This window comes from Scylla paramamosain, chromosome 21 (genome assembly GCF_035594125.1).
Source record: "Scylla paramamosain isolate STU-SP2022 chromosome 21, ASM3559412v1, whole genome shotgun sequence".
Taxonomy (NCBI): domain Eukaryota; kingdom Metazoa; phylum Arthropoda; class Malacostraca; order Decapoda; family Portunidae; genus Scylla; species Scylla paramamosain.
The window spans coordinates 21,770,953-21,835,766 of record NC_087171.1 but is presented as its reverse complement, the minus strand read 5'-3'; the positions used below and the strand labels follow the sequence as shown (position 1 = coordinate 21,835,766).

General features: G+C 39.3%; 3 protein-coding genes across 13 annotated transcripts; 2 read left to right on the top strand and 1 right to left on the bottom strand.

The window, feature by feature from the left end:
- The first annotated feature begins 11,396 nt into the window (after positions 1-11,396).
- LOC135111249 (protein fuzzy homolog) lies at positions 11,397-18,886 on the top strand. 3 transcript variants are annotated; one of them, XM_064024421.1, is made up of 10 exons: positions 11,397-11,523; positions 13,647-13,768; positions 14,341-14,494; positions 14,993-15,115; positions 15,828-16,025; positions 16,334-16,539; positions 17,331-17,511; positions 17,905-18,032; positions 18,181-18,218; positions 18,497-18,885. In XM_064024421.1, the coding sequence occupies exons 1-10, from the start codon at positions 11,443-11,445 to the stop codon at positions 18,520-18,522; spliced, it is 1,257 nt and encodes a 418-aa protein (XP_063880491.1). In that variant the 5' UTR covers positions 11,397-11,442; the 3' UTR covers positions 18,523-18,885. The 3 variants fall into 3 exon arrangements, with proteins under 3 accessions (XP_063880491.1, XP_063880492.1, XP_063880494.1); XM_064024424.1 differs by having other exon boundaries at positions 11,437-11,523; positions 13,651-13,768; positions 18,497-18,886; XM_064024422.1 differs by lacking the exon at positions 18,497-18,885 and having other exon boundaries at positions 18,181-18,386.
- A 638-nt stretch (positions 18,887-19,524) lies between these two features.
- LOC135111247 (S phase cyclin A-associated protein in the endoplasmic reticulum-like) lies at positions 19,525-44,934 on the bottom strand. Of its 6 annotated transcripts, none has more exons than XM_064024417.1 (29): positions 44,822-44,934; positions 42,932-42,977; positions 42,069-42,177; positions 41,672-41,779; positions 41,143-41,246; positions 40,483-40,629; positions 39,453-40,310; positions 38,805-38,939; positions 38,175-38,345; positions 37,685-37,762; positions 37,369-37,504; positions 36,976-37,101; positions 36,033-36,738; positions 35,619-35,745; positions 34,659-34,778; positions 34,228-34,428; positions 33,756-33,968; positions 33,183-33,299; positions 32,886-33,029; positions 32,360-32,523; positions 31,903-32,101; positions 30,325-30,363; positions 28,306-28,902; positions 28,006-28,116; positions 27,322-27,479; positions 26,143-26,359; positions 21,219-21,368; positions 20,821-20,991; positions 19,525-20,130 (listed from the first exon to the last, which is right to left on the bottom strand). In XM_064024417.1, the coding sequence occupies exons 2-29, from the start codon at positions 42,971-42,973 to the stop codon at positions 20,056-20,058; spliced, it is 5,523 nt and encodes a 1,840-aa protein (XP_063880487.1). In that variant the 5' UTR covers positions 42,974-42,977; positions 44,822-44,934; the 3' UTR covers positions 19,525-20,055. The 6 variants fall into 6 exon arrangements, with proteins under 6 accessions (XP_063880487.1, XP_063880488.1, XP_063880490.1 ...); XM_064024418.1 differs by having other exon boundaries at positions 42,932-42,988; positions 44,822-44,896; XM_064024420.1 differs by lacking the exon at positions 44,822-44,934 and adding an exon at positions 44,728-44,743.
- An 886-nt stretch (positions 44,935-45,820) lies between these two features.
- LOC135111250 (uncharacterized) lies at positions 45,821-56,410 on the top strand. Of its 4 annotated transcripts, XM_064024426.1 has the most exons (8): positions 45,883-45,968; positions 47,000-47,054; positions 50,364-50,475; positions 53,414-53,590; positions 54,389-54,532; positions 54,766-54,892; positions 55,113-55,247; positions 55,734-56,410. In XM_064024426.1, exons 3-8 carry the CDS (start codon positions 50,438-50,440, stop codon positions 55,905-55,907), a joined length of 795 nt encoding a protein of 264 aa, XP_063880496.1. In that variant the 5' UTR covers positions 45,883-45,968; positions 47,000-47,054; positions 50,364-50,437; the 3' UTR covers positions 55,908-56,410. The 4 variants fall into 4 exon arrangements, with proteins under 4 accessions (XP_063880495.1, XP_063880498.1, XP_063880496.1 ...); XM_064024425.1 differs by lacking the exon at positions 50,364-50,475 and having other exon boundaries at positions 45,821-45,968; XM_064024428.1 differs by lacking the exon at positions 47,000-47,054 and having other exon boundaries at positions 45,880-45,968.
- Positions 56,411-64,814: the final 8,404 nt, after the last annotated feature.

Genomic DNA, 64,814 nt, shown 5'->3' with positions numbered 1-64,814 from the left:
ATATATATATATATATATATATATATATATATATATATATATATATATATATATATATATATATATATATATATATATACATATATATATATATATATATATATATATATATATATATATATATATATATATATATATATATATATATATATAATATAATATATATATAATATAATAATATATATATATATATATATATATATATATATATATATATATATATATATATATATATATATATATATATATATATATATATATATATATATGTATATATATATATATATATATATATATATATATATATATGTATATATATATATATATATATATATATATATATATATATATATGTATATATATATATATATATATATATATATATATATATGTATATATATATATATATATATATATATATATATATGTATATATATATATATATATATATATATATATATATATATATATATATATATATATATATATATATATATATATATATATATGTATATATATATATATATATATATATATATATATATATATATATATATATATATATATATATATATATATATATATATATGTATATATATATATATATGTATATATACATATATATATATATATACTGGTAAACTCTGGAAGTCCCTGCCTGCTTCTGTATTTCCACCTTCCTATGACTTGAATTCCTTCAAGAGGGAGGTTTCAAGACACTTATTCATCAATTTTTGACCACTGCTTTGACCCTTTTATGGGACTGACGTTTCAGTGGGCATATTTTTTATTGGATTTTTGTTGCCCTTTGCCAGTGTCACTCCTACATAAAAAAAAAAAGGCCCTTGTACAGAGTTAGCAGCTGGGGGGGGGGGTGAGAAAAACTGGCAGAGATATCTCAGAATGCCTAACTTCATAGAAGCTGTTTTAGCTAGAGATGAGATGTGAAGTTTCCTGTTCAGATTATAAGTAAAGGACAGACCGAGGATGTTCAGTGTGGAAGAGGGGGACAGTTGAGTGTCATTGAAGAAGAGGGGATAGTTGTCTGGAAGGTTGTGTTGAGTTGATAGATGGAGAATTGAGTTTTTGAGGCATTAAACAATACCAAGTTTGCTCTGCCCCAATCAGAAATTTTAGAAAGATCAGAAGTCAGGCATCCTGTGGCTTCCACTGTGGGGGTTCCACTCATACTGCTCTTCTAGACAGGGTGGAATCAAAAGCTTTTCGTCTCATCAACTCCTCTCCTCTCCTCTAACTGACTGTCTTCAGCCTCTCTCTCACCACCGCAATGTTGCATATCTAGCTGTCTTCTACCGCTATTTTCATGCTAACTGCTCTTCTGATCTTGCTAACTGCATGCCTCCCCTCCTTCCGCGGTCTCGCTGCACAAGACTTTCTTCTTTCTCTCACCCCTATTCTGTCCACCTCTCTAATGCAAGAGTTAACCAGTATTCTCAGTCATTCATCCCTTTCTCTGGTAAACTCAGGAACTCCCTGCCTGCTTCTGTATTTCTACCTTCCTACAACTTGAATTCCTTCAAGAGGGAGGTTTCAAGACACTTATCCACCAATTTTTGACCACTGCTTTGACCCTTTTATGGGACTGGCATTTCAGTGGGCATTTTTTTTTTATTAGATTTTTGTTGCCCTTGGCCAGTGTCACTCCTACATAAAAAAAAAAAAAAAAAAATATATATATATATATATATATATATATATATATATATATATATATATATATATATATATATATATATATATATATATATATATATATATATATATATATATATATAAGGAAGGGCAGGGTGGGTGGAGGAAATATGACCAACTCTTCTAATTTTCCCTGTTATTTGCAGATACCTTGGAAGGAAGGTGATGGTGAGGAACAGTGAAGGAAGGTGATGGAGCAGAAACAGGCCCACACCATCCTGGAATGTGCTGCAAATAATCTTGGTTACCGGCAAATTAAAGAGATAAAGAGATAGATAGATACAGAGATAGATAATTATTAGTAAGAGTGAGATTAAGATAGATAATTATTATTAAGAGTGTTAGATAGATGGATATATACAGAGATAGATAATTATTAGTAAGACTGAGATTAAGAGTGAGATTTAAGATAGCTAGATAATTATTATTAAGAGTGCTAGATTATTATATTATTATTTTATTTGTGTGTGTGTGTGTGTGTGTGTTCTCTTTTCAGAAGTGTGTTTGCAATGCAAGAAATATACAAGACACCACAGAAGAATGAATCCTGTAGTGGTGGTGGTGGTAGTGGTGGTAGTAGTAGTAGTAGTAGTTTATCAATATACAGCGCATTATAGAAACAATGAATGTAGTTAGGGTGGTGGTGGAGGTGGTGGTGGTGGTGGTGGTGGTGGTGGTAATAGTAGTAGAATGTAGTTAGTGTGGTGGTGGTGGTGGTGGTGGTAATAATTTCCTACTACTGGCTCTAACAAATATACTAACATAATAACAAATATACTAACATAAATATTTATTATTTTCTTATACAGCTTATTTGATGTTTTATTTAATTATTTTTTTGGTGGGAGGGAAAATAATTTTTTTTGCAAATTTATTGATAAATTGCATGTTTTATTTATATATTAAGTTTATTAATGTTACATTTCGCAGTTTTGTTAATATTTTTTTTGGTGGGTGGCTTAATACTGCTTTGTTTTGTTTGGTAAGGGTTCCCACAGGTGTCCACAAGAGAGAAGAGGAACATTTCACCCTCAGTCAAGAATGAAGACTTCTGCTTCATATTATTTTTTTTGGTGTGTGTCTTAATAATGCTGTTTTTTTTTTTTTTGGTAAGGGTTCCCACAGGTGTCCGCAAGAGAGAAGAGGAACATTTCACCCTCAGCCAAGAATGAAGACTTCTGCTTCATATTATTTTTTTTGGTGTGTGTCTTAATAATGCTGTTTTTTTTTTTTTTTTTGGTAAGGGTTCCCACAGGTGTCCACAAGAGAGAAGAGGAACATTTCACCCTCAGCCAAGAGTGAAGACTTCTGCTTCAGTCATCTAGGTCTCTTTAATGTAAATGTATCTATGAAGCAACAGCAGGCAATGAAATAAATGTGTTGTTTGTGTTTTAACTGTTGTTGTTGTAATGCTTCCTCTGACGCGGGAGGTTTGCCCTCTGGCAGTGTTATTGTTGCCAGGGTTTTTTTTTTTGGTGTGAATTGTTGCCTTGATGGTCATGGTGAGGCCATCTGGTCAGGATAGGCAAGGTTGTCTTCTGTTACTCAGACTGATGGCAGCCTTTTCTTTATAGGCAATGCATGCATAGCCATGTTTTCTCAACGGGTCCTTTTCTTCCAGGCTGCCATGGGAGGACGGCTGTGGTCTGCTGTCTGTTTCCACTTGCTGCGGCAACGCGGGAGCCACAGGTATAAGGTACACCGGTCGAGTTGACCACTCGACCGGTCAGGTTTAGATTAGGTGTGATATATATATTTTTTTTTTATATATATATATATATGTCTTAGCTACATGCCTGTTAGGATGTATAATGCACCTTCGGGTGCACTTTTTTCCCTTTTCTCTCCCAGAAAGAAGATGTTCCGGGTTCCTGGTTGCAGAAGAAGAAGATGACGCCGCAGATAAGCCAGTCGGACTAGCCATCCGACTGGCAGGTATGATTTTTTTTTGGTAGGATCGCGTAATGTATATGTATATATTTCCGGATATATGCATATATATAGTGATCCATATATTTTTTTTTGGTAGGATCGCGTAATGTATATGTATATATTTCCGGATATATGCATATATATAGTGATCCATATATTTTTTTTTTGGTAGGATCGCGTAATGTATATGTATATATTTCCGGATATATGCATATATATAGTGATCCATATATTTTTTTTGATGCATATATTTTGATATACGTCCTTAAGACGTATATCTGATGTGTGTATCAATTATTTATGTCTTAGCTACCTTAACCCGTTAGGCATGTCGCGCCGCTGTGCGCATTTTTCTTCTCTCTCCCAGCTAGCGTGTGGCAGGCGCGAGGGGGGACGGAGAAGGAAGGCGCGATGGCAGCGAAGGCGCGATTGCAGTAGTAGCAGCAACAGGTAAGCCGGTCGGCCTGGTCAGCCGATCGGCTTGGTTTAGGATAGGATTGATGATATATATATTTATTTCATTTCATGTATGTCTTAGCTACATTTATGTTAGGATGCATAATCTGCACCTAGTGTGCGCCTTTTTTCCTTTTCTCTCCCAGAAAGAAGATGTTCCAGCGGCAGCGGGCCGGTCGGGTTGGCAACCCGGCCGGCGGGGGGTTAGATAATTATTAATAAATGTATGTGTGTGTATATATATGTATTATTTATAATACTTATATATATATGCATTTTGCTTTAGTTGGGTTAGATAACTTGTGTATATATATATATCATGTTTATATATATTTACATTTTCCATTAGGTGATTATATAATTTATAAAGCTGTATATATATACCTATATATATGTATATTTTTTCAATATATGTAATATATATGTTATATATACATTGCTAGGATTTTTATATGATTTATAAATCTGTATATATATACCTATATATATGTATATTTTTTTAATATATGTAATATATATGTTATATATACATTGCTAGGATTTTTATATAATTTATAAATCTGTATATATATACCTATATATATGTATATTTTTTTAATATATGTAATATATATGTTATATATACATAGCCTAGGATTTGATATGATATATTTAGCTTTTGCAGCTGTTGTGATGTGCAGGTGTATGCCTAGAGTGTACACCTGCATGTTGTGACAGTTTTTAACTCAGGATTTAGCAATGTAATGTCAGCTCTTGCAGCTCTCTTGGATGCACAGGTGTATGCCATGTGTGTACATCTGTAAGTCCTAGCGATCTGTATTCTGACTTAGGATTTTTATATATTTAGCTATTTTACCTGCTAGGCCATGCATGTCTAATGCACCTTGTGTGCCCAGTTCCTTCCCCTTTCTTTAGTTCTGGTGGGGGGACCTGGGTGGACAGCAGCGGGCCCGGTCGTTCCCTCGTGGGGCCGTGGTGGGAGTGACCGTCAGGAAGCTTCCATTACGGTAATTATTTTCTCTTTTTGTACTAAATTTAGTTATATTTACGTTAACTTGATATTCATGTTTATTCATTCGTTGCTGTGGTCAGTGTTTGTGGCGTGTGGTTTTGTCTGTTTTTACCAGTATTTCACACTTTTTTCCCTGCATCAATACCCATTCTAGTTTTATTATCTGGGGTCTTTCAAAGTTTTTATTTTTTATTTGTATGTATTTGTTTGGTTTTATGAATGTTTGTTTATTTTTTGGTATCAGCTGTGTATTTTTAGTATTACAAATGTACTTTTGGTGTCATTATTGTACTTTTGGTGTCCTATGTATTTTTTTTTTTTTTTTTGGTGGCTTGCTTTTACAAGTATATATATTTTCTCATTTTTTAAATATTTCTTTTGGTTTTGTGAATATTTTCTTGGTTCTGTGAATAATTTTATTACTATTATTATTATTATTATTATTATTATTATTATATTATTATTATTATTATTATGATTATTTTAGTTTTACAATTTTACGATTTTTTTTGGATTCACGAATATTTTTTTAACTTTACGGATATTTTTTTGGTTTTATGAATATTTTTTTTTGGTTACGATTATTTGTTTTAGTTTTATGATTTTACGATTTTTTTGGATTCACGAATATTTTTTCTTATCTTTACGGATATTTTTTTGGTTTTATGAATATTTTTTTTGGTTTTATGGTTATTTATTTTAGTTTTACGATTTTATGATTTTTTTGGGTTCACGAATATTTTTTTTCCGGATATTTGTTTGGTTTTAAGGATTTTTTTTGGTTACGGATTTTTTTTTTTTTTTCTTATTTTTTTGGTTTGATTTTTTTGGTTTATAGATTTTTTATGGTTTATTGGTTTTGGTTACGATTATTTGTTTTAGTTTTATGATTTTACGATTTTTTTGGATTCACGAATATTTTTTCTTATCTTTACGGATATTTTTTGGTTTTATGAATATTTTTTTTTTGGTTTTATGGTTATTTATTTTAGTTTTACGATTTAACGATTTTTTTGGGTTCACGAATATTTTTTTTCCGGATATTTGTTTGGTTTTAAGGATTTTTTTTTGTTACGGATTTTTTTTTTTTTTTTTTTCTTATTTTTTTGGTTTGATTTTTTTGGTTTTATAGATTTTTTATGGTTTTACAGATATTTTTCGGGTTTTATGGATATTTTTCGTTTTCTATGGATATTTTTCGGATTTTTTGGATATTTGGGTTTTATGGATATTTTTCTGATTTTACGGATTGCTTTAGATTTTATAGATTTTTGGAGTTTCATGGATTCTTTTCTTTTTACGGATTTTTTTTACTTCCGCGGATTTTTTTTGGATTTTACGTATATTTTTTATTTTACGTATTTTTTTGGTTTTACGTATTTTTTTGGGAGTTTTACGTATTTTGCTTTTACAGATTTTTTTTTTTTTACAGATTTTTTTGGTTTAGGATTTACGGATTTTTTTTTTTGGTTTGCGGATGTGCGTATTTTTTTCCATTTGCGTATATACAATTTCTTGGGTTTACGTACATATAATGTTTTGGGTTTACGTAATTGTTTTTGCGTTTTGGTTTACGTATATTTGGGATTTTTTGTTTGAAATGGTTCTTTTAAGGAATTGACTTTTATTAAATTTTTTGGTTGCTTTTTATTTATTTTGTGTTTTTTTCTTGTTTTTTTTTATTTAGTCTTCACTATTTTATGTTTTGGTTTATTTTTTGGTTTATTGGTTTATTTTTTGTAGTTAATTATCACTGAAGAGGGTATGAATTTTGGATATATTGGTTACCTTACGCACTGGTTTAGTAAATTTCTGCACAACCTCTCAACCTGGCAACAATGAGTGAGGTGGCGCCTCATGACACCCTCGCCTGTGAGCGAATAATACCTTGCTTGAAAGAAAGGGGGGACCAGGAGCCATAGAGAGAGAGAGAGAGAGAGAGAGAGAGAGAGAGAGAGAGAGACTACATGGGTGAAGGACTGTGTAATATATATTTTATTTATTTATTTTTCACTTTAGGTTAGTGAGTGTGTCTGTTCATCCAATCTGTGCAACTTGACCATCCATCCAGTCAGTCTATCAGTCACACATCCAGTCTGCTCACTGTCACCCATCCCATCACCCACTCACCCAGTCACTCACACACCTCATCACCCACTCACTCACACACACCCATCTCATCACAGAGTAGGGAAATTCATAGGTAAATGGCACAGACCCTTAAGAATCTAATTTAAATCACAAAGATACTCTGAGGAGGCTATATATATATAAATATATATAATATATATAATATATATATATATATATATATATATATATATATATATATATATATATATATATATATATATATATATATATATATATATGTAAATATATGTAAATATATATATATATATATATATATATATATATATATATATATATATATATATATATATATATATATATATATATATATATATATATATATATATATATATATATATATATATATATATATATATATATATATATATATATATATATATATATATATATATATATATATATATATATATATATATATATATATATATATATATATATATATATATATATATATATATATATATATATATATATATATATATATATATATATATATATATATATATATATATATATATATATATATATATATATATATATATATATATATATATATATATATATATATATATATATATATATATATATATATATATATATATATATATATATATATATATATATATATATATATATATATATATATATATATATATATATATATATATATATATATATATATATATATATATATATATATATATATATATATATATATATATATATATATATATATATATATATATATATATATATATATATATATATATATATATATATATATATATATATATATATATATATATATATATATATATATATATATATATATATATATATATATATATATATATATATATATATATATATATATATATATATATATATATATATATATATATATATATAAAATAACAAAACTCAAAGATGATGAATATATATATATATATATATATATATATATATATATATATATATATATATATATATATATATATATATATATATATATATATATATATATATATATATATATAATAAAACTCAAAGATGATATATATATATATATATATATATATATATATATATATATATATATATATATATATATATATATATATATATATATATATATATATATATATATATATATATATATATATATATATATATATATATATATGATGTGGGGAAGTCTAGGAATGGGGTCAGTTAGGAGTGGTTTAATTAAGGGTGATGTGAATTAGGAATGAATGTGAATGAATTAGGAATATATATATATATATATATATATATATATATATATATATATATATATATATATATATATATATATATATATATATATATATATATATATATATATATATATATATATATATATATAAATATAAATATAAAAATAAATAAACATATATATATATATATATATATATATATATATATATATATATATATATATATATATATATATATATATATATGATGGTCATTACTCGCTGATAATTGGTGAAAACAGACATCACCACAAAGAAATTGTGTGTTGTTGTTCGCTATCAAAGCTACACGAAGAAAAAAAAATATTACTTCGTATCTGGGTTTGGTGGAACTGGAAAAAGGCACAGCTGAGGTGGTCACAACATCTTTACTGGACTTCTCAGAAAATCATGCAAAACTGGATGTCAAAAAATGCATTGGTTTAACAACGGACGGGTGCAACACCACGTGCGGGGCCGTCATATCAAGATTTCGTGTAATAAATCAAAATGTGATGCACATCAAGTGCATCTGCCACTCATTGCAGTTATGTACGTCATATGCTATGCGAGCGTTGCCTTCTCACCTTGAATTCATGGTGTCAGAGATATACAATTTTTTTTTGCACAGCACGCATCAACAAAAATATGCAGAACCCTACTCGGCCATCAATGTAGGAAAACAACCACTCAAGTTGCTGAGGTTGTCAGAGACGCGATGGCCGGCTATTGTACCATGTCTAGCAAGGATCCTGCATTAGTATGATGAGCTGAAACTCCATTTAGAGGTAAGCCTATCAAAATTCATACAACTCACTAGAACTATTAATACGTATTTATATAGTTACTCTAATTTTCCTTCAGTGTGTGGGTGGGTGGAGAGAGAGAGAGAGAAGCGGGAGCAAGGATGTCTGTAAGAGTGGTTCGTTCCTCTGGTGGAGAAGATATTGTCACCTGAGGCTTCATGGTATGAAAGGAATGAGAGAAGATACTGATAGAAGGAAAATAAAAGATGATGTTGAGGAGACGTGGCGTTGAGATGGTGGAGGTTTTGTGAGGCGGCGCGATGATGATGTTTACACTAAAAGACTATAGGACTATAAATATAATGAAGCCCTTGTGTCTGTCGGGTGATATTATTATATATATGATGATTTATTATTATGAGATGTGTGTGCCATTCTGCCCATATATGTGCCTCTGAAGCATGCAATCAATTACCTGATGCTATTGAACAACTAGCTCATGATGTCCACAACACATTCAGGAACTCTTCAAAATGATTGGCACAATTTGTAGAATTTCAAGAGTTTGCTGGGGCTCAAAAGCTTAGGATTGCCATCTAGAACGAGCTGGCTTTCCTACACGGCTGTTGTGAAAAGGATGCTTGAGCAGTGGGGCCCTCTTCAGATGTTCTTTACTGAAATTAAATTTTCAACAGACGAAAACTCGTGGTAGCACAGTTAGAAGTGCTTATGAACAACTGCACAATCCATTTACCAGACTTTACTATTGCTTCCTTTCTTCAGCATTACCAAAGTTTACTCAGCTGAACCTTTTATCTTAAAGTGAGGGTGGTCATAACTGAATTGCAAGTATGTAATTTATACAAAGAATTGCTACTGATGTACATGAACGATACATTGTGAAAACCATGCTTTCAAAAGTTGATCCAAGATATCAACGTGAGTTCCTGATGCTAGAGCAGGTGTATTTGGGTGCATCTGTCTTAAAAACAATAACAGACAATCCAGAATTAAGCAAGCAAAAAAAGGAAATGTCTGAGTTTCGCTTCCACTGCAGATTATTTTGGATAGTAGCAGCAGAACAGATCAGGAAGAGATTTAATTTCGGAGATGAAGTCCTTTCAAGAATGCATATGCTGGAGCCAGCCAGTGTTCTAGGCATCCAGGGCAAAGTGCAAGAGCACAGTTTGGTGCCCCTCGCGACACACCTTCCCCGAATCATTGCCCAGGATGATTCTACCCTCCAGCAACTGGACGATGAGTGGAGGAGGTTTGCCGTAGAAGATTTGCCTGAATCCATTACCAACATGGCGAAAAAAGTGGACAAAAGCAATTACAACCAGCCTGATAAATTTTGGTGTGCCATAAAAACTCTGGAGGATAGTGATGGAAACCCCAAGTTTAAGCTTGTTTCAGACTTTTCACTAGGATGTCTTTCTTTGCCTCAAGCTAATGCTGACTGTGAGTGCTGCTTCTCTAGTGTAAACCGTGTGACAACAAAAGACAGAAATAAGCTAAAAACAGAAACCGTAAGAGACATCATCCTAGCGAAGCAGTGTGTTGCTTCCACATCCAGTTGGCAGTGACTGTACGACCTTCAAGCCATCAAAGTCGATGATAAAAAAAAAAAACATGACATCAAGAGTGCTATATTCCTCCATTGAAGAGAGTGACGGGGCTGCTGACGACGTACCGGATGTATATATAAAAGAACAAGACCAGTAATCTATATAGTAAGTAAACAACTTAACGAAGTGTCCTGTAGTTTTCCTCCAATTATTAATGATATGTATTTAGGAAAGTGTTTTGTTTGTTAAGGGCATTGTTGTTGTTTTTTTTCATCACACACACACACTCTCTCTCTCTCTCTCTCTCTCTCTCTCTCTCTCTCTCTCTCTCTCTCTCTCTCTCTCTCTCTCTCTCTCTCTCTCTCTCTATATATATATATATATATATATATATATATATATATATATATATATATATATATATATATATAACCTAAATTCCGTATTTGGAAAGTGGCAGTTTTGCATAATATTTAGAATAATTAAATATGTACGATAATTTTACCAGAAGTACAATAATTTCAACCTGTGTAGTACGATAATATGGCCAAAACAATCTGGCACGCTGGACTCACTTGAAAGCCGCGCCGTGTGACGATTCGAGCATGGCGGCATGTACACTGGTGGGTTTGGCGGCGTCCAGCGGAGTGCCTTTATTTGTGAGGCATGCTGGCCCTGGAAAGCCGGTGAGTAGTGAGATAATACTATGGATATCCACATAATCAATGCAGCATGTTTTCAGGGCAGAACGGAATGGCAGGAGAGATGTAGAGGGGTTATTCATATCCTCACATAATTTGAGGCATTGCTCCGTACCTCCACTACTAGTTGAAGTGACACGGGTTTTCATGTGTGTTTCTTTATGGTTCCAGTGAAAGATTGACAAGATTTCTATTTTATTAATATAACAAACAGTTGAGACCACGGCTAATCATCTCTTGCCCTTGAATATTGTGGTGAGAGAGGAAAGCGATTCAGAATACTGGCCAATGTACTACCTGTCATTGTGGAATGATTTACCAGTGATTGATTATATTGTATTAATGAGATATTCCTGGTGTTGCTTAATGTGGACACCAAGGATTGTGAGGGGAAAAATGTCACGGGAAAAGTAAATGATACAATTAGAGAGAGGAATTGGTATGTGTTGGTCAAGTGGATTCAAAGGAGAAAAAACAAGTTGGGATTATATATGCACCTTTCCCTGGACACCCCCTTAAGGACTCTAACCTAACCTAAACTAGCTAGGGGGGGATTCACCTCTCCCGAGATCCTCCCTTCAGGACTCTAACGTAACCTAAATTAGCTTCAGAGGGCGGGGGGGCCTCACCTCTCCCTGGACACCCCCACTTAAGGACTCTAACCTAACCTAATATTACAGAATACTTGGCTCCTGAGATCTCTAATATAATCTCAGTCTGACTGGGTAAGGTGGCAGGGGAACTGAAAGAATCCAAACTCTTGAACCCCAGAGCATCTGCGGCACATCTTAAATCAGTGAGGTTCTGAACTCATTAACATGCTCAGAAACCTTGACTTTGACCATTCTGTTGCTGCTGCAGTAGACAGTTACAGTTCTCCTAAGTCTATTAACAGTGGTGTTCCTCAGGGTTCGGTCCTGTCACCCATTCTCTTTATTATTCATCAGTGATCTTCTAAACCAAACTTCTTGTCTTATTCACTCCTACACTGATGAAATAGGAACTAGTAGGTGTGAGTGTACAGTTGTGCAAAATTATATTCCCCATTTTACATATAGTAACTGATAAGCTCAAATTCAGAACAATGCAAGCACTACATATAACTGAAGTATTTTTTTTATTTTTTTATTATGTAGGAAGGACACTGGCCAAGGGCAACAAAAATCCAATAAAAAAAATATGCCCACTGAAATGCCAGTCCCATAAAAGGGTCAAAGCAGTGGTCAAAAATTGATGAATAAGTGTCTTGAAACCTCCCTCTTGAAGGAATTCAAGTCATAGGAAAGGGGAAATACAGAAGCAGGCAGGGAGTTCCAGAGTTTACTAGAGAAAGGGATGAATGATTGAGAATACTGGTTAACTTTTGCGTTAGAAAGGTGGACAGAATAGGAGTGAGAGAAAGAAGAAAGTCTTGTGCAGCGAGGCCGCGGAAGGAGGGGAGGCATGCAGTTAGCAAGATCAGAAGAGCAGTTAGCATGAAAATAGCGGTAGAAGACAGCTAGATATGCAACATTGTGGCGGTGAGAGAGAGGCTGAAGACAGTCAGTTAGAGGAGAGGAGTTGATGAGACGAAAAGCTTTTGATTCCACGCTGTCTAGAAGAGCAGTATGAGTGGAACCCCCCCAAGACATGTGAAGCATACTCCATACATGGCCGGATAAGGGCCTTGTACAGAGTTAGCAGCTGGGGGGTGAGAAAAACTGGCGGAGTCGTCTCAGAACGCCTAACTTCATAGAAGCTGTTTTAGCTAGAGATGAGATGTGAAGTTTCCAGTTCAGATTATAAGTAAAGGACAGACCGAGGATGTTCAGTGTAGAAGAGGGAAACAGTTCAGTGTCATTGAAGAAGAGGGGATAGTTGTCTGGAAGGTTGTGTCGAGTTGATAGATGGAGGAATTGAGTTTTTGAGGCATTGAACAATACCAAGTTTGCTCTGCCCCAATCAGAAATTTTAGAAAGATCAGAAGTCAAGCGTTCTGTGGCTTCCCTGCATGATATGTTTACCTCCTGAAGGGTTGGACGTCTATGAAAAGACGTGGAAAAGTGCAGGATGGTATCATCAGTGTAGGAGTGGACTTAAAAACTTACACTTTAATTTTCTTGTTCCAGCCAGCTTATGCCCTTATTGGATCCTTGAATGGTGTTCATGTATTTGGTGAATCACATGGAGTCACTCTTTGCTCTACAAGAACCAAAAATGCAAGCTTTACCTGGAGGACCTACCATGACAGGTGAGGTACAATCAGGTTCAAAAGTTAAGTAACCATTCATTCATTTCCTCTGTGTTGTATTTTTCCTTCAGTCTGAAGTCCACAGGTATCCTTACAGTCAATCAGTTGTCAGGTTTCCCACGAAGGTTGTCACCAGATCTGAGGTGTCGGGATTGGGAATAGTGGAAAAGAGTGTGGCATACAAACAAACTTCTGACTGTAACTACAAAATTATAGTAAAGGAGGCAGAGGCATCTCTTTTTTGCCATAGTTATTGGTCATGAATGTCTTGTCTTCTCAGATATAGCTTAATGTAATATCATTGGTGTTGAGTGGCAATTATAGTCTTGAGGATATCAAAGACCTGACACCTTTCCTGTTAATAAAGGACACACACATGTATAGTGTTTGAATAATGTAAACAGCCTTGCATGTAGGAGGTGACCTCAGAGAAAGGAGTGAATGGAGTGAAAACCAGACACTAATGAAATGATGACCAAAAGATTCCATTCTCTTTCTTCTTTGTTGATGATTACTTTAGATTACATTCCATTACTCTTGTTTTTAATGTATGAATATATTTTTGTCCCCAGCATTCGTTTGGTTTTGATACGAGGAAGTGAAGTTGTTGCAGACAGCTGTGACAGTAGACTGTTGGACCTTATGTTTGCTTCCCTCGTCCTGCTGCTTGGCCTGGACAACCTTACCTCAGGAACCAATATTGAAAGACTCAAGAGAGATATCAGGGTATGTTTAGCATCTCTTAGATCATGTCTTGGTATTTAGCAGGTAATAATGTATGCATTGTTTTTTATATTATCCTTAACACACACACACACACACACACACACACACACACACACATGTGCAAAGTACTTTGCTGATAAGACAAAGGATGCTTCTGTGTCAATACCTTATGCAGTCAGTATGGTATGTGCATGTTGTGTGTTAGTAAATTTATGATGTTTTCAGTAGCCTCATTTGGTTCAGTAAAAGAATGCTCACTATATATATTAGTTCTAAATTTTTTGAGTGGGTAATTGCTATTGATATACATTTGTGAACTACTTGTGAACTACTTTGTGGCTTAGAAGCAATCGTTGTACTTGTGGTTGTGTCACTTTATTGTCTCATTTGCTGTTCAGTAAAGTAAATATTCTGTAGCATATTGGACACATCTGTTTGAAGTCTTCAATCATTCAGGATATGAGCATGAAGTAAATGCCATAACCTTTCTCTTTCCAGCCTAGTTACCTGCTGCTAGACAAATTGCTGTCACGAGCAGTAAACTCCAGTGACAACCTTGGCTTTTCTCACCTCACAGGATGTGCAGAGTGTGTTATACCACCAGATCAGCACATCCTTCAGGTAATAGTGAATCCTCTTTCCTTGAACATTTATGGTCTTTTTGTATCACCAATATTATATATGGCATTATTTGGAGGATTACATTCCTGGTTTTCAATATATATCATGTTCTTTTGCATTCATAAAAGTAATGACATCAGTATTTACTATCTCCGTGTCTGATGTCTCTCCTTTTTCCAGGAGCATTTCATAATGTCAAGGGACAGCTGTCGTTGTAGAGCTTCCATCTCTCTGTGTTTTGTTATTGATATTACCAGTTTTACATTGTCTTGTAACTATGTTTGATTGATATTTCTGAAAGCATCCATAACCTCTAATGCTGAAGAAACCACTCTAGGAAAACAGTGCAAACAAGTCTTATGCCATAAACATGAAAAGGATTTAAAGGAATGTCAGACAGTTTAGGCCAGTTGTAATTCATTACTGGAAATAATGAACCATCTTGAGATTATGTACATCTATTATTATGTACTCAAGGAACTCAACAATTCCCTGCCTGCTTCTGTATTTCTTTCTATGACTTGAACACTTTCAAGAGATGAAGTTTCACTCCAATTTTTTTTATGATCCTTTTGACCTTTCTTTTGGGACTGGCACTGTCAGTGGGCTTCTTTTTTTCCTCTTTTTGTAGCCCTTGGCCAGTGCCCCTCTTACATAAAGAAAAGGACTAATATTATAGACTACAATATTAACTTTTCCCAATCTTGACCAGAGTGAGCTTGAAAAATATGCTGAAGGTGTGGATTCATCCTGTGCTTGTGTGATGATGAATGGCCAAGTGGTGTCTGGCACTCGCAGCTTCTGGTCATTGTCTCACATGGAGCTGGTTCTTCTCCCACTGCTAGTTGCTACCAATACTTTTACTGTGGCAAGAGATTTACCTATATATCTGCCCGACAAGAGCCCCAATGTAAGTTATGATATGGTTGTATGCATGTATATGTTCTTTTTCTGTAGTATTTTAATGTTTTTTTTTTATGTCCTGGCATAGATTGAGCTCTTATATTTTAGAAATCATTGAATTTTACAATAATTTTTAAAACAGCATTTATAATTGATAATTTTCACACATCTTCCACATACTTTTGTTAGCAAGCTGCAAAACTACTCATGGTATTTTGGAATATTGGCATTTGGACAATAATTGCAGATAGATAATGAGATTTATGCCAAATGGCTGAATAAACCAGTGTAGAATCTACTTTGATTGTATTTCAGGTACCATTTCGGATGCTGGTAGTAAAGTTAACTGGACACGTATACGCAATTACACTGTGTGGCCCCACGCCAACACTCACTGAAATTATACGTTTGGCATCATCCTCCTGGGCACCAGTGTATCAGGTCCTGGAGTCCATAACAACACTGCTGCCTTGGAATATTGCACCAGGCCTGCTTTCACAGATTGATCATTCAGTAATAGGGTAAGTAGAGGTATGTCTTTTTGCACAATATCTCAGGGAGCGGTATTAAAGGGAAGTTTTAGTTTGGTGAGAAACTTAAAGTAAATTATGATTTTCCCCTCTAAAGTAAAGGCTTTTTCTTGCCAAAGTTTTCAGCGTTGATGAAAAGGAATGAAAAACAGTGGTGCAGTTGATAGAACTATATATATATATATATATATATATATATATATATATATATATATATATATATATATATATATATATATATATATATACATACACATACATACATACATACATACATAATTCTAACAACTGCACCACTGTTTTTCACTCCTTTTCATCAACACTGAAAACTTTGGCAAGAAAAACAGTGGTGCAGTTGTTAGAATTATATATATATATATATATATATATATATATATATATATATATATATATATATATATATATATATATATATATATAATTTAAAACCATGCGAGAAATAATAAGTAGGAAACTTGAAATATTGGATTTTTATAATAATAATAATAATAATAATCAAAATAATAGCTAGTCCCCAAAATTTCAAGATTATTATTAATGGAATAATGGAATAGCTATTTGTCCTTTTCCTGTTTGAATTTCAGACCTTGGTTATTATTTATGTGGTGTCCATGACAGGCCCATGCATGAAATGTTTGTCATGCTTTATATACAATGCACAGACTTATAACTTATTTACTGCAAAATTTATTAAATTGATGAAATGAAAATGGTGTTTCATTGTATTGTTGCTCTTTTCAAATTGTACCTTTATTTCACAGGCTGCTTTTAGTAAACTATGATCATAAGAAGTGTGTAAGTTGTGTTCATCTCAGTGAAGAATCAAGATCTCCACCATTAAATACTGCAAAGAAATCGGCAGCTTTAGAGGCTGTGTACCGGAGTGTTATTGGGCCACTGCTACAGCCACCTGCTGTGCCTCCTGATGACTTTCCTTCAAGGGTAAGTGATAATTCATTTTTACCTCTTCAATTTGCCAATAATGTTAGTTGCCATTGTTGAAGCATTTTATATATATATATATATATATATATATATATATATATATATATATATATATATATATATATATATATATATATATATATATATATATATATATATATATTTATTTATTTATTTATTTATTTATTTATTTTTTATATATTTTTTTTTTCATGGACGTGACAAGTTTGAACCAACACCTTGGTGCAACGGAAGCTGCACTTTATGTTTCTTATATAAAAATATGGAGCTTCAGATCTCCAACATGAAATTGATGATCCTGTTAGAGATGCTTTTTTGGAGATATTTTATGTAGATTTATATTCTCTGATGCCCTTTTTCAATCTGCAGTTACATCCAGACCACGTACCCCTGGAGTCGTATGTTTCCACAGACAGCTACAAAGTGTATGTGATGCAGTCATCTCCATATCACTTGTTGATTTTGTATCCTCCTGCACTTCCTATTCAAATAGCAAGGTAAGGAATTTTATTTTTCAGTTTGCTTAACGTAACTCAAGGCATAAATTTTGAGTACTGTCTAATGTATGTGTCTGGTTAATAAAAAACAACATTGTATTAAGTAATACTTTTTTATGTGTCTTCACACCATTTTTATCTCTTTCAGAAAAGTTACCTTGAGAACACTAGCTATATTCACCAAAGGTAAGATTCCCAAACTCTAAGATCAAGAGAAAATGGAATGTCACATCAAAGTACAAATTATTTATCTTATTTTTTCCAAGATAGTAATAAATTGTTAATTTATTGAAGCTTATTTTCATTATGTATATCAGATTATGTAAATATTATAGTAATAAATTGTTAATTTATTGAAGCTTATTTTCATTATGTATACCAGATTATGTAAATATTAGATGTAAGTATTAGGTAGAAACCTCTCTGAAATATATTTGCAGAAGTTTTATTTTCATATAACATAGGCAGTATGAAGATTTGTCGTCATTAATGGGGCAGTCCATTGAGTGGCTTCCTGACAGGACCGACCATTGTTCTGTACTGCACTTACAAGATAGGTGAAGCATTTGGAGACCTCAGAAGGTCTCACCTTAAGTATGAACTGACTGAACTGTCATCCAGTAATCCTGCAAATGCCTGAAGTTTGGTTGGATCCTGAATTCTTGAGGTTTCACTTCTATGTGCAGCACAACAGCCATCAACAGGACCTAAAGTATAATATCATCAGAAAACTAAGGTCAGTTGACCTAAGTGTTGCTCATACATATTCCAGTGATATTTAGCTGCAATTTCATTCCATGCAATTAGTGATGCAGCAAGAATGGAATCTTGCCTCACTCCTATTTTTTTTTTAGCCTTTCTTCAATGACAAGATTCTTTAACATCTATCTGTTCACAGTCTTATCAGTTTTTTTTTGTATTGATTTTGTGAAGATGATACATTGAAAATCTCCATTTGCATCTTGGTTATAGTTATAAGATTTTCTTGAAACCTTTCTTGTTCCCTTAGATATATCAAAAGCTTTGGATAGAATGTCACAAGTCTTTATAAAGAAACTTCATGCCTTCTTTATCTACCTCATTGTTGAATGATTTTGTTATTTCCATAGTTTGTTGCATTTTCTTTATTGTTATTATTATTATTTTATTTTTTTATTTATTTATTTTTTTTTTTCATTTGTATCATGTCACTGATGAGTTAAATGACATGCTACTGCAAATCTCAGATGATAATCATATCTTTACTTTTCTAATTTTGAGATGGTGTTTATGATGGCAGTTTTTGGCCATTTTTGGCTCACTCACCTGAGAGTGAGAATGGCTTGGATTTCTTAGTTTTTTAGGAGTCCTGTCAGTCCTGTCAGCAATATATATTTTTCCAGTACCCATAAGTTGTTAGTCCATCATTAGTATCAGCCATATTATCTCATGCATAGTTAATCATTACAAAATAGGTCTGGTCTAAAAATTTTAATCAAGGTTATAAGAAAAGTTATTTACAGCATAGCTAAGTTTTATTGTTTTTATGCCTGAGTATTATCTATTTCAGTACATAAATGTGAAAAGATGCACTTCAGCTGTATTGAGGCTGTGCTGAGTGAGTCTGAACAAACTGCAGTAGTTCATGAGGTTTAAAGAAAGCTATTCACTTATATGACTTGACTGAAGCATTACGTTTATGTGCTGGTTGTTCCAATATTTTGAAGAATAAAAGGTAAATTATATAATTTTTAGAGTACTGGCTGGAATATTATTTAAAGAAAAAGATTTTTACTTTAAAGTGAACGGTGAATGTTGTTATGAAGCTTATGCATCACTATCTAATGTAAGTAGGATACCTCATAACTAATGATCTTACAGAAAAATTGACTTTTGTTAAACTTAATTATTAATGAAAGATTAAAATTAATAGTAAAATATTCAAACTAAAAGGTAATTGCTGCCATGGTTTGCAACATCAGGTACAAAACATAATCATGACGAAAATAGAAGTTCCGTAGCTTCACCACTTTCAGGTTATTTCCTATCTAGAATTCCTCAGAATGCAAAGAAGTGGCTTGTCTTCTGCCTGAGAGCTCTTCAGAAAGTCCTCAAGAACCTGTAAGAGTAATGTTATGCAGTAATTATTAATCAATCTCTGTATCATATTTATATTATATCATTAGTTTTTGGTCCTATAATTCTGTTGTGGATGCAGACTCTGCTGAGTATTAGTCATAGTAGGAATTATAACATGTATGCTTTTATTAGGCAACTTACAAAGGTAAATCTACTTGTAATTCAGAAATTGCTTTAATGAAGAGAAGAATTAGATTTTATGTCTAGGTTTATTAAAGGCATTTGGGAATCGTTAAGCTGAGTGGATAACTGTCCTAGCCTCCGACCATGGCTAGGATTCAACCCCATACACCTGAGGGGATCTACCAACCCCCATGCACAAGCAGTTATTACCACTGTACCACAGCAGCCCCTACTCCTCTCTCCTTCCCACTGTTACTCCTTCCTTTCCACTACCACTCTCTCCTTCCCACTCATTCTTCCTTCCTCTCTCCTTCCCCATCCCTCTTTCCCTTCCTTTCTCTCCTTCCCACTCTTCCTCTCTCTCCCACCCTCTGTTACTCCCTCTCCCTGCCTTCCCCACTCATCCCCTCCTCACAGTCCATAGTATGTTAAGAACCACAGTCTTTTACTAGGGCCACTCACAAATATTTTGGAGAATTTTTTAGCTGTAGCTGAGATGATGAATGTTTTAATGCTTTTAGTGAATGCTACACCTGTACATGTTTACCTGGAAGCTCATTTCTTGTTGAAGGATTATCATGTTGTCATCATTGTTAAGGCAGCAAGCAAGAAGTGTAGGGAAGAGCACAGCTGTGAGATTTGGTTCACTGAAGTACTGCCATGGTAAGTTACATAGCTGCTGTAGCACACTAGGGACTTCGCCACTCTGTATCACAATCTGTAAAAGAACCATTACAAATTAACAGAACTACAGAAACCATGTAAGCCCCTTAAAGACCAAGGTAGTAAACAGAAGGTTAATGGCTGCAGTGAAGGCATTCCATGGAGATACTTATGTAAGAAGAGGATGAAAATTTGATATTTATAATGCTCCACCTCTTGCATCAGGAAAAATTACTTCTTGTGGTATAAAGAATCATAAGCTCACAAGTTTAGATATCCCACCTGATTTTCCTTGTTGTTGACAGCAAAAAACCCAACTAAGGGTATAATATTGTGGAGGATATCTTCAGAAGGCCATGACGAGCAGTACCACAGAAGAAAACTGGCAATATGTCGAAATTCCAGGGAAATTCCTTCACTTCCCAAGACAGCCTGTAAATCAGATACCATGTGATTCTTACTGAATTATTATTATATGACCTCAAAACAAAAGGTTTAATATGGAATGGATTTTAAATCAAGATAACCAGTAATTTGGTGATGTATTTCTATAAATCGAGAGTCAGGTCACCGCCGTGGAGGACGGACGTGTTTTCAGTATGCTCCGCGCATTCAGATCAGTTCTTCAGTAACGCAAATCTCCATCTCTACGTGAAATGGCGGAACACAGGCTCATCAAGAGGCGTGATCTCCCGGGATATTGTCCTCAGCGATGGTGTGCCGTGTGTGGTAGGGCGGCTACCAAATCAGCCCCCTATGTGAGTTGTGAGGGCAGTAACGAATGTCCTAACGTGTGCCACACAGCTTGCCTAGGTGACCTACACTTGTAAGGACACACAGCAGCTACGTCATGAAGCCAGTTTAGCGGATGAAGTGGTCTACATTAGTGAAAACCCTGAAGTGGACCTTCCATCCACACCTCTACACGATGGAGTGGATGATGACGCGAGGCAACACCTGTCGCAGCTGGAGAAAGACGAGCTCGTCACCACTGTTATCCAGCTACAAAAACAGGTAATGAAAGATAAAAATGTGATTCAGTCTCTCCGTCTACAGAGAGACTGGATAATTAACAAAAAGGCACAATTGATAGACCTATTAGGGCTTATAGACGCTCTTACTGATGCGAGGGAGAATGAGGAAAAGACCGCCACCTGCTCCGTGGCGACAACAGCCACCCCTCTCTCAATCGCCAGAACTTGGGAAAACGCGTGTGCTTCCTCGGACCGCTGGAGGCAGTGGTGGAGATCAGGGAAGCCCAGACCTCTTAGACACGAGGCAGTAGAAGTAGAAGAAGACCCCACCACAAATACAGCTACCGCTGCTGCCACTTCCACCGCCACCACAGTCGCAGCAGCAGCATCAACACCTGCCGACTCCGACACTGACTCCGCCGCTGCCGCCACCAACACCACTACCACCACCACCAACATCAACAACAGGAGGAGGAGCAGCAGCAGCAACGACAGTAACAACAGGAACAGTATCAGCAATGGCAGAAACAACAACAACAACAGGAGCAGCAGCAACAAGAGGAGGAAGAAACGAGGTCAGCAGCGATTAGGACCTCACTCCGCCACACCAGGTGCGCGACCCAACCCTCCCGCACCCCAGTCCCACCCACATCATTTTAGATCCCAAAGGGACGTCAGAGGTGGAGACAGACCACGCTGCGACTACTGCTCCCGCCTCGGACACACATCCGAGGTGTGTTACAGCCGCACTGCTGATATAAGGCAGGAAACGATTCTCAGAAGGGTCCTGACAGAAGGATGGAGAAAAGAGTTAAATCCTCAACCTCAGCTGCCCTTTCGAGACTCCCCTCTCCACCCCTACCCACCATCATGGCAACCACAACCCAGGCAACACCACGACTGGAGCCCACTCATGTGGCAGGGAAGGCAGTAACACGCCTCCCCCTGCCAAGGTAGCCCTAAGTCAAACCAGCGCCAAGGAAAAACAAAAGACTGGCCACCTCAGCCGACACCTGACTGTTGTGTCGGCCAACGTGAGGGGCCTTCGCACCAACCTTGGTGACCTCACCCACAACTTTGTCCTCCGACACAACGCGGACATTGTTGCCGTCACGGAAACGTGGCTCAGTGGTGAGGTGGAGCCGACGTTTGGCAACATCCCGGGCTACACAAAGTGGGTGAGGAAGGACCGTGAGCATAGAGTGGGCGGAGGCGTGGCTGCCTGCTTCAAACACGGCCTCCAAACTCAAAAAATTGACGTGGTGCTGCCTGAAGGAATGGAGGCGCTGTTCTTCAGAGTGGTAATAAATGACAGCACAGGACTCCTCCTGTGTGTCATGTACCGTCCCCCAAGGCAAGGACGTTCAGCGCTGGATTTTCTGACGGAGGAATTGGACACTATGCTACAGCGGCACAAGTGTTCCCACGTCATGATTCTGGGGGATCTAAACTTCCACCTGGAGCAGGATGCCTTTAATAGCCTCCTGATGGTGCAGGGTCTGACGAACCACGTGTCCTTCCCTACACATGAGAGGGGAGGGTCGCTGGACCCTGTGCTAACAGATCTCCCTGACTCCAGCATCGTCTGCCATCAACTGGGGACGGTGGGCACCTCCGACCACCATGCCGTGCTGGCACGAGTCAAGCTGGATATAGCGAGGGAGGCCGCCGCCCCGCGCACTATCTGGCTGTGGGAGCAGGCTGACTGGGCATCCCTGAGACACGACATCGTTCGCTTGGACTGGGACGCCCTACTGATAGGCAACGCGGAGGAAAAGGCCCGTGCCCTCACCACCAAGCTCCTTGCCCTCCAGCAGCAACACGTCCCCAGCAGAAGGTACCTCGTTAGGCCTAATGACCCTGCTTGGTTTGGTTACCGATGCCGAGCGGCCGCTGAGGCTAAACACGAAGCCTGGGTGAGGTACAAACGTCGTCCAACACACTACAACTGGGCCCAACACCGTGTGGCGTGTAGACGGGTGACAGCTACCTGCAGGTGGGCGAGACGGCAGCAGCGAGAGGACCTGAGGCAAAAGCTCTGTGGCTCAGGGGTTGGCCACAAGACCTGGTGGAGGCTTGTCAAGGAGCAGCAAGGAACAGGCCGCCGCGACACTGTTCCTCCACTAACAAGGCCGGACGGGACAACAGCCGCCAGCAGTGAGGACAAGGCTTCTCTACTCGCTGATTTTTTCGCAGAGAAGATGTCAGTCACTGATCCGGGTAGACGTCCACCTCACCTCCCTCAGGAAACAGACCACACCGTCGCTGATGTTCAGGTGACACGTGAACAGGTGGAGCGGCTGATGAGGGAAGTAGAGGAGAACAAAGCCACCGGCCCGGACGACATCAGCCCGCGGCTCCTCAAACGTTGCGCCAGTGAGCTGTCAGGTCCTCTCACCAGCGTCTTCAGGGCCTGCCTGATGGAGCACAGGTGGCCCTCTATATGGAAGGAGGCGTGAGTGGTACCAGCCCACAAGAAGAACTCAAAGTCTGAGCCCAGCAACTACAGACCCATCTCGCTGCTCTCCGTGGTGGGCAAGTTGCTGGAGCAGGTGGTGGCAGGTGTCATCTGTCATCACCTGAGTGAGCACCGCCTCCTCTCAGACAGACAGTTCGGCTTCCGGCCTGGCCGCTCAACAGCGGACCTCCTCACCCTCCTCTCCCAAGGCTGGCAGGATGCCCTGGACGAAGGTCTGGATACTCTTGTGGTGGCCCTGGACATTGCTGGGGCCTTTGATAGGGTCTGGCACGCGGGGCTTGTAAAAAAGCTTTGCGCCAAGGGTATCCAGGGCAACCTCCTTGCACTGCTCGAGGACTACCTCCAGGGGAGAACCCTCCGGGTAGTCATCAATGGACAGGCATCCCAGCCGTTACCTATACAGGCCTCAGTTCCACAGGGTTCAGTGTTGGGCCCGATCCTGTGGAACATATACATCGATGACCTCCTGCGGCAAATCCCGACTCTGCTTGCATACGCCGACGACTGCAATCTCTCCCGCTCCTACTGCCACTCCGACAGTCAACGAGCCGTTAGAGAGCTAAATAGGCAGCTCAGGCTGGTGATGGAGTGGGGAGAGGCGTGGCAAGTCAGCTTCGCTCCAGAAAAGACGCAGGCCATGGTCATCTCACGGTCCCCAGATGCCTCCCCAGCCGTCTCAGGCTGTCTGATTTTTTGGAGGCCAGACACTTCCCCTCCAGGAACACGTCAAGTTGCTGGGAGTGACAGTGGACTGTGGCCTGCGCTTTGACCGCCATGTTGCTGCTGTTGCCCACCAGGTCTCCCAGCGAGTCTCTGCACTGCGTCGGATGTCAGGAAACCTCGACTCCCGGGGCATCCTCACACTGTACAAGGCTCAGATACGGCCTTGTATGGAGTACAGTGCCTTGTCCTGGATGTCGAGTGCCCCCACCCACTTGCAGAGACTGGATGCTGTGCAACGCCGTGCCCTGCGCTTGGTGGGGATGGACGGACAGCAGCAGCAGGAGGAGCAGACCGGAGTCACGTCGCTGGAGCATCGGCGGGACGTGTCGGCGCTGGTGGTCCAGCACAAGGCCCGGGTTCTGGAGGTCCCTCATCTCAGCTCGATAAGGCTCCCACCACGAGCTGTCCAGAGGGAGTCCAGGACCACCACCTCCAATGACATGCTGGTGCAAGTGCCTCGATCTTACTCGAGGCAGCACCAGCGCTCTTACACAGCTAGAACCTCCAGACTGTGGAATGTGTTTACGGCAGCCACGAGTGATACACAGACAATGACACTCCAGCAAGTGAAAGTGGCTGCACACAGGTGGCGTAAAACACAACCCCCCACACTAGTGCTGTGTTAATCATGTCTATATATATATAGTAGGATGAGTTTACTTTTTGTATATATTTTCTTCTTTACATTTAAGTATAGGCTTTTCAAATAACAGCATAAAAAACGTGTTGTTTTAAGCCTGATGTAAATTTTGTTTATATAAAAAAAAAAAAAAAAAAAAAATGTACCAGTGACTAATCCTGGTGAAAAGAGACATCTATGAAATCTGTTGGGCTTTTCCGATCAGGTGCCAAGTTCAATCCTCAACACTGCACTTTCCTCCTAGAGCTTGGATTTACTTAGGCTTTGAGATCAATGTAGTGAGTGTGTTGTGGTTATGTCCAATTTTTAAGGCTATTCAAGTGAAAATGCCCTGATTTTATAACAGCAAAGAAAAAAAAAAAAGGGGAAAGAAGATAAATCATACTGTACCTGAAACATGGTAAGATCAAGTGAGGCTAAGTTGTGCAACAATGTAGTGGCAGCTGTAGTGAGTGCCTGAGCAGTGTGGGAGAGCTTAGGAGGCGCCTGCGGCATGGCTGAACGGCCTCCTTGGTGCAATAGCAGACCATACAGTAAACTCACGACACCACAGGCATCAGTCACGTGCAGTGTTCCAATTAGCTGGGTTGGGTCTTCTGATAAATTTCTGCAAAAAAATACCATTACTCTATTATATTCACTTCAGAGCAAAACAACTGGGTGCAATATATGAATAACAGAAATGATAGCAGTTGTTTTGAGGGTTGTTAATCAGGCATCACACTTAACACATTCATTAGAGTACTTGTCAAATCAGTAATTAATTTAAATCCTATATCCTTAACAACTAACTTTCAGCACATTTGCAACCAACTTGCACATATTTAGAACCTTACTTAATTTCCTTTTAAATAATAAATTTTCACACAAAAGATATGACAACTAACAAACAATTCTATCTCTGAGTCATTGGTTTACTTAGTATGGTTTGATACGGTGGCTTTAATTATAATAATAATTATCTACATGCAGCAATTCCATACTAGGTGCCCCAAACAAAGCACCATACACTCATGCACACATCCCTCACACTCTTAGCCCCATTGGCCCTTGATGGAAAGGGAGTCTTGTGGCACCACCATACCCACCAAACCATACAACCAAACAGCCCAGGCACAGCACAGCTGGCCCCACACATGCACAGCAAGGCCCAACAGTATACACTGGTTTACCTTTACCTGTATCCTTCATAATGAGACTGCATGCACAGCAAGGCCCAACAGTATACACTGGTTTACCTTTACCTGTATCCTTCATAATGAGATTGTCTCCTATTCCAATCCTGAGACCACAGCAGATCCAGGTGCCCCAAACTCTAATTGGATCCATTTGCCATTGGGCCCCACCAAGTGCACCTACATCCCTTCTCTGGAGTCATCTCTTCTCTGGAGTCAATGAGACCATGTCATTTTCGTGACATGGTCACGCAGGTGAGCACCTCTTGCTCTCCATTTACCTCGTACACACATATGCTCTGGCTTGCTGCACAGTCATATCTCTCTCTCATTCAGTGCTGTCTTCACACAGTCAATAATAATATTTTCAGAGAAAGATTAGATAGAAACTTACCGCATACTTAGGGTTTTAGCAAGAGCAGAGACAAGCCTCATTGCTGCCAGAATTACTTCTACAACACCAGCTTCATTGTCCAGTGGTCCTTGCACATGACTAAAGTACCATGAAACCTTGTCCACAAGTCCTACACTGACACAATAGCTCACTACATCCTGAAATTAAGAAACACATATCTTTGTCATATTTAGTTTCTAGTATATCCAGCACTAAGACTTGGTCTAGTGGTAGCATAAATAATTAGATATAACCAAGGAACAAGGTTGCAAGACTAATAATAATGATGAACAACCACAATAAACATTGAGAAAGCAAATATACTAATACTTAAGTTTGTTTTCCTATCTCATCTTCATATAAGGTATTTATAGCCATATGTATACTTTTTGTTCAAAACCAAGGCAAGGATGGAGTGAAAGATATTTAGAGTGTGTGCCTGAGTGGAAAGTATCATATATGAATGTTTTTTTTTTATTCCAATAAGGCTGCAGCTGGGATCTGTTGTGACTTTCCTGGTGTTTATTGTTTTATAAGGATGATGTCATACTGGTCCTTGCCCAAGAAAGTCTATGAGGATTCTTGTTATGAAGGTACAAATGTATATTTTCTTTTATTTTGCTCTAGTCAGCCTCTCATAAAATATAGAATAATATTCACTCAATGTGATACCAAAGCACACACCTGGAGTCTCTGCCATGTGGCATCAGCCTTGTCTTTAATGGTCTGGTCCTGAGTGGATGCTGCTGGAAGCAGGTCTTCCTGATACAGAACTTGAATAACTTCAGCCAAAACCTGAAGCAGTATTTATAATTTAGTACATAGATGTAATGCAAGTATATATAATATTTGTATTTCATTCCCAAACTTAAATTGCTTACAGTAAATTAACAAAGCAAAATGCAACAGAAAAATCATCTGTTTGCAATATCTATTGTTGAGGTAGCCATGCCATCTTATAGAAGCAATCAAGTTTTAACTTACCTCAAAAATTGCTCCAGCTGCTGCATCTGAAGGGAGATTTACAACAGAATTTATGCTGTTGTTGCTGCCCATTCTTGTACTCTCACTAACAAGGCTATTCATGCGTTGAATCAAGTAGTCTATCATAGTTCCCACAAGGTTTGAATAGAGGACATGTCGACAATTATCAACATTACTGCGACAACTTCCAAGAAGAACTCTACCACTGAAACCCAAAGACTTTGCTGGCAAAACACAGGGTCTTTGTTCAGTAACATCCAGTATGGTTTTCAAAACTGAGTTAATTTTTCCAAAGCCATCTAGAGCACTAAACATGGCTTGATCAGCCTTTTCTTTCTTTTCCAATATTCTTATCAGTTCAAGAAGTGGTCTGTCCAGAGCTGTCAGATCAGCAGTTGGCCAAGGTCCTGAACCTTGGTTGGCTATGAGCTTTGCAATCTGCTGCAAAGACTTATTGATGCGAATTTTATTTGGAGATTCTCTCAAAGTCTGTGGCTTAAAAGTACTGTTGTATTCCTTCCCCCGGGTCACCATGCGGGTCCTGATCTTCCTGCATCTCCTCTTCAGAGCCTTGTGTCTTTCCTTATCTCTTGTAATCTGAAAAGCCAAGGTTATCATGTTATCAAAATCAAGGGATACACTGAGTTTCTTAAAACAGATAGTTTCTGTAACATGAATGTGATCAATGCCCAAAAATAAGTATTACTTAAATGCCAAAACTTGGATTTCAAATCCATTTTCAGCCTGCATTTACTGCTAACAAATACATACCAGAGTTTATATTATTGCCATAATTGAGAGAATGTCCTTCTGCCAGTATTATAATTTACAGTATTCAATTCCAAGTGATGAAGTACTCGGGATAGTACTATAGATGTTCTTTTCTTGCATGGGTGTGTGTGTACTATATGATTTTCACATGTACATCTTTTTTCCTGTAGAACCTCTTTTTCTTTTAGTGGGGTTCTTGCTATTTCCTTGCCACTTTTCTTGAATTACAAAAAATGCATCATCTACAGCATAAGGCATCATCTAACTATGACAACTGACTGCATTAGATAAAGATATAATAACCCTTACACAGCAGGGTGTTTACTCACTGGCCAAGAGACTGAGGGATTACCTTCTACAGATCAAGCTGTAAACAACAACTGTAGCTGCATGGTATAACAAATTAACTTTTTGTATTTTTGTGTTATTCAGTGACCTGTCTGCAAATGCTTTGGTTTCTTTGTATTAGGAGAAATGCATTTCTACCTGAGGTTGAAGATACCAGTGCATCACCTGCTATAAAAGGGTTGATGTGATTAATTTAAAATATGAATTTACAGTTACATCTAACAGTTAAAGATAACTTATCAATTTAAAAGGAGTATTTCACTATCTTCCATTGGATCTTCTCTGGACATGCCTTGGGTTGTCTGCTCCAGCACCTAAAGTTTGTGGTCTCATGCCCCACAGCTCACTTCCTACAGTCTTAATTCTCCCAGTCATGTTAATCTTGACTACATTTCTATGCTTCCCAACAACCATCTGTCTCAGCATAATTTGCAGTACATCAAGAAATATACATTAAATAGTTTTAAAGTGTACTAATACAAATATGTTACCTTCACGATGTGTTTGTTTTCATATATTTTTTTACCCTGTAAATTTTGTTTATATTGCAATTTGTTTTTTCTCCATGCTACAGTGTTGGGAGGGGCTTTGATCCTTGTAAAGTTTCTCCCTTTTATCTGAGGAATCACTCTGTAAAATCACAGCATTACTTGAGAAATTACCATGTTTCAGTTTTCATTCTACATAATGTGGATTATTTAATGAATTACAAGCATGTACAAAAAATATGTGCATACAGCAGTGCATATAAATGTGATGAAAATATGTTCAAAACTTGGCAAGAAGCATACATACAATGGACTGAAAAACTAACTGCTCTATAGATGAACCAAATCAGATAGCCAATTGCAATGGTGCAGTAACACATATTTTCTTGGCAATGACAGTTTCACTACCAACCTTGGTAAAAATACATTGTACCGTGATGCATTGTTGCTGCTGTATGGGAAGAGAAAGCTTGTAAGCACTTAACAATATGACATTCTTGGAAATATTGGTGAGATTCAAGACAGGAGAAATTAGAATATAAATATCACAGTATATAGTTTTCCCTTTTAAGCATTCTTTATTGTCCTACATGTATGGTAATCATTAAGGGTTATCTACCTACCAATACCTTATCATTCTTGTCTTTTGGAACTTATCAAAAAGACAGTCACAGCAAAAGTTAATGGTCTTTACTAAGACCTTTTTCACATATAAACTTACTATCTTTCCATCTTCCAAGTGGCCTTCCTCTTTTATTAGAGTTCCTTTGGGGTGTTCTTAAAGTTTATAGTGTAGTGGGGCAGTTGTTGCAATAAATAAGGCTTTTTTACAAGGATGCATGTGTGAGAATGAACAGAGAGCTTGGAGAGAGGTTTTGCTACAGGAACAGGAGAGAGGCAAGGATGTGTGTTGTCTCCATGGTAGTTTAATATTTTCATGGATGGCTGTATGAGGGAAATAAAAGCCAAAGTAGAAAATGGTTGTGCAAAGCTGAAAAAGAATGGATTGGGATGAGTTGTGGTAGCATGTTTGTGTAAGATGACACTGCCCTACCAGCAGTGAGGGAAAGGGAACTTCACAAAGATGGGTCATCATCTCCATAGGGTGCAAAATCAGCTCATTCCAACTTCATATAAACTTCCTCTAATAATGCCATAAATGGTTTCGGAAAACTATTGTCGTCTTATCTGGTATTTCTCAATGACCTTACATAGCTTTACAGTGGCACCACTTCCCTAGAGTTATTTTCCAATTTATTCACATAAGTTTCCTCTAACTTCTTTACCCTGAGTGGCCTGATAATTGCAAAAGTTTCGTCATTTCCTAAACCTTAACTAAAACTTGAACACTTCCCGAGTCTCCATCTTCACTACAACTCATCACTACTTATCACATGTATTTCTGACCATTCATCATACATATATCCTTGTTTTGTGACTGTATTCAAAAACTTTTTTCTTATTATCTACAACCACATTATCCATCATCATCATCATCACTATTACTTTGAAAGATAAGTAGTTCTATGCATACATGAGTCAGCCTCAATCACATGATGCATAGCGTGCTTATTTGCAACTTTTTTATTTAATGTTTCTGGATTCATCCTCATCATATCATCTTGTCTTGTCTTCTTTAACTGAATTGATGAGTGAGAATTACAACCTTCATTTTAATGGGAACAGCTCACTACTTAATCTAAAATTTATTATAAATTTTATACCCATGGTGTCTAGTGTTTCATATTTGAATATGGTGATGGAGTTTTTTATAAAATTAATTTCCTACTCTTCATACTGTATGCTTATCAATTCTACAATATTTATATATCTTGAAACATGTCAATGGCTCTGAACAGTACCCAAAGGCAAAATTAATGAGTTTATAAAGCATAAATCAATCACTGATAGGAACCCAAGAAGTCCTTCAATCATGGCCATAAGGTCTATGATCTCTGTTACACTATCCCTCTGTTTGTAGTTGTCTTACCTGTGGGTCATCAATATTTGCAGGGGCATCCACGATGTGCTTCAGGTTGTAAGTTTCACTGTCTTCACTGGACACAACATCAGCCTGGTGCAGAGCTCTCAAAGCCTCCTGGTGGCGGCGGCCCCGTAAGTGACTCAACAGATACACCTCACTGGTGATCAGGGAGTTGCACAGGGTACACAACTTCTTGGTTTCATATCTGCAAGGATTAAAAGCACCATGATTATTTTGAAACTCAACAAAAAAGATATGACCTTGGATAAATTGGATAAAACCTAATGAATGACCTCTTAATCTGTTCTAAATGAATTCCAGATATAATTCTAAAACGATTTGGCTTTTCTACATTTTCTCCATAAATTATTCTGTGATAAGAGATTATGGACAATCAAGATCCTTTCAATGGACTGATCTAATACAATAAAACTACTGGTTGATAGATATTGTAAAGCCATACCTGATTAGTCTGGGAGCATCATCACAGCCTCGGGAATATTTCATTATGGATGATTCAAGGGCTCGTTGCCTGATGAGCTCAATGTTTTCCTCATGACGTCGTGCAGATTCCTCTTGCTTCTGCTGAATCTTTTTCACCAGTTCAGTTTCTTTGGCTTGTTGGGCCTGGAGAGAAAATTCCTTTCTTTAGTTCTGGTCTGAAATCACTTACAGTTTTCACATTACTTCAAAGTAGTCAAATTTCAGTTTCCTTTCTTGAATCATTCATATGACAAACATGTTGTGTAGGAGGACATGTGAAATGTTACCATAAAGCAAGCAGATTAATATACAGGAAACTAATTTGTTTTTATTAGCAACTTTACTTTACCTTGACTCTCCTGTTTCCACTCTATACTTTAAAGTCACCTCCATGCTCTGTACATGATGAAAAGATGATTGTGATGACTGATGATGGTGATGATGATAACTGTCTGAGATCATGACACATTAGTAGATAAACATTGTGTAATATAATTTCATCCGACCTGCTGTAGTGCAGTTAGTCTTTCCTCACGATCTCTAGCTTTTTCCCGTGCCTGCTCCAAGAGCTCTTCCCGCCTCTCTGCTTGCTGCCGGTCAATGCGTTCACATTTCTGTCGCCGTTTTTCACAAAGTTCTGCCATTCTTGCCTAAAAATAGAAAAACAATGGGAATTAAAAAACACCCCTCCTCAATGAGCTTAGATGGATCCAATAATCAAGTTTACCCACTATCTTGTCTCAGTTATCTCCTGAAAGTGTACAGACATGTATCACTATGAATCAAAAGTCAGATTGTCTTACCTGCCGCTCTGCTTCAAGAGCTTTGCGTCTCTCTTGAGCTGCAACTTCTTTGGCAACCTTTTCCTCCTGTCTCCTGGTTCGCTCTTCAGCCATGTCTGCTAGGCGGGATTCATGACTCTACAACAAGAAAATATTGAATTAACTACTTGAGCTTTGGTTATACAGCCTAAGCATCATACATTGCCAATTCTTGGGACTGTAAGTGTCTCAAACTTTTTCAAATTTTTATTTTAAAATCAAATATGACAAACATCATCAATAGTGGCTAATATGAGAGATGGCCTGAGCTGATCTAAATTTACATGTCTCTGCTGCAAGCAACATGGTGTTCCTACATAATAAACAACAAAGGAAATATCATGTCACTCACAACAGGCTTATTATATCAAAGCATTGCAAACAACTGACCTGGTGCTGCTGCAATATATCATGCAACTTGGTTTTTTTCTGAGCTGATCAAAATTTACATGTCTCTGCTGCAAGCAACACAGTGTTCCTACTTAACAAACAACAAAGGAAATATCATGTCACTCACAACAGGCTTATTCTGTCAAAGCACTACAAACAACTGACCTGGTGCTGCTGCATTATATCATGCAACTTGTTTTTTGCTTCTAAGCCATTGATGAATGCAATTTCCTTTGCCTTATTTTCCTCATCATGAGCCTTATTGACGATCTCTTGCAAGTACTGCTTCCGCTTCTCCTCAGCTCGCTCCATCTTTCTCTGGAACAGGTCTCTTTTCTTCACCAACAAACTTTCTTTATCCTGTCGAACCTCCTCAATCTGCATTTTGAAAAGAACAAAAACACGTGTAAAGGTTTACTATGTTCTCATTACAAACTATATATTATATATGCATATAAAGAGTGCATTATAAAACATGCAATCATAATTCCTTGAGATGTGAGGATTCAGAATACCTTTTCCATTTTCTTACCCTGCATTTCTTTCCCAGGAATTATGTCCCATAATGCCTCCTGGTGAAGCAGCAAATGCACTCAGTTCACAGGTGAAATGTTTAAATAACAAAGTACATGATTACCTTCTTAAACAAATCCTTCAACTTCTCTGTTTTTGCCAGAATAAGATTTTCACGGAGCTCTTGAGCCTTGGCAATTTTTTCTTCATGGCGTCTCATTTTTTCTGACAGAGATCGTTTTCTTGATGGTGACGATAACTTTTCATGGATGTGCAAAACACGGCCAGGATGGCGTAATTTCTCAAGAGATTCAAATGCATCAACCTGGGAAAATAAGATATTGAAAACTAAAAACTTTCTTAATTCACTGTATTTCCTTGATATTTCTGAAATTAATCTTTATCTTACACCATTTATTTCCTTCATTTCTGTAAATCATTCTTACCTTACTCTATTTCATTTACTTTATTTATAACATGTCCAATATTATAAGTTTCTCTCTCTCTCTCTCTCTCTCTCTACTCCTACTACTACTGCTACACTGAAGTCCTCACCTGATCAGCCCAGCTCATGGAGGACATCAGACTGTCAAAGGGCAGAGTGAAAGGTGATAGTGCTCTGCCAGCCGATTCTGATGCATCACTTCCATCTTCCTCACAGTCTTCTTCTTCCACCTGCAATAACAGTGTGGTGACCTAACTGTTCACAAATCTACACTCACACACCTAACACTCATTTTCCTCTACTAAAACACAACAGTAAAACTCACACAACTGGACAAGATATATTAAAAAAGATCACACAAAACACAAGATTGCTGTATGAAATTGCAAGGCCATTTGCCATGACACAAGGTCACAACCTAAATATATGCTTCACATAACCACAAACATACTCATAAGGATCCTTACTAATTAATTAACCCTGAAGTAAATGTCATATTGCTAAATAATTATACTGATATCCATTATAGAAATTATTAGACAGGGATGCAAACTTTTTCTAAGACATAAAACATATCTTATAATCTTATAATACTCAACAATGCCATCTAGGGTCACTGCAATAAGGCCAGTATTCAGAAAAGCATTGCTCTCTCACCACACCTATTTTCAGAAGGTCTTAGAGATGATTAGCCAGGTTCTCCTAATAATAACATAAATTGTTTTACTATGTCAATAGAACCATAAAAACACACTTAAAAATCATTGTAGTTTCAGCTAAGGCCTTTTGAAATAGTGGAGGTGCGGCACAGAAGTGTTTCTGAATGTGGTCCGAAATGTAACAGAAAAGTGCAGGTCTGCATGTTATAGGAAATTCACTTGTAAATAAGGGTGTTGAGATCAAGCTTACAAGAGGGACTGGTGAAGTAGCCGGGCAGTCTCTTTGTACAAATAAAAATAAAGAGGAAATTCTGTCTTCATACTCCATCCCTCTCAGTTGCCTTTCATAATGAGCAAGGAATAGAATGGCAATATTAATTAATGCACTGACTGACTGATTAACAGACATACCTTTATTTCTGTCTTCTCCGTCTCTTCTATCTGCTGCTTTAAACGCTGCTCCTCCTTAACAGCAGACTCTAAGGCAGCAGCGTTACTTAACTCCTCTTCATCCATCTGACTTTCATTATCGTAATTACTGAAAAATATAGATATGCACAGTAAATAGTAAGTATATAGTTTTTACTTGATAGTGAACTTAACTTAGACTGTCTGATTATGCCCGATGCTGATCTGATGACATCTGGCAGAAGATATGATGGGCTGAGGAAAATGGCAGTCATAAAGGATGCAGGCTAGATAACTGACTCATGACAATTCCTCACGACTACAGTTAAACATCTCAGCAGGAGACAGATCTGATTAACTTGCTGAAAGAGAATGGAAGCATTATGAATTATGTGTACATGAACAGGTATAATTTACTTTGCCTCTGGATCAACTTGATGATCTGCACCAACTATTTCTCCTTTCACTGCACTAGGAGCTATAGATACTTGTGGTTTTGATGCATTTGTCTCTCTGCTTTCATCATCTTCCACATCACTAGTCTCTGAAATTTCTGGTATGGACGGATCACACAAATGGTTGCACACTAAATTGTCATTTTTTAGGAAACTATTCAAAGCACAATGTTCATCTTTTTCATCCTCCAAAGATTCACTTTTTACATTTTCACTGTCTTCTATTTTATTGCAAACATTTGCTGATATGGGTTCATCACATGTCCTTCCCTTATCACTACTGTGCCTCTTTTCCTGATCAGGCTTCTCTGTCAGATTCACATGCATGTTATTTTCCTTAAATTTAATTCCTTTGGTAACCTCTTCAGCACCTTTTTCATTTTTCCTGTTTTTCCGTTCACTTCTCTTCCACACTTGGAAACTCTGCTGGCTTCCATCACCCTCTAAATTGACAGAGGGAGCTGACACACTTTCCGTGACTGCCTTCTTGCGGCACTGAGCTCCTGGATCATGACTGCTGCTCTTCACATGTTTTTTATAAATGCCAGATGCAGAAGACTTCTCTTTGGATGTGTCATTCACAGTATTACTTTCACTCATTATTAAAGAAGGCATGGACATGGCAGAGCTGGGCACATGGAAACGTTTCTTTATTTCACAACTGTGACCTGCAGAAAATAAGCACTTGTTACAAATTTGACAGAGGATTTATATAATGAACTACTTTTACCAAAACTGACAACATAAAGTAGAAATGCCTATGTTGCAAAAGCATTTACATAACTGAACATGAATATTTGTTGGTAAACACAGATATAAGAGGCTATGATGGCAATAAAAAGTATGAGAAATATCTGTACAGTAAAATAATAAAATAGATGAAGTCTGGTATGCATAAAGCCAACCTTCTGTCTTGAGGCTGGCACTGCGGACATCTTTGGGGACATAATGGTTATTGCTGTTGAGAGAAGCAGTGCTGCCCCCGTGACTTCTCCTGCCACGCCGCACCACCTCCCACCCCTCACCGTCATCTGGAACACATCATGCATCTTTAGGAGAATGGCTCACAAGGAAACTCTAATAAGTTTACTGGAATATGGAAAAAAATTACATTACTGTAGAGAGAGAGAGAGAGAGAGAGAGAGAGAGAGAGAGAGAGAGAGAGAGAGAGAGAGAGAGAGATATGTTGCCAGATGCGATAATTATGCCCTTAGATGACAGAATGGGAAAAATTTTGAAAGAGATGGAAGGATGGTGTAAAGAATGAGCAGGATTATGAATCAATCCATTAAGCTTACCTTGGAGAGAGAGCTGAGAGCTTTCTAATGACACTGGGGCACCTCGTACCTTGTCAGCCCAAGACTGACCACTAGAAGAGGTGTTGCTGGACAAGGAGGAGCTTGAGGCAGTCCTGGAACTGTTTCCCAAGCCTCTCTGAAAGATTTTATAGTTCCCATGTAACTTTAGATTCAATATACACAAGATTCAAACACCTCAAAAAAATTAATTGGAAATTGCATAGTATGGTTTTCTATTTCAAGAGGAAACAAGTCGTCATGGGTGATGATAATGAAGAGAAACAGAGCCAGTGATGAAAATCTGTTATTTACTTACAGATGAACCACCAGTGCTGCAATGCCTCTCTATCCCAGAGTCACTAGTGCTGCCATGGCTGCGAGCTGAGTATCTACACTGCAAGGTCAAAAAGAAATTCAGTGATCTATCAATGATTCATCATACTAAACTTGGTTCCAGCACTAGACTCATTAGATTTCCCTTTAAATGTAAACATTACATCTTACTGAAAAGTGAAAAAAGAAAATTTACATGAGGAAGAAAAGACTTGAAAAGTGACCTCAGAGTAATCAGCACCTCTCCTTTCATCTGAATGTGAGGGAAAGTTTATATCAACTCAGGTTACAAAAATTGCTGCACAAGTTCTGAGAAACTTTGAATGATCAAGTTTTTAGTTGTATGACTACACTTCATTAGATACCCAAACATTAAGTTCCACAAGATCAGTACAACCAAGAGTCAGTATATGTAGTTCAAAATAATAGTAGTTTAAATACAATACATCAAGACAATGTGAATTAGTGTTTACCACAGAGTGTAGCGATGAATATGATCTTGTAAGTACATTAGGTAATGGGTGTCGACTTCCACTATTGCCAGTGGCACGAAAGGAATCCACAACAGATCTGTGAGTCAGAGGAGGGCTTGCTGCAGCCTTCCCATCAGCCATTCTCCGACATGTTAACTTACTGCCTCCAACCTGATCAAAATGTGTCACAAATACAAAAAATAGGTGAAAATATTTATAAAGGAAAACAAATAAAATACCTTTCTCTGACATTTTGATTCTAAGTAATCAATTTGAGTGAAATGCAATACTTATTTCTGTAAGAATTTGAATTAACATTGATATAATTGATAAGCTTCCTATTCAAGAAGAATTGCATGAGGAATGTGTGATGTTGCCTTAGTTATCTGAAATTCAGTTTCATTCCTCTCACTCTCTCCCTTTCATCTGCCATTAGTGGCACACCAAACACAGGGAACACAGTGGCAGCATCTCCAAATCCAGCTGTAGAGTATGCTGCCAAGCCATGGCTTCCGTAATACTAGGGTTATCTTTTCATGGGCTAAGAAATTGTGTCCTTGCAAACAGATCAACAAAATTACTGTAAATGAAGGTGCTCATATCAATCAGCACTACTACCAATGGCCTTACCTGCTGCTTTGACAAATTATTTCTATGATCAGAAGATCTAGGAGCTGAAGTGTAACGGGTGTTGAGGACTAGTGATGATCGGGAATGTTTCTGTGGCGTCTTGTTCTGGTTATAAGCCTGACGGACTTGTGATGCCTGGAGAGGAATGTCTGCATTACACATCAAACCAAAACTTCCAGTTCCTTAACTAATAAAACTCAACATGTGAAAAAGATTTACTGCAAACTTAAAAATGTTTGTTCATTCATTTTAAAAATACTTATCTACTTTCATGCTGCAGCTTATACTCACAAACAGAGAATGAGTATATACTTTACTCAAGGAGATGCATCCTCTAGTAAGAACTCTCCTGTGTGTGTGTGTGTGTGTGTGTGTGTGTGTGTGTGTGTGTGTGTGTGTGTGTGTGTGTGTGTGTGTGTGTGTGTGTGTTTGGTCCTATTGAAAAAAACACCAGCAATCTACTTTCTAATACATGTGTGCATAAGTTTGTACCTTACTGAAAAGGACAAGAAATTATCCATACCCGACCACAGAGGTGATATTAGTCATATCTTTGAAGAAAAATGAGTACCAAAGTGTTAGTAAAACCAACATACCTGAGGTCAGTCAAAGCTTGATGATAGGACGTCAGTTGAACGAACCACTAACCTTGTTCATGTAAACAGTTGGGCCTGGCTTCTGCGACAAACTCTTCCCTTGCATTGCCTCTGTACAACACTGCTGTGCTTCAACATTTTCATGAACTTTGGTTTCTGTATCCTTAATTTCAGGAATTTTACTTCCATTATCCTTAAGTTTTGAATTAATGACATCTTTACCTTTGGTGATCACACTAGATGTGGAATTCTTTACCACATTCTGTTCCTTGGGTTTGGAAATGTCTGTACTCTTATCACAAGCTGAAACCACTTCATCACAAGCGTCTGTTTTCTTTATTATCACATCACACTCCTGCTTGCATGACGTGTCCTCACTCTCACCACATGAAGTGCTCAGGCTGATGCCTCTAGGAAATTCATGCTTGACTGAATTATTACTATCCTTGTTTTGTATTTTGCTGTCATCTTTAAATTTATCACTTCTATTTTTTTCATTTTCTTTGGTCTGACTTTTATCAGTTTTCTTTATTGTTTGTACCTTTTTATTTTCATCTACATGTATATTTTCTTTATTATTATCTGTGCATTCTAAAGAAGAGTCTGAAAGCTCTTGAAGTGTTAGGTCATCTTCATCTTTGGAACTGGTTCCTGTCTGTGGACACTCCTCCTGCTTCTCATCTATACAAGGTTGCTGCACAATGATGACTGGTTTCTGTGGTGACATAAGATATGACAAATCTTTGGTTTCATTGTTTGAGAGATCTGATTTAGGCATATTTAATCTTTCACTTACTTTCTTTTCATGCACAGTACCATTCACAATAATAGAACGGTCATATTTTGATTCAAATGTAAGAGCTCTTCTTGCATCACTCAATGTTAGTGCCCTTCTTTCCTGATGCAAAGCCTGAAAAAGAAAAGTATGTCAACATTTACATTTAACATATATCCCAACACTTCCCTCCTGAAAGGAAAGAAGCAACACCCGAAAATCCTCTCATCTAAAATTCTGTTCCATCGTCAATGAGATCTTAGCCTAGTCTACAGATACTAACAGACAAGCTGATTTAAAAGTGTACCTTTCCAGGCGAAGAAGTGCGAATCTCCCAAGTAAGTGACGTTGGTCTCTGCGGTGGTGGTGTGTGCTCGTACTCCCATTTCAGTTTTAACCATTCAATGAGTTTTTGAAAGTCACTGCTGTACCGTTCCAACATTAAGATGGCCTCCTGAAAGACATAATGCAGCATGATCAATGTTTAAAGTCATGCTTCCAAACAAAATTGGGTAGGACAGCTAAGTTGTAGAAGAAAGTCTTAATGAGGTTGAATAAATAAATACGAAAGAATGAATGACTTCCAACACTGTGGTATAGTCCTTTACACACAATCAAAAAGGTGTTTTGAAAATGTTATCTCAGAAAAGCATAAAATACTGAATATTGCAGAAAATAACTCTATAAGATCCTGACTAAATGGTGGTTTGATCTGTGATATATTTTACTTCTAATATGTTTATCTGAATATAAGAAAATTTCACTAAATCACAAGTAAGGATCACTATGTTTACTAACAAAGCTGTCACCAATTACATTCACAACTCTAAAGTTCAGATCCCACACACTATTGCACTTATATTAGCCTGAAAATTCTCTCATATAAAAAATCTAAAAAAAAAATTGTACAGTGAATGAAAATGCAAACGATAAACTTGTACACTTAACGAAACTCAAAATTACTTACCTTACATTCCACAATACTTTCATCATCTTCACATGTTTGATAGATTTCATCTACTGCTTGCTGTAAGTTCCGAAAAAGGAATCCCCAGTGGCGTGCTCGCAAACCTTACAAAGATTATGAATATTTAGTCACTTTTATTGATAGACTCTTTTTATGTAAGAGAGGCACTCAACAAGAGAGAGAGAGAGAGAGAGAGAGAGAGAGAGAGAGAGAGAGAGAGAGAGAGAGAGAGAGAGAGAGAGAGAGAGAGAGAGAGAGAGAGAGAGAGAGAGAGAGAAAACAGGCCCACCGAAGCACCAATCCCAAAAGGAAGATTAATTGGATCGAAATAATATATATGTATTAGATCATAAATTGACATCAAATTCAGATACTGCCATATTTTTAACCCACAATATGTAATACAATACAAAACTGACCAGCATGGTAAAAAAATAAATAAGGTTGATGATTAATAATTATTGCCACAGTACACACAGAGTAATGCAGAATTTTTGCCTCTGGTTACATTCAACACCACAAAACATACTTGCTTGTGGATCCCTGCCTGCTGATGCTGATCTAGGACGCTTGTCTTGCTTTAGTCCTCGTCTTGGAACCATTTCTACCACTCTTTTAACTTCCCGATGCCGCATGGCTGTAGAGGAAATATATTAAGCTTTTTCTACATCAATGAATACCTATCCCTTAAAAAATTTAATGTGTCAAGTATACCAGTGATATGATTTTGCATCATAATTAAATAACAATCTAATTACAGTTTAGCCTGAATTCTGAAATTCATATTTTCTTTCATTGTAAACACCTATACAATGGAGAGAAAACAAAAAATCTATTGTGATCACCAAATTATCAGGGCAAATAATCAGAAACGAAGAAATACAGATTACTTCCATACACTTGAAGTTTCTGAGACACCAACTCACCGGTCTCAGTCTGAGGTGGATCCAGCAAAGGTAAGGAATATGCCACCAGATTGCGTGCCTCCCTCCCCTCCTCCTGCAAACGTGCCTTGACTTGCTCAACAACTTCATCCTTTAAGTAAGTGAAATTGCATTATTGCACATTTTCATACTTATTCTGTTTAATTACTCTAATGAATATCAGCAATAATTTTTTATCCTATACCACAATTCTATCTTTTATCTAATTTATCATCAACATGTTAGCAAATATCAGTAGTCTTGATTGATTGATTAATTTTTATGTATCACTAACTACATTATTGCCACATGTAGCATATTTCTTGCCTACTCCAGTTATCCTTACCTGTCACTCTCTTCCCATCTCCCCTTCCTCCACATACCCAATTTTATCCTATCCCCTGTCAACTATCTGTACATCTCTCCTTGCCTCCCTTCCTCTTATCTCCTCTTTCTTGCCATTTCATCTGTTCTTGCCATGCCACTCCTATTCTATGTGTTATCCAAAGTCTCTGCCTCACTCTTGCTGCCTGGCATTCTCCTTCCTTGAACCACTTTACCTCTTATTTATCATCCCCTCCTTCCCCATCTTCCTCCTGGTGCCTCTCCCTCTCTTTATTCTTAATACAACACATGCAACAGATCTATTGTGCTTCTCTTTAACATCAAGGTAACTAAGATGCCTTACACACTGAAAACATGAGACATTGAAAACAGCATTTTGGGAAGACTGCTACAATACACATCAATATTTTTAACTAGATCTCAATAATAAAGTAGACTGTTTTGTAACTGATATTGTAACATAACTTGTCCTGCCAATATAATCAACAAGAGATTGGGGATGGACCAGATATGGCACTTACCTGAGAATCTGTGCTCTGGTTTTCACTGCATCCTCCTTTCATAGTGCTGAAATAATTCTAAGTACAATTTATTCCAAAAAAATATACACTAAAATAAAACATATGAAAAGTATATCTAATCACACTAAAAAAAAAAAGCATGTTGTGAGGTCTCAAACACTGGACCAGTTTGTACTGGATAAGGGGGTACTGTGAACTTTCCAGTGACACAGCTGTGACCTCAATGAGTGTTTCCTTTTGTGGCTTACAACACAAGTGGTCAGTCACAGCCTGCCCTCTAAAGACAACTCTGTTCCTTCATACAGCTCTGCATGCACCTAATACATGCACACCCCTCACTCAAGATTTTATTGCGACTCCTACACCACCCTCAGAGTCCCTGTCTGGGCAGGGAACCACAAATGTCCCCAGGTTGGATTGCTCTTCTTCTGGTATTGACCTAAAGTTAAGTGTAATGATGCCCCCCTCAACTTTTTCTTCATTAACTCCTGCAACATCTGCAGCCTTAAATTCAATTTTTCAATCTATGGAACACCACCTCTTTACCAAACCTTAACTTTTCCTCACCAAAAGACAGGTATCTCAGGCAACTGACAGTAGTGGAGAGAACAGGAAGGGAATCAATAGTGTTGTTACTGGGGCTGTGTGGAGAGACAAATGAAATGATGATTGAGGCTGTGAAGGAGTTCCTGGAGAAAATGCGGTGTGCTAGATGTAGGAACCAGTGGTGTGATAAGACTCCGTCTGTTTCCTATTTGCTGTTTTTCCTTTTCCCTACAGAAGCTGCCTATGCAAAGACCCAGCTCAGGAGTAATCTGAGCCATCTCATTATTGCTGGCTGTATGGGTAAGGGCAACATGTGACTCTGCTGCCTTTCTTAAGTTAATTACCCTGTATTACTGATAGAGTTGCCAATACAAAGGCCTGGCTTAGGAATAATCCTAAGTCACCTGTAGCATCAAGATCATCCAAGTCAGAATTAATCTAACATACCAAAAGCCTCTGTGTTGTTCTCAATGCTGAAGGTTCACAGTTTATATGGTCAATGGGGCGGATCACATATGCACAGTAAATCAATAATCAGAAGTGCCTGATTAACAGCCTTATAATTATAAATGGCAAAATTTTACTGTAACACCTATCTTCTCTGTATAATACTATCCTTAGCACTGTACCTATATCAACTCACATCAATTTCTATAGTGTGAATACAAAACAACCTTACAGTTTAACAAGACCTCAACTGCATCCTACAAGACACCACCAGACATTTGAGTATTGGTTAAGTCATCCTGAACTGACCTATGAAGGAAAGCAGATGTTCAGCAACAATCCCTCCCAACAGGCAAACTGGGAGACAAACAACTGAAGTCAATACACCACCCACCACTGCACGAGTCCCACTACTAAGTTACATCCAGTCCTGGTAATCCTGCATGTAAACATATATGCCGTTCCTTTGTTGCTAAAACAGAATCAAACATTGGTGCCCTTTTCTTTGCTACAAGGGTTCTATTGTTCAGCATTCAAAGGTAAGTTAAGCCATATAAGGTTTGCAACAGGATGACATCACCATAATTGCCTGTGTGGAGTGTGGTGCCTCGTGCGCCTTGCCTCATCTCACTAAGTCACCATACTCCAACGCAGGCCACCCTTGGGCTTTACCCCGCGTAATCACTCATGGGTATTGTCTCAATAGTACACATCTGATCCATTCCTAGGCTCAAGAGCTTCCAGGTGCACCCAAGTCGGGACTAAACAATAATGGGATGCGAAGTTACGTGACCTTCACAAACCTTCACGTTCATTAACTGATTCACTGACTGACAACTCATTTTCACGTATCATATTCGCACCACACGACTTATGATGGAGTTGACAGGACTGCACCTTGGTCAGGCCAGGGAGCTGTGCCTCATGACGGACTGCAGGGAAGGACGTCACTGTGCCAGCCTGCCAGACGACAGGTGCTACTTGCCAGGTGTTGACGCTTGCCGCGGGCTCTTTTTTTTTTATTTTTTATTTATTTTTTTTATTTCTGATTGGGGCAGAGCAAACTTGGTATTGTTCAATGCCTCAAAAACTCAATTCCTCCATCTATCAACTCGACACAACCTTCCAGACAACTATCCCCTCTTCTTCAATGACACTCAACTGTCCCTCTCTTCTACACTGAACATCCTCGGTCTGTCCTTTACTTATAATCTGAACTGGAAACTTCACATCTCATCTCTAGCTTAAACAGCTTCTATGAAGTTAGGCGTTCTGAGACGTCTCCGCCAGTTTTTCTCACCCTCCCAGCTGTTAACTCTGTACAAGGGCCTTATCCGTCCATGTATGGAGTATGCATCACATGTCTTGGGGGGGGGGGTTCCACTCATACTGCTCTTCTAGACAGGGTGGAATCAAAAGCTTTTCGTCTCATCAACTCCTCTCCTCTAACTGACTGTCTTCAGCCTCTCTCACCGCCGCAATGTTGCATATCTAGCTGTCTTCTACCGCTATTTTCATGCTAACTGCTCTTCTGATCTTGCTAACTGCATGCCTTCCCTCCTCCCGCGGCCTCGCTGCACAAGACTTTCTTCTTTCTCTCACCCCTATTCTGTCCACCTCTCTAACGCAAGAGTTAACCAGTATTCTCAATCATTCATCCCTTTCTGTGGTAAACTCTGGAACTCCCTGCCTGCTTCTGTATTTCCACCTTCTTATGACTTGAATTCCTTCAAGAGGGAGGTTTCAAGACACTTATTCATCAATTTTTGACCACTGCTTTGACCCTTTTATGGGACTGGCATTTCAGTGGGCATTTTTTTATTAGATTTTTGTTGCCCTTGGCCAGTGTCCTTCCTACATAAAAAAATAAATAAATAAATAAAAATACCTGAACCTAAACGGAGTTTATACATGAGGGCCCTCCCTGGGACGGTTCCGCCGAGACCGAGCCCAGCTGCTGCCGATGTAAACACAGGTGATAGCGTAACAGATGAGTCTGAGGCGACAGGCTGGGTTTTCCTTCAGTCAATACCAACGGTAGGAGGTATGTATAATTCTCATTTGCCTTTCTCTTCTCACTGATAGAGGCACGGGCTGGGGTTGGGGGGTGAGGGGAAATTCACTCATAATTGTATAATAAACTGCTGTACTCAGGAATGCTAGCTGCTATGTATTGTCGGCTATTATGTACCGGCTCCTTTGAACCACTGCTTTGGCTTATATGTACCAAACAAGGCTGCTACATACCAGCTACCAAGTAGGGAGGTAAAAAATAATATTGTAAGAAAAAAGTAATAAAACTACATTAAAATATAAAACACGAAAAAAAATGAAAAAAAAATAAATAAAACTATTGTCAACTAATACAATCAATAGAATTCAGCATACACTGATTTAATACAGGCTTAGTCCTCAGCATGATCCATGAGTTCAGCACACAAGTTAAAAAATGCATCGGTTCTGTCTCTCTCTCTCTCTCTCTCTCAATAGTTACACGGGTTTTCAAAGGTGTTTTTACGGTTCTAGTGACAGATTAACATAGTTTCTACATTACTAACAGGAGAAACTTGCTTTTAAAAGACTGTCATTGAAGTAATACAGTTTTTAAGGGTGTTTTTACAGTTCTAGTGACAGATCTACAACATTTCTATATTATTAACAGGAGAAACACTCTTGAAAACCCTGGTAATTATCATTTTGGCTTTGAGAAACAGTCGTGAGGAGGGAGAGAGAGAGAGAAGCATTTTAGTTGAGCCTATCCTGCGCTCGTTCGTGTTTGCTGCGGTGACACGGTGCAGCAGTGAGTGACACTTTACTTCATAATCACGTAGTCGTTGTGGGTGTGGAGTGGGGAAAGGGAAGTGAGGAAGTGAGGATATTATATGACATATTATTTGATAACATGTTACCTTTAGTGAGTGTTAGTGTGTTTAATAGTGAGTGTGGTTGGAGCAGTGATACGTGGCGCTGGGGAGGGAGAGCGGGTGGCTGGCTGGCTGGGTACATTGTTTTGGTCAACACTGGTCAGTCTTGCCCCACACGCTCTTTTAACAAGTGTTTCCGTATTCCCGGCAGCTTTTCCCTGTACCGAGCACCGCCAAGCAGCACCAGAGAGGCACGAATATGTAAGGTGAGTCCAGCGGTGCCAGCCTCACCTCAGTCACCCTTTCTGCCTTAACTACATCCTCCTCCTCCCTGTAGTGTCTCGTTTATTTAGGTTTTATTATTCGTCTTTTTTAGGCATGTTTTAAGGTTGTTGACTTATTTTTAGAGTTTGTTCACATCTGAGTCTGGAAACTTGGAGATTTAGGCAAATAATGAAAGATTCGTTAATTTGTAAACAAGCTGTCTGCTGAGGTAGAGGCATGACGTTAGTGTTTTCAGCCATTATTTGCTTCGTCTCTCATTTACTGTAAGCCAAACATGTCATAAGATAGAACCACATGTCTGGCCTTCATATTCGCTGGTCAGATAAATCCACTATTGCCTACTTTTGGTCTCATGAACGAATAATTAAGGCAACATGGCCGCTGGCTACCCTACTAAAGTCTCCCCCGACGGCCGCCATGATGGAATGCTGCCTGAGCCAACTTGTTGGGTTCCAATATTTTTTTGAATTTTTCTGAATGACTTTATTTGGCTTCTATAGTAAGTTTTTATGATTTATAAAAATATTTCGTTGCTTTTGAAGTGCGTTTCTTGCCTCAGTTAAGTAAATGTGGTGAATTTGTTGCTGTTTTTTTGCATAAATATAGGACTTTTTACGGTGAAATTTACCGGACCCGGTTTTTGGCTCTTTTATTTGAGGCGGTAATGAAGGCTTTATTGCTTCAAAAAATCGTTTATGATATTTAAAGTGTTTTGCGTTTCTGATGAGCTAAGTGTGTGGAATCTAAAATAGCTTTTGATGCCGTTAAAAGTGGTGATTTTGTCATTTTTTTGATTTTTTATTTGAATATCTTAGCTTGTAATTAACTTTGCATTGTTTAGAAAAACAGTTCAGATTTTTTTAAGTGTTTTTTCATTGGTGTAAAATGAAATGGGTGGACTTTTCAATGATTTTAATGGTGTCAAAGATTCAACACTTTTTCCATATTTCATATTAATATTTCTTTACAACTGCTCAGGCTGGTGATGTTTTGATATTGTGAATATTAGTTAAAGTAATTGTCAAGTCAGAATATATAAGGCATTCGAGCCTAGCTTCGTTTTTTCTAGGGGTCAATTTTGAAATGAAATACGTTACGTACGTCAGCCAGCCGGGCGCCGGCAGCCCCCGCCTGTGACGTCATCAATGGTCCTGGGACTCGCTCGGATACAGTGTCTCCTCGTCAGTATTTACCGTAATTTCCAGTGTTTTTCCTGGTGTTTCCAAGCTCAGGTATGTAGGTAGTAGTAGTAGAAGGAGAAAAATAGATAAATGGAGGAGGAGGAGGAAGTAGTAAGGAGAAATGGAGGAGAAGGAGGAGGGGGCATAACAGGTAAATACCAAGAAGACCATGTTTAGCTTAGTTTTCCTGCCTGCCCTGCTTTTTCTCTGTAATATTTCATGTGTTTTGGGTGTTTTAAGTGTGTTTTGGATGTATTTAGGAGTGTTGTGGAGTGTTTTGTGAATGTTTAAGTGTGTTTAGGATGTATATTTGCTATCATATCTGTGTTTTGTGTGAATTTAGGGTGTTTAAAGTGTGGCTTAGGATGTGTTTAGGTGTATTTTACGTGTATTTAGTCTTGTAAAGAGTTTTGAGTATATTGTGGAGTGTTTTGCGTGTGTTTGGGGGCATATTGAGGTGTTGTGAGTTTGTTATGAGTTTATTTAGGGTGTTTCAAGTGTTTCGGGTGAGTTTGGATGTGTGTCGGGTCTTTTATTTGAGTTTGTGTGGGGTGTTCTGGGTGCGGTAGTAGTAGTAGAAGGAGAAAAATAGATAAATGGAGGAGGAGGAGGAAGTAGTAAGGAGAAATGGAGAAGGAGGAGGGGGCATAGCAGGTAAATACCAAGAAGACCATGTTTAGCTTAGTTTTTCTTCCTGCCCTGCTTTTTCTCTGTAATATTTCATGTGTTTTGGGTGTTTTAAGTGTGTTTTGGATGTATTTAGGAATGTTGTGGAGTGTTTTGTGAATGTTTAAGTGTGTTTAGGATGTATATTTGCTATTATATCTGTGTTTTGTGTGAATTTAGGGTGTTTAAAGTGTGGCTTAGGATGTTTTTAGGTGTATTTTACGTGTATTTAGTCTTGTAAAGTGTTTTGAGTATATTGTGGAGTGTTTTGGATGTGTTTGGGGGCATATTGAGGTGTTCTGAGTTTGTTATGAGTTTATTTAGGGTGTTTCAAGTGTTTCCGGTGAGTTTGGATGTGTGTCGGGTATTTTATTTGAGTTTGTGTGGGGTGTTCTGGGTGCGTCTTAGTGTGGTTTGGGTGTATCCTGTGGTGGGGATGTTTTTGGTGTGTTTGAATAAGTTTTGGGATGTTTTGGCTGTTTTGAGTGTTTGGGTGAGTTTTGTGGGTAGTTTGAGGTGTTTTGAGTGTATTTTGGATGTTTTGAGTGTGTTTTGGATGAGTTTTATTGGTATTCTAGGGTGTTGTGGGGTGTTTTGGGTGTGTTTTGGATGTTTTTATTGTATTTCGGTTGTGTTGGATGAGTTTTGTGGGTATATCAGGGTGTTTTGAGTGTGTTGGATGAGTTTTGTGGGTATATCAGGGTGTTTTGAGTGTCTTGGATGTTTTCAGCATGATATAGGTGTGTCTGAGTGAGTTTTATGGATATTTTGAGGTGATGTGGGGTGTTTTGAGCATGTTTTTGGATTATTAATATGTGTTTTGTGTGTTTCTGGGTGAGTTTTGTGGGTACATTTGGGTGTTGTGGGGTATTTTGAGTGTGTTTGGATGTTAAGCATGTCTTAGGTGTGATTGGATGAATTTTGTTATATTTATGGGTGTTTTGAGTGTGATTTGGGTGAGTTTTGTTGTATTTAGGGTGCTTTGTGTGCAGTACCAGAAGGATAACTGAGAGTGCAGGTCCAATGGAGTTTCAAAGAAAATAGAAAGTCCACTGGAGTTTCAAAGCAAATAATGAGTAGGTCCATTGGAGTTGCTAAGTTGTCCATTGTTTGGTGCTTAGTTAATTTCTTGTAGGCTATCATAGATTTTTTTTTTCTCTCTCTCTCTCTCTCTCTCTCTCTCTCTCTCTCTCTCTCTCTCTCTCTCTCTCTCTCTCTCTCTCTCTCTCTCTCTCTCTCTCTCTCTCTCTCTCTCTCCCCCCCTTTTCCATAAGTTGTTAATTTATCTGTATTTTGTTTACGATAATAATGGTACATAACTGATGGTTCATAGCAGCCATGGATGGTACTTAGCAGCCAGTGGTACACAGCAGCCAATAGTACATAGTGGCCTGTTACCGTACTCAGTATGATTTTAACATTTTTTTTTTTTTAATATGACAGCTGGAGGAATAGAAAAGGAAAGAGGAAGCAAACTTGAGTAGAATATTGCCCAACATCAGCCAGTGAATGTCAGAATGAGGGCTGTTCTTCTGGCTGCTGGCTATGGCACTAGGCAAGTTGTGTGCTTTTATTTGGATGTCATAGGTTAAGCTCTTGGCTGTGTCATTTATAACCTGTGTACTATTGAGAAAACTCTAACCTCGTATAAGCCTGAATGTTGAAAAAGCAAAATATCTCTCTCTCTCTCTCTCTCTCTCTCTCTCTCTCTCTCTCTCTCTCTCTCTCTCTCTCTCTCTCTCTCTCTCTCTCTCTCTCTCCTTACCTGAGAATTAACATTTTTCTATGCTGTCAACACATTTTACTAGTTTTTTTTTCATGCATTTTTCATATCAGGTATAGTTTTCCCAGTATAACTTGTGATATCAGTTTTGCTTCCTCATCATTTCATAATTTTTGGTTAATCTGGAAAAGATTAACATCCAAGCACGAGACACACATGTCATCCAGAAGGCTTGGTGACCTTGCTGTAAATGTAAAAAGTAAATAAATAAATCAATAAAAAAATTGGGGACATGTCGATGCAGTAGCCGGATTGTTATGATTTCAACACTTATGTTCTTGTACTCTTCCTCCTTCTCCTTCTCCTTCTCTTTCTCCTCCCTCTTATTATTATTATTATTATTATTATTATTATTATTATTATTATTATTATTATTATTATTATTATTATTATTCTTGTTCTTGCCTAAACAGAGAAGAAGAGATGTAATAAGACATTTGAGTCATCAAAGTGACACGCCCTTGGCTGCATGTGTGTGTGTGTGTGTGTGTGTGTGTGTGTCATCATGCGTCTGGCGGTATTTAGACAAATATTTTTTTTTCTTCTGATTGCTGTTGTTGTTCTCTCCCCTCATCCCCTCCGCCTCTTCTTCTCTCTTCTCTATTCCTCTCTATCTCCTCCTCCTCTCCCTTCCCTTTCATACTTCTTCACAATATGAGAATACTCTCGAAAATTACATATTGGCTACGATGTATGTGTGGGTGGGGGGGAAGACGAGGGATCGCGTGAAATGAACACTGTCTCTCTCTCTCTCTCTCTCTCTCCAGCCATAACATATATACTAATATAGTAACGAGTAGACAACAGCGTCATTAGAGTGGTGGTTGCTTAGTTACCTGGTGTAGTGCCAGTGGATGGCATTAGCGGGGGAAGTTGGGGAGGTCAGGAGCTATAATAGGGGATTGGGGCGGTAAATGGGAAACCCAGGAGTGTGGAAGCGAAGATATTTATATTATTTAACATATTATTTGATAAGATGTCAACTTTGCCGGCAGTCCGTCTGTGTGTGTGTGTGTGTGTGTGTGTGTGTGTGTTCGCTCGAGGCAGTTTGAGGGATAGTCTGGGAGGGCGGTGACTGGGGAAGGAGGAAGGGCAGTAGGCTGGAGTGTTTTGTTCGGCACTGGTCATCAGTCTTGCCACACACACACTCTAGTGACCAGTGTTTCAATATTCCTGGCAGTTTCTTCCTGCATCAAGCAATAACAAGCAGCACCAGAAAGGCATGAGTACTTAAGGTGAGTCCACCAGTGCCACCCTCACCTCATTCAACCTTATTTCACCGTAACACCCTCCTCCTCCCGTGAGCTGTAGTCTTTCAGTTGTTTGTTTTATTATTCGTTTTTTTTTTTTTTTTTTTTTTTTTTTTTTTTTTTTTTTTTTTTTTTTGAGATTGTTGGATTTTTTTATGTTCTCCTTACATCTGAGTCTGGAATCAGTTTGAAATTTAGCTAAATACTCAGGGGTCGTCAAGATGTAGACAAGCCGTAAGCTGAGGTAGAGGCAGGTTGTCAGTATTATCAGCTGTTCTTTGCTTTATCTCTCACTTCTTGTAATCCAAACATGTCACAAAATGGAGCCACATGTCTAGCTTTCATACTCGATGGTCATATATATCCGCCTTTGCCTGGTTTTGGTGTGATAAAAGAATAATTGAGGTAAGAAAGCAGACGGCTTCTTATCTGAGGTTGCCGCCAAGGGCCGCCATGATGGATTGCTATCTATCCCAGCCTGTCAAGAGTGACGTCATAAACTAAACTGTGACATCATCACGGGTCTAGGACTCCTACTGCTCCATTCTCTTTTCGTCAATATTTAGCTTGATTTCTAGTGCTTTCCACGTGTTTTCATGTGTTTCTAAACCCAGGTGCGTATATAGCAGTAGTAGTAGGAAGGAAAAAGGAGAAATAGAGGAGCAGGAAGGAGAGAACAGAAATGGAGGAGGATGAGGAGTAGGCAAAACAGGAAAATCCTAAGAGGACAATATTTAGGTTAGTTTCCCGTGCTGCCCTGTTTTTCTGTGTAACATTTGGTGTGTTTTGGTATGTTTGGCTATATTTTCGGTATATTTAGAAACGTTGTGGGATGTTTTGAGTGTTTTTTTGGGGAGGTGTTATGCTTTGTTTTGGGTGCATATTGGGTGTTATAAATGTTTTAGGTGTATTTTGAGTATTAACGAGTATTATGAGCTCCCTTGAGTGTTTTAAGGGGTGTTTGGGTATTTTTTGATGTATATTGGTGTTATAAGTATGTTTTAGGTATATTTTGGGGATGTTGTAGGCATGTTGGAGACAGACAGTTGGGTTGTCAGGGTGGAGGTGGGGTGCTTGAGGTAATATGAAAGAGTCTGGGGCATTTTGGGGATAGGTTGCAATGTTAGAAGTGTGTCAGGGTTAAGTGTTATAGTGTGCGTTGTGATTCATGAAGCTAGTAAATGCAAGTTTGGGAGACATGGGGGTCTGGAGGGGGTATATTGATTGAAATGTAGGGATGACTGTAAGGGATACTGGAGGTAGAAAGAGTGGGAACTCTGAATATATATATATATATATATATATATATATATATATATATATATATATATATATATATATATATATATATATATATATAGTGATTTGATTTACAAACTTGAATCCACATTATCATAATTTTCATTTATGCTAAGTTGTCTTGTTCAGTGATGATTCATTATTTGCAATGACTGTTCTAGGTTGGAATGTGATCTACAAAATGATACAAGTGGACTGTTCAGTCACCTAGTAGGGACACCCAAGCCTCTTCTTCCTATTGGGGGAATGCCACTCGTCACTCACTGGATCAAAGCATTTGACCAAGTTCCTGAGATAACAAGTGTTGTGGTTGTCACAAATGATCTTCACAAGCCACTGTAAGTTTAAAATAAATACCATTCATTTGGTTTTCATTCTTCTTCTTCTAACATAACCTATACCTAGATTTTCTTAATTTTCTATTTTTATTTTATAAGTGTTTTTCTGTGCTTGGGCTCCTGGGGTATAGTACAGTGGACCATAAGACTTTCCCTTCCTACTGGGGGCTGACGGGGGTGAGTGTGAAAAATATGTGTGTGAATGTGTGGTGCCTTTTCCTGAGTGGGATTGCCAGCCTTGTATATAGATAAGGATGGAAGCAGAGTGGCATGTTCTGAGCAGACATGATGCAGTGTAAAGTGTGGTACCTCATTATTAAAAAAGTGCTGATCATTACAATAAGGAACAGGGTAACTTAGACAAGGCATTAGTTGTTTAGACAAAATTTTTAATGAGACGATGAAAGTTAAGATTACATAACTAAGAGGAAGTCATATCCTGAAATTAGTGAGTTGAGAAAGCATTTATGACTAGAGTAGACAGGGAGACAATGTGGAATGTGTTGAAGGTAGTACATATCTGCAATTAGTTGAAAATTAGCTAATGGAGGATTCTACATAGATCTCGGTGCATTGTTTAAAGTGAAAAATGAACTTGGAGAATACAGGACAATATAAGGAAAGTATATGTAGTGATCAAAGACACAAGGACTTAAAATTCTGGATTGTGTGGATGGAAAGGCATACCATGTCTGAGGAGGAACACTTGAGAGCAGATGTAAAGATTTAAAATACACATTTATCTTTTGGTTTTGTCACTAAGCTCACTAATTTTGCCTCCCCTTGTTTTCATACCAGGTACCAGACATGGGCTGATGGGCTGGCCAGGCACATGAGGATTGTGAGTGATGGATCGACGAGCAATGAGGAGCGAAGTGGAGCCGTGGCCTGTATGGAGATTGGCGCTGCAGGAAGTCAGGAGGACATTCTATTCGTAGCCGGGTAACAGAGCTTCAAATTAGTACAGTACCAGAGCTAGTATCTCTGAAATACAACTTAGACCAAGTCATGAGGTCTGTTTACAGCTGGGTAACAGAGCTTCAAAACAGTGTAGTGCCAGAGCTAGCATCTCTGCATGGGCTTCACTTGTAAATCTGTCTATCCCTTTTACTTATTTGTACCCCAGAAATATTTTATGAATTCTTTCCATTCTAACAACTTGTCCTATGTTTCAGAGACACATTGCTCCCAAGTGATTTTTCCCTGAAGACACTGGTAAGCAAGTTTAAAGCCTTGCATGATCATGAGAAGGAGGCTTGCCTTGTTCTCAGTGCTCCAGTCTCAGAGAAAAATGTATCTAAGGTTAGTCTTGATTATCCAAGCTTTTATGCATTGTCACTGTGCATACCCTCACTGTTATTCATGAGGTTCAGGTTTCTCTATCCAGTTTTTAGTCAGTCTCTTCTTTGTGTCTGTGTTTGAAAATATCATCTGTGTATATATATCAGATTTTCATGTGAATAACCACATTTAAAGTATAATTTTTATTGTAATATATCCTACATATTCTTATCTTCCCCAGCATGGCATCATTGAAGTGGAAGAGAGGAATCGGGTGACACAGTTTCTGGAGAAGCCACAGCCCCAAGACACCACCTCCAGGTTGCAGTGCCCCTGTGTGTACCTCATGTCCTCGGAAAGCCTGCACCACCTTCAGGTCAGGAAGCACAAAATTCACACTATTCTCAAATTCTGCATTCATAAATTTTGATTATCAGTTTTATTTTTTTTGACACTCATAATTACTCATTTATTCTGTGTGTATGGCCCATGTGTGAAGAGAGCTCTAAATGCAAGACTGTGGCACAAAAAAGAGTGATTTTACATTTTACGGATGAAAGAAGAGCAGTTTTGAATTTGAAGCAGTCTTGAAGACCTCAGTCAGAGGTTCACCTTCATCTGGTCTAATCACCTGATTAGATCAGATGCTAGAAAGATTTCTCTATTATGGATTAGTGGGAATATGCTCTGCAACCAACCCTTGCACAGTGTTAGTCATTGATGATTGGTCCTTCTTTTACAGTCCTAGAGGTTCACACGCAAGGAAATGCTTGTGGATGTGGTTGTGAGTGACTTTGTGTGCATGCATCTCACCTGCCATGCAGACTTTTATACTAAATTCAAATGTATTTCCCATTTCCAGAACTTTTTAGAGGAAAATCGCAATGCCCCACTGAGCTGTCGTGATGCAACTGGCATGTTTATTGGCAGTCTCATCCATCGGGCACCTGTGTTTGCCCACCACGTGACTCACCGCTATGATGTGGGTGGCCTCCAGTCATACCTGCAGTGCTGTCAAGACTTTCAGCCATCCTAGTGAAAGTAACACATTCCTGAAAGTGGGTCTGTACTGTACACAGTACATGTTAAGTTCATTACAATATTAGTTTATGGAGGATTGCCATTGTTAAAGTCATTTGCTTGACATTTAGAAATAATTTCTCAGGCATGTTATACTAAAGTAGCATATTCTGTATTAACCATCTGAAGGTGCAAGAAATACAAGCAAACATTTGCAGTAGAGCTGAACCTTGAGAGATAAGATGTTATATTGAAGTTTATAGGAGCAATGTGGACATATTAGTGTAGTGAAATAACATTCAAGCCAGACAGATTTTCACTTGGATCTTTGTAATAATCTTGGCTAAATTTATACAGACAGATTTTCACTTGGATCTTTGTAATAATCTTGGCTAAATTTATACAAAACTGTTGTACATCTTGATTCCCTTTGAGGCTTAAATGCCCAAACCCTTGTATATAATTGTATTCCTTGCCTTTTCTGGTGAGCTTTACTTTATCATTAAACATGAAAGATTACTTCACAGCAGTTTGACAGCATCATACATAATATGTACTGTACATATATTTTTGTTACACCACTTCCTAATGACTGGAGATGGCTGTGAAAGGGTTCCAGCTGCAAAGACTTTTTTGGACAACTGTAACCACAAAAAAAAAAAAATCTGCTCACACTAGTGATTCTGAAGATTAGCATTTGAGTATGAAACACAAAATATAAACAGACATACAAGCAGAACAGCCACTTCAGAACAGCCACTCACTCACACAGCCAAACAGGGAATAGAAGGTATCTCGCCTAAAATTCAGTGTAACCCACCTCTCCTCTCCTTCCCCAAACAGATTTTCCTTCATTCCTCCTCCTCCTCCACATTTCCAGACAAATGGGGATGGAGATGCTATTGGATGGGGTCAGGTTTGCAGAGGGAGCTGCTAGTGGAGTGGTGGGTGTGACTTCAGAAACGGCTTTTATCCCAAGCCCAGATTATTGCTTGGCCATTATGTTAGCAGGAAGAAGTGCTCAATGGCTTGTTGGGTTAAAACACCTCAGTGTTCCAGAATGAAAGCTAGCAATTATTCCACCTCTTGTCTCCTTACACCACAGCTTCCTACATTTGATCTCATCATGAACAGTGTGCTGTGGATTTCTCTGTTGCTCAAAACAGATCTCAGAGGTATCCCAGACAAACTAGGGATTTATGTGTTGATAGGAACATCATGCCAGGACTAAGAGTGAGAATGAAATGTGTGTGAATGTGTGGTGCCATGTATGGGCCAATATGGGCTTGCTGGCCTGGTATATAAATAGATAGATAATAAGAACATCATGGGAACCAAATGCATTCCCAAGAACCCCAGACAAGAGTCACAACTTTCCTTTGAAGAGGAACAGGCTGTTTTATCAGATACAATAGCTATATAGACAGTCTCATTTAGAGATAAAAGGGGAGGAACTACAAAGATATGTCTTGAATATCTATCTTAAGGAAGGTACTCTCTCTCTCTCTCTCTCTCTCTCTCTCTCTCTCTCTCTCTCTCTCTCTCTCTCTCTCTCTCTCTCTCTCTCTCTCTCTCTCTCTCGCCAGCACTATGATGCGGGATCTTACCTCAAGCAGCCTACCTGGGTTGGCTTGTGTAGCAAAAGAAGGAGACTACCTCGAAGGAGGTCGCTCATGGACGACTCTCTCTCTCTCTCTCTCTCTCTCTCTCTCTCTCTCTCTCTCTCTCTCTCTCTCTCTCTCTCTCTCTCAAGTCTTTGTTTGGCTCTAAGCGTTGTCCTCACTGTTGGTAGTGCCGCAGCGACAGCCACTCGCTTGACCTTTGCTTGCCGACCTTGACCCCTTAGATAAGTTACGATGTAAGCTTACGACTCCCTTAACCTCTCACCGCGCTCATCATGGTGTAAACAGAACATTACTTCATGGCAAGGAAAAACTAACCACGTCTATTTTCCGGACGTAGGTGTTAATTTACAGCTTCAAAATATGATATGTGATGTGACATGGATTGAGTGAAATCCTCCTTAGTTTTTTTGTTGGTGCCTTCGTGTATTCTGAAACACTTCTGCGCCGCACCTTCTCAGTAGTTTCAAAAGGCTTACAAAGGTTACATAGGTTCTTAAGATTGTTTTTGTATGGTTCTACAGTCAGATTAACAAGATTTCTACATTAATGGCAGGAGAAATACTCTTGGGAACACCGTTGATAATTTCTATGGCCTTTGAAAGTAATGGTGTTTTAGACGGGCCTCGGCCACACTGTACCATGATCCTGGTAGAATAATACATATGCTACATTCTGTGGGCCCATGACATCACGTGAAGTGTTTCCAGTACCTATCCTATGCTGAGGTAAGAGCGTCGATTTACATAAATTTCACTTTTATGTTTATGGTAATTTGATAAGAATTTTATCTTCACCGTGTGATACCATCCTTTCTGCTTATCAGTGTGGATGATAACATCACAAAATATCAATACAAATTTCAGGTGGTAGAATTTAAAAATTAAGCTCGTATATCCAGCCACATTATGTTGCAGTGCGTCGTTCCTACACAAGGCACGTATTGCACGATCTTTTTGTACATCAGAAGATGCAAGTTTGTAGTGAAGAAAACCACACGTTATCATAGTGGTACTAGGTGTGTGTGCTGGTGTAATAATGCAGGCGGCGTGACGGATGTGGTTATCAGTGTTAGTGCGTAGGTGATGATGTAACAGTTTTCATGATAACGAAGCGGAGGAGGGTTGGGTAGGGTGTCCACACGTTGTGTCAGTGCGGAGGGGAGGGAACAGGGGTAGCACTGCGTCGTGTCCCTGTAAGTGGGAGGGTGTGGGAAGAAATATGCGTTAGGGATTTCCCTTCTCTTGCTTCCTTTACAGAATATATTTATCCTTCCATGGTCAGTCACCTCTTCATTATAAGTCAGTACATCAAGCAGCTACTAGCGTAATCCTTTCACAGTGACTGTTCCGGGATCTGGGTCACCTATAAGTGATCGCCGAGGTTAAATACTTCTGTTTAGATGAATTAACATTATAATGGAAATGTCATGTGATCGCCGCAATGAGACGCAAGACTCCTGATAACAAAAAAATCCCGAGTCATGAGTGTAACGGTTGGTGAGCGCCCCCCATTGTTGGCCCCCTCACGTTTAGGCGGCGGCTCCAAGCCCCCCTGACCACCGCCGTGACGCCCCCTCAGACGCCCCCTCCTCTCCCTCCCTCCCTTGTCCCGGTCACCTCCCTTCCCTAGCCGCCTCTTCGACCCCTGCGCAACGCCCCCGGCCATGGACGGGTGGATGTCGCCTAGCTTTTAGATTTATGTTTGTTTCAGTAGCAACATTGTGTTATTCTGCGGTGAGGCTGGTATAGTCTCGTGCAGCTCCGGCTCTCACGTGTCACAGTATTGTTTACAATCGCGGACAAGGACCGGATTTAAAGTCCAAAAATTCCGTGCCCCTTGTATGACAACGCTCTGGGAACGAAAGGTTGCCTATTTATCTTGTGATTGTCGTGTATCTCTCCCTTATCCTATCGTACTTTGCTTATGACGGGTTCCATATGTAGGTGAAAAGAGCAGTTTTCTTCAAATTTCTAACCATGTAGCAGTCGCGAGTGATGGAAGGGTTAATTTAAATAACAGGAAATACCTTTGTCAGCACGGCCACGGGTCGGGAGGGTTCCCCGCTCGACTAAACCGAAGCGCGAAACCAGCAGCAGGCAGTGTGTGGTGGTCGCTCGGCGTTGTCTGTAGTGTGTGTCGGAGATGTCGTGATCTTTTTCACTGGATTTAATATAACTTCTTACGTGACCATTCCCAAAGCAGCATCAGGTAAGAGTGTTTTGTGTTTTGAATGTGGTGCGTGTGTGGCCTCTGCTGGGTACTGGAAGAGAAGCGACCCTTGGGTACGCTGTGAAAATGAAAGTGCTGTTCCCTCTGTCCTTCCCTCACCTCGCCCCCGACTCGTTTACATCGTTGGTCGCGTTACCCAACATTACCAGTTCCTTTTTACGTATTCTCTTGCTTATGCATGTGTTGAAAAAAAAAAAACTACTGAAGTAACTGGATTAAACTGCATCATACCTGAGTCACTCCCAAATTGAATGCAGGAGTTTCTTCTAATAGTAATTTCTATTCTTCAATGGCATCATATGCGAGGGACCAAGAAAATGATGCTGTTGAGTTGAGAAAATATCAGCTTGCACCGAATAAGTATGATAATAGTATGTAGGGTATCCGAGGCGTGTACGTCTGGCAGGGTCGGGATGGAGGGAATTCTGAGCCACTTGAGAACGTGTGGGTCGAGGAAAGAAATGGCACGTTTGTTGTCATGGGAGGAATCATGTGTGCCATGTTGCAGGAATTTATAGTTCAATGCGTACTTATTGCCGTAGATTTCATTATTGTTACTGAAAGATATGTGTGAGGGAGCGTGTGTGCGAACCATATACAATCTTATCTGCGGTGCAATTTCGTCGTTGAAAGGTTTGTCCTTTGCCTTGCTGATTGTGAAAAGTTCGGTGTGTGGTATTAGTTCACTTGAGCATAATATTATTCACTTTACATGCAGTTCCTTTCATGAAACTGACAAAAAAAAAAATAATATTAATAAAACTGGACTGGGGGGGATGCGGATGTGTACCCTAATACGTGTGAATTTCGTCATAGCTGCCATGTGACTATGACTGTGTTTTAGGTGTTTAGCTTCACTGTTCAAACATTTATGAACGAATAAATAATATGTAACAATGCCAGAACATCTTGAATACTAGAGCTCCCTGCGGCGTCAGTACTCAGCATTAAGTAATGGATTTTCATGTGACACGGTAAACTTTGCCCGATGATGCTGAGCGTGAGGTGCAGTCAGCTTGTCATGGGTGTTATCTACTGCCGGAGCCTGTTTGGTCATCGCCTTTCCCGGGAGTGGAAGAGGAAGAGGAGCAGGAGGATGATTGCACTGACCCAAACACGTGTATGGAGACTAGAGAGCAAATCAGTTAAAATAGTCGATGATCGACTTCATTATTTCTCCTCAAAATTTGCAGACGGCCATCTGGATCTTCCAGCCATCGCTCTTAACCTTACATTTTCCGTGACTATTGGTCTATCATAATCCCATCGAACAACAAAATATTCACTGTCACCTCACTAAACATTCTCGGTAAATCATATTGTCAGTAACATCAAAATTCCATCAGTCTTTTAACCTCAATGCCCAGCGGCCCCAGCCATCAGCCATTAGGAAATCTATCAATCAAGAAGCATTTTGCAGCCACTCTCTAGCCGCTGCCAGTGAGCACATAGGCCCTTCATTCCTTGTCCCCCTATGTGACTGCGTGGAAGTGGAGACGGTCTGAAACCAAATATTGAGCGCCATAAACACGGCTACGGTCACGTGGTGCTGATGGTAGGAAGGAGGAGGAGGAGGAGGGTGCAGGGGAATGAGGGAGGTGGCAGCTGGTGGACCGGTGTTGGTGGACAGGCGAGGGTGGACTGTGTTCCCATCCAGGGCCGAGCGCCGCCAGTGTCTCACCCTGTTGTAAGGACTGACCTGCTGCTGAAATTCAAGCCCGAGTTTGTGACGAGGTTAACGTATTTCTGGCGGCGTTCTCAGTCCGCCGTTGTGGTGAGTTAGGCTCTACTGGGTGTTGCATCATAGCGTTATTATTATTATTATTATTATTATTATTATTATTATTATTATTATTATTAAACAGATACCGAGTGGGAAATAGATGTGTCGAAACGTGGTAGGACGAAGGAGGGGAGGAAGAGGAAAGGGATTGGAGAAGGGGGGGGTAGGGGAAGGGGAGTGTGGGCAGCGGCAAGGCAGCGACCCGGGAGAGGGGCGAGGCGGTGGGCCAGCCAGTGAAGTGAAGGGCTGGTCGACCCCTCTTCTCATCTCCCACTGGGCGACCCTTCCCCACGCCCTGCCCTGCCGCTCTCCCTCCCACCTGACCCACCAGAGGACCGGACTTTGTGGTGCCCGTGCTTTTTTTTTTTTTTTTTTCATATAATAACTTAGAGCGAGGGTAGACAAAAGGCCCCTCGGGACACCGGGCTGAGTGATGTCCGATGGAGGGGCCGAAGGGGTGACCACTTTTCCAGGACGCGACGCACCAGCCACATACTCAGGTGTTTCCTTGGCTGAGGCGGCTCCTGGCAGGCTGCAGGCGACTGGCGGTGGTGGTGGTGTTGCCTGACTCCTCCCACGGTTGGAGTAACCCGATGATTAGGGAGAGGCGGAGAGTAACCGTGGGTGACTTCAAGAATATTGGCCGAGGAGGAGAGAAGGATTGCAGCCGCCGTGCTCATCACCAGTGCCACCAGAGTGTGCAGGGTCTGTTTCTGCGAGCCAGTGCGGAGTTCTTTACATTTTCTAACTTGATAATTGCAACGTGGAGGCGGAGGGGTGGGGGAAGGACGGGCTGGTGGGCGAGCGGTCAGGCAGCGGCGCCACTCGTCCCTCTTGCGTGAGCTGTTATGCAATACCCAGTGAGATCTTGCAGGCGCTGACGATTGCGAAGTGGATGGGTGTGGTGCCTGAGAGGGTGTGGTCCATCTAGAAGGGAATAGGTGAGGTCTTGGTCGCAACTGTGGTCCAGAGGAAAAAAATAACTTGCTCTGAAATTCATCATCCTTTCTTGTCTCTTATTATGTTTGGAGTTGTAGTGTTGATACGAGTACATTTCATTGAGGTGAGACAAAAAAAAAGTTTGTTTTCCTGCATCTTGGACTGTGTGAGGCGGCGGCAGTTCCTGTGGGAGAGTCGTGGTGGTAGTGAAGGGCAGCGGCGGGTCACTGACTTACCGGAGGTCGGCACTGTTCGTAAGTCAGTACACCTTCAGTGAGGCCGGGCAGTGAGAGAAGTTGAGTGACAGTGTGGGTGGGACGAGAGTTGTGTATCTAATATTGCGCCCTTATCTTTCTACCAGTGTTGCTTGTAACTGGTGTAGCGATATGTCAACAGTGCACGTGCGTGTATGTGGGTTAAGGCTACCGGGCAGGAACTGAGCACTGGTGCCTGTGTATCCCAGTCTGCGCCAACGACTGCGTGCCTCTTGCCTCCCAAGCTCACGCGTGTGGGTGTGACACGTTTTTGGGGCTGCACCATTATCCCTCCGAGTGTGTGTGTATGTGTGTGTGTGTGTGAATGTGATTTCCATTACCTTGTGTATGGGTGCACATAGGCATGCGAGTGTCAAGAATAAATAGAGCCAGATTCCTTTAGTTGGACGAAAGCCCTGCAGCTCGCGGCACCACGGGGCGTCATAAGGGTGAAATTACCGCGGCAAAACCCCTCCGCCACCACCACCGCCTCCACCACCACCACCATCACCCAAGTTTTCATGTCCTTCGTTGTCTATTTTACACAGTTTCATTATTTTTTGTCGTCATTTTATAATCATAGGAAATGTAAATATAAAGTGTGAAACGAAAGCATATAGTTATTCAGCCATCAAATATCTGCGTAGTGTATTCTAAGTGAATAGATGGGCGAAAGATTTAGTATGTATGCCACCGCACGCAGTGAATATTCGTTGAACAGTTTCAAAGAGAAATTTCGTGGAATGAGTGGCTGGGGGAGCATGGAAATCGTGGCGCCACCATCTGGCCTTGTACTGAATCTGACGACCGATGTCCGAGGAGACGTGTGTGAGCCTTAGATTGTATAGGAATAGGTGGGGGTGAGCTCCCTCGTTTCCTTTGAGTGCATGGCTGGTGTGTGGTGCACGGGTTGGGTGAGAGGCGACCCTCGGGAGATCCTGGTGGGGACGCGGCCTGAGGAACCAGTAGACGGGTGCGTCCTACTGAGGGAAGGGTCTGGCGCCTGCTGAGGTCGGTTAATGGGGGGAAGGAGGGCGGGGAGGGAGAGGGCTAGTCTTGCCTGACCCACACAGGAGTGACGGAGGTGGTGACAGCGGCATCCGTCAGGGTGTGAGGCCCCCCAGTGACCTCTAACGTGTGTGTGTGTGTATGTGTGTGTGCCGGGCGGAAAGGAGCGGCGAGGTGCAGAGTGGAGTGAGTGAGAGTGGGTGGGCAGGGCAGAGGCCCGCGGCGTCACACAAGGGCGGCAGCGGTCACCATCACCCGCCCTGCTAGCCAGTCGCCCGCCCCGTCCTCCTGTCCCTCAGCGCCACATTGATGTAACAAATTCCTAAATTGCACTCCGCCGACCAGGAGGGTGAGCGGCGCTGGTGCTCGGGGCAGGGTGTGCCCCGTAGCGGCCTCGTACTGCGGAGAAACATAGGCTCGGGTACGAATACTTGCGGCCCCCACGCCATAAAGCTGTAGTCTGCTGCTGAGAGCGCCACCCCTCCGGCCCCTTGTAATGACTGGGCGGTGGTGGTCGGGCTGGGGGTGGCAGCCCCGGGCCATGGGGGGAGTCGGGACGGGTGAGATGAGGGAGGAGAGGGAGGGAAGGCCCCAACCCCGACCACGGTTGCCCCCCGCGCCCCTTCATCCACAGGGCGCGCCGCCACGTCACCCTGGCCCACAGGGGCAACACCCACTCCCTTCACCGCCACCACCTCGCTTCAACTCTCGCCTTGTCTTGCTTCAACAAATTTCCATTTTCTGTCCCATGCTTCTTGCAGCCGCTTTGTACCTCACTGCTGCTGCTGCTGCTGCTGCTGTTGCTGCTGTTGTTGTTGTTGTTGTTGTTGTTGTTGTTGTTGTTGTTGCTGCTGCTGCTGCTGCTGCTGCTGCTGCTGCTGCTGCTGCTGCTGCTGCTGCGTTTCTCTCTCTCTCTCTCTCTCTCTCTCTCTCTCTCTCTCTCTCTCTCTCTCTCTCTCTCTCTCTCTCTCTCTCTCTCTCCCTCCCTCTCCTACCCTCTCGTCACTTGCTGCATCCCTTGCCTTGGTCACCCTTAAAGATCGCCCAGGCTAAATTAACGACGTGGAGACCAAAAGTGTACCAAA

Excerpts from the sequence above, each read along its gene's own strand:
- LOC135111249 (XM_064024421.1), top strand. The coding sequence starts at position 11,443 with ATGGCGGCATGTACACTGGTGGGTTTGGCGGCGTCCAGCGGAGTGCCT. Across the intron at positions 15,116-15,827 it reads CAGATCAGCACATCCTTCAG|AGTGAGCTTGAAAAATATGC; the intron begins GTAATAGTGAAT and ends AATCTTGACCAG. Across the intron at positions 16,026-16,333 it reads TGCCCGACAAGAGCCCCAAT|GTACCATTTCGGATGCTGGT; the intron begins GTAAGTTATGAT and ends ATTGTATTTCAG.
- LOC135111247 (XM_064024415.1), bottom strand. The coding sequence starts at position 44,646 with ATGGATCAGATGTGTACTATTGAGACAATACCCATGAGTGATTACGCG. Across the intron at positions 38,940-39,452 it reads CAACTGTTTACATGAACAAG|GCATCACAAGTCCGTCAGGC; the intron begins GTTAGTGGTTCG and ends ATTCCTCTCCAG. Across the intron at positions 34,429-34,658 it reads CCATGAGCTGGGCTGATCAG|GTTGATGCATTTGAATCTCT; the intron begins GTGAGGACTTCA and ends TTATTTTCCCAG.
- LOC135111250 (XM_064024425.1), top strand. The coding sequence starts at position 45,836 with ATGAGGGCCCTCCCTGGGACGGTTCCGCCGAGACCGAGCCCAGCTGCT. Across the intron at positions 45,969-46,999 it reads GTCAATACCAACGGTAGGAG|CTTTTCCCTGTACCGAGCAC; the intron begins GTATGTATAATT and ends TATTCCCGGCAG. Across the intron at positions 53,591-54,388 it reads AATGATCTTCACAAGCCACT|GTACCAGACATGGGCTGATG; the intron begins GTAAGTTTAAAA and ends TTTTCATACCAG.